Genomic DNA, 72,089 nt, shown 5'->3' on the forward strand with positions numbered 1-72,089 from the left:
TTATTTGTGAATTGATACTAACGTCAATTTCCATAGACATAATTCGAGATCCTAATTTTCTGTCATGGCACTGAACTGTAACTTCACGCGCAACTTGGAAACTTCTCACGAACTGCTGAAGCAGCCTTTAGCATACATACCAATAAACTCAAATGTTTAATACACGATCCTGTACTAATAAAAACTTCGAACGGACGTGAAATCTAACAAACACTGGGACTTTACTACCTCATGACTGAAATATTGGAATGCGGCGCGAATTCGAGGCACCAGAAAGCTGCGTACACGCAATATTTCGGAACGGTGATCACCACTGGCGGAGCTCGGAGCAGCAGCTGGAGAGAAACAAAAGAAGACCCGGCGCACTTTCGCCTTCCCCTTTTGACTGTGGACATTAGGAGGTGGCGCTGGCAGTTGTCTCGCCGGAAGCGGACAGACGACTATCGACAGCGGCGCCGCAAAATGAACTGCTCGAACAAAAGACTGGCGCCGGCGTCGATAATGAGAGCGTGGCGGGAACAATGGGGCACAGACGCCCACCCGCTAATTGTTTGTTTGCTCATAAGCAGCCGCAGCGCACCACGATTTCGTCTTTCCGGTGCTCGCTCGGCAGACGGAAAGCAACGAGCAAAATAATAAAAAAAGAGAGAGGAGGGAAGTGTTGGAGAGTGTGCGTTTGTACTTCGCTTCCGAGTTTCAGCTGCGGAGCCCTTTGTTCCGGCGGGCCTCCGCAGTTCGCGCTCGGAGAATGGGGTCACCCGTTAATCAAAGCGGGAAGCGGCATGGCGCGGCACAATGTTGGCAGCGCACGAGAAACAAATGCAGCGCTGTGTATGCAGCAGCGCCGCCGGCAATTGTTTTGGCTGATCCTGTTTTACGTCTGCCGAAATCGTGCGTCCGCTTCCGAATGAGTGACTTGATATCGTCGGCCTCCTGTCGCTCGATGTACGCAGCCGGAGGCAACTGCAGCAGGAGATTGGGTGGACGAAAATGAAACGAGAGTAAAGCACGAAGGGGCTGCTTAATGAGATCTTGAAATTAAAAAGGGCTAGTCTGTTAACTGCCGGGAGGCTAAAGAGGAAGAAGAACATCGATTACCACGAAGGGTATGCGCTTTACTATGCTTTTGTTCCAACGGTGAAAAAAAAAAGGTGATGTCATCTTAGGACCTAAACGCAACGACAAGGTAATACTTGCGATGATGTAAGCTAAACAGTAGCTACGCTCCTGAACAAAATTGGAATGTAAAAGATTTGTACCTATCTTAGCCGTCACAGAACATGCCACAGTCAGCTTTGCATTTTGATTGTCAGTTTTTCAAAGCATTATTACTTGCAAACTGACTGAAATACGTGAAACTACACCTATAATGTAATTTATCGAATACATTATGCAGATTGCAACCTATTTTAGATAACAAGGCAACGTTTTTAATAAATATGGTAATAAATAGATTAAAAAATAAAAAGACCATGTCGAAATAGGTCACGCCCTTCATGAAGGCGACTGTACGGTGTGATATTCTTTATTAATGGAAAATGGGCCATTTGTTTACAAAGGCGTAATACCGATTCGCTCCTCCATACGCAAATAGTCAGCCCTGCTGTTGTCTTCGGCTCAATATGAAGAAGTAAAAAAGGCACACCACGATGGAATTACCTGAATGGGACGGAAATGTACATGTACAGACAAACAGTAATTACAATTTCAGAAAAAACTGGACGATTTATTCAAAAGTAAGGGCTGTACAAAGTGACGCGTCAATAATGCGTTGCTCTACCTCTGTCTGGTCCTTATGAAAGCATTTATTCGGCTTGATATTGCTTTATAGAATAGCCGGATGTTCGTCTGAGGTGTATTGTACGCTACCGCTGTCTGGGGCTCCTCCAGACATGCCTTCACGTTTGCAGTCTCAATGACTGGAATAGAATTGTCTTCAGTGGTGAGTCCGCCTTCGAATTTGGCGCCGATGATCAGACAAGACGTGTCGAGTATACTTCAACAACGGCTCCCGAAACTTTATGACTTTAGTTTTCTACAGATTCCGCGCAGGTTAAGGCGTACATGAAAAAAAGTGTTCTCCCTCTTGTTACAGCTTAATTTACTAGATCTTTATGACCTGGATGTTTAAAAATTTACAACGTGTACTTTTAGCGGTAGTAAAATTTTATTTTTTGCGCATCTTTGATGAAACCATGTTTTTTTTTTTTTTTTGCTTGCGTATTGCTGAAATAACGATCAAATTACCAAAACATTATCGCTGCTGAAATGAAATGATCGTATGGCATTGGTGGCCTAGTAATATTTCACAAACTGTTTGTGCGGATGCAGTTCGTGTATCTGAAATAGTAGTTTCTGTATTACTTTAGTGTTGAAATGATAAGTTGGCAGGCTTAGTAAATGCATCTGACAGTGAGGAGAATACTCCTGAAGAATAAAGTCGCACCAGAGACGACAGCACTGATACCTGACATGACCAATGTGCAGACGGTCAAGCGGTTCGGTCAGTTATTATCTAGAGCTTAGCACATGTGCAGCCTGTACATTATATAACTGATTAATTAAGAAAACGTGACTGTTCTACGTCTGCTGGTTAACTGTCTCTGGATCTCTGCGACAATTTTCTCTCGGTCCTCAGCAATCAAACTTTTTGGGTATTCAGAGCTTGTACTGTGTTTAAACTCAGCTTGTGACATATTTCTGATACGATAATAGCCAACTACTATAAAACTGACAAATGTAAGGGAAAGTTAAGTGATTAACCCCACGTGGGGTTGCTAGTTCCACATGGGGCACCTCACCAGATGGTGGACTGGTAAAAGCCTCATAGGGCACCGGGGAAATAAAATACCCGAGGTGGGCCACAACTAGCAGCATAGGCGGCGTTTGCACGTTAGAGGGTAGGCCAGCCGAAGGGTCTCTCTCCACGTTAGGGGCAGCCAGGAAAATTAGATCGCCAATCCGTTCTGAAGGAAGTGTGGCTATTACGCTTCTCATCTTTGAGTCATTATGTGTGACTGTATGGTAAAAAATCCCAGAGTTAAATTAGTTCCACATTCAGATCTCCCGGTTTGAGCTGCCTTAGTGTCACAAAATCATAAGTTTACAAAATGTTGGAAGCAACGCTCTCAAATATGCACAAACAACACTCGTTCACCTGTGATACGACAGAATAACAGAAATAGAAGAGGAATTAGGAAACATTAACTCTAGCATTAAGTGAAGTGTATTAAATGTGGAAACTGTCTTCAAGTGAATTCAGGAACTGTCCTCTATTATTCCGGTGAAAAAAATGGAATATTAAGCGGAGCCGGATTTTTAGTAAACGAATCCACAGTAGACAAGATAGCACTTGTAAGTAGGCTGTTTAGGTTTTTATGTTGGTAACGCCACGCAGCGCTCTGTAAGAAAATCACTGACTGTGCTGTGTGCAGTCTGTGGCTGGTTTGCATTGTTGGAGTATTTGCTATTGTAGTGTTGGGCAGTTGGATGTGAACAGTGCGTAGCGTTGCGCAGTTGGAGGTGAGCCGCCAGCAGTGGTGGATGTGGGGAGAGAGATGGAAGAATTTTGAGAGCGGACGATCTGGACGTGTGTCCATCAGAAAGAGTAAATTTGTATTACTGTATATCATGAACTGATATATATGATGACCTTTGAATATTATTAGGGTAAATACATTCTTTGTTCTCTATCAAAATCTTTCATTTGCTAACTATGCCTATCATTAGTTAGTGCCTTCAGTAGTTAGAATCCTTTATTTATCTGGCAGTATTGGCACACGCTGTATTGCAGTAGTTCGAGTAACGAAGATTTTTGTGAGGTAAGTGATTGGTGAAAGGTATAGGTTATTGTTTGTCAAGGCCATTCTTTTGTATGGATTATTGAAAGTCAGACTGCGTTGTGCTAAAAATGTTGTGTGTCAGTTTATTGATGATCAGAATAAGTAAAGAGAGAAATGTCTGAGTACGTTCGGTTCCGCTCAGCTGTTTGAAAATCAAGTAACGTAAGAGGTTTATCAGCACAGTAATTCATAAATTTTTCTAAGGGGACGTTTCACAGTATTAGAAGGAGCTTCAAGCAGAATTACACGTTTAGTTCTAAAAATATCCGGTACGTGTAAAGTCCAACTAGTTGTAGAGTATGCACCTACGTCCAGTCACTCAAATGCAGAAACACAATCCTTCAATGAGTGCCTGAGGGTAGCATGCGGAAAATGCAGAGATTGTTTTTATAACTTCGTAATTGGTGACTTTAATGCCAAAGCTGGAACATGTGAGGAAGGTGATTTAGTTATTGGCAAATACGGCATAGTTGAAAGAAGTAACAGGGATGAGAGATTGGTTCAGTTTACAGAATGCAAACCTGTACAGTAAAGTCAATGATGAAAATTTAATCCTAGACGAACTGGATGCTTCTGTCTCCCAAATCTCAGAAGTACTCTCTGCAGAAACCAGACATGCTATAGACAAGAAGGAAAAAAAGCAACTGCGCAAAGTAGTGACAACCTCTCACTCGATATTTTAAAGCTGACGGATGATGAATCTATAAAGCATTTAGCTAAAATATTTTGAAGTTGTTTGCACACTGGAACATTACCAAGAGATTGAATAAATCCAAAATAATCCTAATGCATAAGACAGCTAGTTCCAACGATACAAAGGACTACTATTCCACCAGCCTTCTGTCCATACTGTACAAATTTTCATTACAATTCTGGCTACCAGACGGAGCCACTACATTCGACCTGGCTCAACCCTCGGAGCAAGCAGAGTTTGGTAAAGGTGACCATATAATAAATCCACGACAAGTAACTATTAGCAGAAATGAGTATCATCTGCTCCTTTGTCTTGCCTTTATAGATGTTGAGAAGACATTCGATTCGATCGGTCATGCAGTGTGTTCGAGGCTCTAACAGAACAAGGCATAGAATAGGGGTATTTTAGAAACTTTTATAACTCTGTACAGAAATCCTTCACAGCATTAGTGAGGGTTGGCGAAGAAACCAATGAGTTTCCTTTGAAAAGAATGTAAAATAAGGTGACTCTATATCTCGAAAAATGTTTCACTAGTCCTAGAAAAAGCAGTATCTAAATTTAAACGGAAAGCAAAGGGAATCCAAATTCTGGGAAAGAGATTAAATAACAAGAGGTTTGTTAATGATAAACTTCTATTTCCAAATATTGTGGATGAACTTCAACTACTGGTTTGCGAACTTGGGTTAGTTTGCTGTGAAGCTGGTCTAAAAATCAACTATGATAAAACCGCGATCATGGTGAATGGGAGGTTACGGGAAGGGAAATACATCTGTTGGAAATACACAGTTGCAATGGGTCACAGGATATGTCTATATGAGTCAACTAGCAAATATGAAAGGAGACCTATAATCATAAATATTCTGAAGTATTAAATTAGTTTGGGAAGCTTATTGAGGATATTCTTCAGTTTTGAAGTCTAAGATATCGGCTGAGCTGAAGAAAACAGTTTTTCACCGATGTATGCTAACTGTCATAACTTGTGACTATGAGACATGGATATTAACTCAGAACATTGCTCGAAAACTAATAGTAATTCAAAGCAGAACGATAGATCATTGATGAACTACATAAAGAAAGACAGAAAAAAGCAGTTGTTATCAGAAGTACAACAAAGATCAGTGACATAGTGGTAACTCTGTATACCTTGAAATGGCAGAATTCGAATCAATAAGAACTGCCAACGAGAGTGACTTAGAAGTAGATATCCCGGGAAGGAGCGTAAATCACTTAATAAAAGCAAGTCCTCCAGTCCAGGATGTACATGAGTCACGTTCCTTTCAGAGTGTGCTGATACAACAGCTCCCTACTTAGCAATTATGTACAATCGCTTACTTGTCAAAAGATTCATACCTAAAGACTGGAAAGTTGAATAATTCACATCAATACTCAAGAAAGGAAATAAGAGTACTACGCTGAATTAAATACCCATTTCGCTATCGTCGATTTGCAGTAGGATTTTGGAACATGTACTGTGTTCGAATATTGAGTTACCGTGAAGAACCAGTTTATTGACAAACAGCGGTTTATTGACAAACAGCCAACACGGATTCGGAAAATGTCGTTCTTGTAAAACACAACTAGCCGTTTAATCTCACCAAGCGACGAGTGTTATCGACAGGGGATGCCAAACTGAAACCATATTTTTAAATTTCGAGAAGGCTTTTGACATCATTCCTCACAACTGACTTCTAATCAAACTGCGTGCATATGGTGTATTGTCTCAGTTGTGCGACTGCAGTAGTGATTTCCCGTCAGAAAGACCACAGTTAGTAGTAACTGACGGAATGTCATCGAGCAAAACAGAAGTAATATCTGGCGTTCCACAAGGATCTGTTACAGGCCCTGTGTTGTTCCTGATCCACCTAAACGATTTAGGAGACAATCTGAGCAGCCCTCTATATTATGCTCTCATTTACCGTCTTATAAAGTCATCAGATGATTAAAACAAATTGCAAAACGATTTATGGTGCGAAAAGTGGCAGTTGATCGTAAATAAGGGAAAGTGTGGAGCCATCCACATGAGTACTAAAAGGAATTCTCTAAATTTCCGTTACACGATAAAATACACAAGTCTGTACATTCAGCTAAATACTTAGGGATTACAATTATGAATGCCTTAAATTGGAACGATCATATGGATAATCTTGTGGGGAAACCAAACAAAAGACTGTGGTTAATTAGCAGTACACTTAGAAGATGTTACAGGTCTACTAAAGAGACTGTGTGCACTACGCTTGTCGCCCTCTTCTGGAGTACTGCTGTGCGCTGTGCGATCCGCGCCAGATAGCGCTGACGGGAACATTAAAAAAGTGCAAAGACGGCTTGCTCGTTTTATATTATAGTGAAATAGGGGAGAGAGTGCCACGGATATGATACGCGGATTGGGCCGGCAATCATAAAAATAAGATATTTTTCATTGTGGCATGATGTTCTCACGAAATTTGAATCACCAACTTTTTCCTCAGTGTGTGAAAATATTTTGTTAGTGTCCACCTGTATAGAAACGAAAGATCATCATACTAAAATAAAAAGCTTGCACGGAAAGATTTAAGTGTTTGTTTTCCCGCGCGCTGTTCGAAGGTAGAAAAGTGGAGAAATAGCGTGAATGTGGTGCGATGAATCCTCTGCCAGGCACTCAACTGTGAATTGCAGAGTAGCCATGTGGATGTATTCGTAGATGTAGATGGGGATGGGCTGGTCATGTCGTTCGAAAAGCAGATTGCAGATGATTAAAACAAGTTTGGAGTCCAACTTACCAAAAAACACCAATCGGAAGACTACCGAATGGATGGGACAGAGACTTAAAAAAGACACCTCGAGTGAACAGGGAACGGGAAGCTCAAGATCGGCAGAAGTGGAAGATCGTGCTGGGATCCTACGTTGCTCGTCGACACAAAGAGGCCTCATCACAAAGTGACCTAATTGGCTGTTGCTGAAGATAATGAAGAAGTCTTAATAGAAGTTGCAGTATTCCAGCCCTTCTTTTGGTCATTGTTTTCTCTTGTTCTACCACTTGCCGTTTCTGCGGAGGATCTCATGTGAGTCCACCTAATTTTTCAAAATCCTTCTATTGCATCACATGCAAACTGGTAACATATTCCAGAGATCATTGTGCACGATAGATCGTAATGATGTAGAACGAGTCATTTACATTCACATCGCACATTGATTTCCACATGCGGTTACATTACGAACATTTTTAATTTTTTTATATACAAAAGGAAAAAAGATATACTGACATGAGTTAGTAATTCCTACGCACCACCTTTACACATTACAGTAATAGAAATTCCTCTACAGAATATAAGCAGCTGTCAAGGAGAAACTTTCTCAGCCGGCCGCTGTGGTTGAGCGGTTCTAGGCGATTCAGTCCGGAACCCCTCTGCTGCTATGGTCGCAAGTTAGAATCCTGCCTCGGGCATGGATGTGTGTGATGTCCTTAAGTTAGTTAGGTTTAAGTAGTTCTAAGTCTAGGGGACTGATGACCTCAGATGTTAAGTCCCATAGTGCTTAGAGCCATTTGAACCATTCTGAAACTTTCTCAGTTAGTTATCAAATTTGTCAGACGTTTTATATCACTGGGCAAGTGATCAAAAATTTTTGTTGCAACATTGTTCAGCCCTTTTTGTGCCTGAGAAAACCGTAATGTGGAGTAATCGATGTCATTTTTTTTCTTTTGGTATTGTAATTACGTACCTCATTATTCTTCTTGAACTATAGTGGATTGTTTGCAACAAACTTCAAGAGGGAAAAAAAATACTGTGAATCAGTAGTCAGAATGCCCAACTCCTGAAACAGATGTCTACATGATGATCGTGGGTGAGAAACAGATATTATTCTCACAGCACGTTTTTACGCAATGAAGACCATCTTTCTGAAAAATGAGTTACTCCAGAACATCATTCCACATGACATTTTTGAATGGAAATATGCAAAATACATCAACTTACTGATTTGCCTCTCCCCAAGATTTCCAACGATTCTAAGAGCAAATGTGACAGAACTAAGTTATACTAGGAGTTCCAAAATGTATTTTTCCCTGTTCAAATTATCTTCGATATGGACCAGCTAAGAATTTTGAAGTTTCCACCCTATTTATTGTTTCCTCACCTTGTGTTAAATTTATTGTTGGTGTAGTAGCCCTTCCAATGCTGTGCTCCGTGTCTCACATTCTCAGAAATTTCTTCCTCAAATTAAGCCGACATTTGATGCTAGATGGCCAAGAAAACCCCCTTTGCCTGTGCTAGTCTGCTTTTTTACGTGCCTTGCTTCGCATTTAGTTTATTCTTTTTTTCGAGTACGCTGTGCATCCAGTTAAAAACAAGGCATACTCTTGTTAATGTGTCCCACGATCTCTGACAGGAGCGATGCTTTAGTTTCTTCTTTTGTTGACATTGGTTGTCTTGTAATTTCCCTTCCAGTCCATCACTTAGCCATTACTTTGCGCCCTTTTTATAACTTGTAGTTCTGTTGGTCGATTAGCAGGATGACTGGAAGGGCCTCCACCTTTTCTTTTTATCAAGAATGTCAAAATATTCCGACCAGTTCGTTAATACAGCTTACAAACTAACTCTTGGCCAGAGGCAGTAGGTTGCTAGTTTCAGCGCCGGAAGCGTCGAACCCATATTTGGAATCGATAACGGACGCTGACTCTCCCGCTCCTGTGACACGCAACAGCGGTCTACGTGACCAGCTCCTCGTAGCTTAACAGGGTAGCAACGAGGAGATATTCCAGAAGAGCCAAATGATGTTGGCATCACGCACTAACCGCGTGACCAGCCACCCACAGCGCCCCATCATTGAAACTTCCAGAAGGGCAATGAGCAGAAGAAGCCATATAAACATGGCCTTCCTGTTCTACTGGCTGGAGTGCAGAATCAGCAACGAGCATATGACGCCGTCTCCACCACACTCATCAGCTGGAATGGGATTTAGGATTTTTCACTAGCCTCGGTCAATGTGGAACACATAGCAAGCTTAGAGAATGAAGAGTCAGCCGGTTATGGATGGTAATTTGTATGTAGGCGAGAGTGCCACGGGTACTTCCATGAAATGTACTCGCAGTTGTACTTGGGCATTTGCATCCTGTTCCGTACTGTGCACATCTCAAAGCTTGCTTTTCAGTCACGGTCGGGGTATCAGCCCCACCACCAGTTAACCTCATCGAATTCATCGACCGAGGTAGGATCCCCTGTCATGTATCTCGCTGTCTTTCTTACTCCCTCCCGGGACACGTCATTTTGCGGTTCATGCACCAGGAACACACAGGCTCACACTTCGTTTACACTATGAGGCTTATGTTAGTCTCACCAGTTGCATCCTATTATTCAATACCCTGTCATAGCAGCCAAGACGGCTACTTTGTAAGAGAAATCCGAACCTCTTCTGTTCCGTTTCCTCAAAGTTGTTGGTTATGTACAGCACTTTGTTGTAGATGTTTTGGATGTGGAAGAAGAAATATTGTCTCTCTAACAGCAGTCCCAGATATTTGGTGGTATCTTATCCTTCTAGCTGTTCATTTACTGTTACTGAAGGAATCAGAGCTTCCATTTATAACGATCATGTCGGTATTGATCCAGATCCGCTACATTAGGTCGCAGCCTCTCCTCACTTTTCCAACAAACTTTCCACGCAGCTAATCCCATTTAATAATTCCTCCAGGGATACTATGGCGACTATTTCAAGTGAGAACATCGATTGTTAGGGGGCCACGAATTATAATTTATTCAAGCACTCAGTAAATACTAACACTTTTGATAACATTCAGGATTTCAGTCAACACGCCACAATTTGATAGCGATCGCTTTCATACTGAAACTTAAGCTGACGAATGCTCGGCTAACTTCGGCCTGGCGTAAGTTAGTTTAAGCTAGATTAAGTTGTGTGTAAGCCTAGGGACCGACGACCTCAGCAGTTTGGTCCCAGACCAACTTACCATCACCACCACTTCTGTAATCAATGTTCTCAGTATACCATCGAATGGACCAAGATTATTTTTGCTTGAAGCCTATGTTATAAGCATTTTTCAAGCAGTCCTCTTTGTTTTTAAGTGCTGCTCCTGTACAAGGTGTTCAGTCAGCCTACATAGTTCGCACCAGTTTCGCACGAAATTCTGTTTACTCTAGTGCCCTGAGATCGAGGCCATCTTTCATCGCTGCTTTCATATGTCTGATTTTCTTTTGAGGCCGAAAAACCAATTTCCGTCAATCTGGCCAGCATGGAAAACTTTGAGGCCACATAGTTGAGTTCTGTACTTGTAATTTACACTCCTGGAAATGGAAAAAAGAACACATTGACACCGGTGTGTCAGACCCACCATACTTGCTCCGGACACTGCGAGAGGGCTGTACAAGCAATGATCACACGCACGGCACAGCGGACACACCAGGAACCGCGGTGTTGGCTATCGAATAGCGCTAGCTGCGCAGCATTTGTGCACCGCTGCCGTCAGTGTCAGCCAGTTTGCCGTGGCATACGGAGCTCCATCGCAGTCTTTAACACTGGTAGCATGCCGCGACAGCGTGGACGTGAACCGTATGTGCAGTTGACGGACTTTGAGCGAGGGCGTATAGTGGGCATGCGGGAGGCCGGGTGGACGTACCGCCGAATTGCTCAACACGTGGGGCGTGAGGTCTCCACAGTACATCGATGTTGTCGCCAGTGGTCGGCGGAAGGTGCACGTGCCCGTCGACCTGGGACCGGACCGCAGCGACGCACGGATGCACGCCAAGACCGTAGGATCCTACGCAGTGCCGTAGGGGACCGCACCGCCACTTCCCAGCAAATTAGGGACACTGTTGCTCCTGGGGTATCGGCGAGGACCATTCGCAACCGTCTCCATGAAGCTGGGCTACGGTCCCGCACACCGTTAGGCCGTCTTCCGCTCACGCCCCAACATCGTGCAGCCCGCCTCCAGTGGTGTCGCGACAGGCGTGAATGGAGGGACGAATGGAGACGTGTCGTCTTCAGCGATGAGAGTCGCTTCTGCCTTGGTGCCAATGATGGTCGTATGCGTGTTTGGCGCCGTGCAGGTGAGCGCCACAATCAGGACTGCATACGACCGAGGCACACAGGGCCAACACCCGGCATCATGGTGTGGGGAGCGATCTCCTACACTGGCCGTACACCACTGGTGATCGTCGAGGGGACACTGAATAGTGCACGGTACATCCAAACCGTCATCGAACCCATCGTTCTACCATCCCTAGACCGGCAAGGGAACTTGCTGTTCCAACAGGACAATGCACGTCCGCATGTATCCCGTGCCACCCAACGTGCTCTAGAAGGTGTAAGTCATCTACCCTGGCCAGCAAGATCTCCGGATCTGTCCCCCATTGAGCATGTTTGGGACTGGACGAAGCGTCGTCTCACGCGGTCTGCACGTCCAGCACGAACGCTGGTCCAACTGAGGCGCCAGGTGGAAATGGCATGGCAAGCCGTTCCACAGGACTACATCCAGCATCTCTACGATCGTCTCCATGGGAGAATAGCAGCCTGCATTGCTGCGAAAGGTGGATATACACTGTATTAGTGCCGACATTGTGCATGCTCTGTTGCCTGTGTCTATGTGCCTGTGGTTCTGTCAGTGTGATCATGTGATGTATCTGACCCCAGGAATGTGTCAATAAAGTTTCCCCTTCCTGGGACAATGAATTCACGGTGTTCTTATTTCAATTTCCAGGAGTGTATTTTAGAACGGAAAGTCAAGTTTAGTTTATCCCCACATAAGTTCTGATGGAGTTACGGCACACTTCTTGGAAAATGCTCTTAACACAATTGACTAGTTGTATGCACGCAAACGGCAACGAATTACTCCGGTAACGAAATAAAACACGATCAGCAAGATGTCAATTATCTTCGCATTTTTGCATTTCTGCTTTATATTTTAACATTATCATTTCAAAAATTTTCAAAGACATTCTGAGAAGAACTAGATTTTTGAGAAGTCTTTTGACGAACCATAGCAATAATTGAAAACAGCTATGTCGATAGATCCCTTGGGTTACCCTGCCAAACTAAGTGGTATTTTTACAGCTCGACGAGGAAGTTAGGAAATGGTAAGCTGGTGTTCAGTATTTCATACATGGTCGTAACGAGACATGTTTTCCTGGCTAAATTAGGCACAGGAATTTAATGCATACTGGTAGGTAATTAGGGAAGCTCTGTCCGAAATTCATTTAACTCCAGTCTCAGGGGGAATATTTGTGGCGCTACTGAGCGGAGGTTAGTTTGGTCAGTATAAATCTTTTTCGCGGGACGCTTTTAATCCCCGCCCCTAAACAGGCCCTTTTTTTTCGCCGGAGACGTATTCATCACGGACGAGATTACAGCACGCGACCGTATATAACCTCCGCATGACATACAATTTAAATGGGAAATATGTGACGTCATTATCGTCTACCGAAGAATACTGCAAGGAGGAGGACCCTTGAGGAATGGCATCCACACACGAACGCCGCGGGGATGTGGATTAACGGATTCGCATTCCTCGCTCAGACGGAGAGTTATATACTCACAGGTACTTCACTTTCGGTTGGCGGACGAGACCGCTTCGAGAAGCGGAAGCAAGTATTCAGTGGAGATGTCACGTGACATCATGAAACTGCTGTTTGCCGGTGATTAAGTAAAGCGTACTTTACGAAGAGATATTGCCACGTTCCCAAGCCCAAGCCTCAAAATGAAACTTTCTTGCTGCTCTGCTCGTCTGTTCTGACGTAATCCGATTCCATTTGGAGCTTTAGAATAAACTGAAGGCGGAAGAGTGAGCGCTGCCTTCTTGTCTGCGTAAGAAGTCCATCCCTCTTCAAAAATGTTATTACTTTCTAAGGCAATGAAGTTGCTTAAGGCACAGATGTTTTATACGTCCGAATATTGAGCTCGGTATTCCATTACTTTCAAGTGGAGGACGTTTACTAGGTTGGGTGAGTTTCTTTAAAATTGTGCGTTATTAATAACTTAAGCTACACGTTCTACATGTGTGACGTTCCATAAGAAAAGATTTTCGGGTGTTTTAAGTGCAGATTAACAGTTTCCAGCCTAAATTATGAAATCTCCCTCTGAATACTTCATTTATGTCACACGATCAAAGTAAATTCTCTGAACTGACAAATTTGTTACGTTTTCTGAACGTACACGCTCTATCTACAGGTATTCTTCTGAACATGTCTCAGTATATTTGTTCTTCTTTAACAGCAACGTACCCTCTATTATGGATACTAAAATATTACCTATTTCAATTCACTGTTTAACAACGGATTTAACTTTTTTCCTGAAATCCCCTTTTAATATGATTTTCTTTCAGCTTACGGACATTCTCACATAGCCTTCCTTTGCCAATGTTTCTTTTACTGAGCTTTTCAATCGTTAGTTTTCATTCGACTGTTGCAAGACATCGCGATCGTCTTTCATTTCTGTTTCATTCCTTTGTTTCTACTACTTTCATTTGCTTCTTGGATTAATACGAGTTATTATAGTAATATGCTCTTAATTTTGTGACATAGTCCTAATATTGCTAATAAAATTATGTATGACTTTTGGTACACAGTTTAATTTAAAGAACACTATGTAATCAAATGGGGATTTAAACCGAAAAGCTTCAGACTCGATTTATTTTCTACACTGCACAGTAATGGTATGCTTAAGTGCTATAAGGTGCTATAAACTTTGTACTGTATATTTCCTTTCGTCCACTTCTTAATGCTTAAACAGTACTGTTGGGTACTTCATAAGCATTTCTTCGATCTGTCATTTCATTAAGTAATAAAATGCATTATATTCCGGACACTGTTTACACAATCGTTCATTTAGTTGAATGAAACTGTGAAGCGTGGATTAAGTGTAAACAGTTCTGATGATGTGTCACCCCAGTCGTGAAATGGATATTAGGAAGAGAGGGAGGAGGCAGGGGGGAGACTCGAATGTAGATTGTTGGTTTCATGAAAGTAATAGACAGAAAACACATGACAAATTTGATAGAAATTCTGCCATAGAGTTGGAAATCGGGTGGATAGGAGAGGAAGGGTGCCATGTAAAACATATCGGTGAAAATGGCAAAAATGGGTGTAACAATGAGAACCAAACATGTTAAACATGCAATCTATTACTTGGAATAACGTTGGATGTGCTATGTGCTTAGCACCCGTAGGCATAAGGTTAGAAATGGAGTAGGGAAGATGTTGTAATGGAAGAATAATCGAAAATTGTTGACGTAATTCTCACTTCTGTGGTTTTCTAAAATGATAAGCCGAATTTGGGATTGATTCTTTGGAAAGGGTATATGATAAACAGCGTACGAGAATAATTTGGCTCAGCCACGTTAGTGATATTAATTGCTTTAGTACCTAATCGCATTAAAACTGTCAGCAGAAAAGGTTGCCATTTTCAGAGACATACATCACAAAAATAATAATTTCTAACTTATTTTTTGTCGGCATATTCTGATTCTTATGATGACCTTTGTTTGAATATGGAATTATCAGGTTATACTGCAGTTAATATTATTAACATGGTTGAGCTAAATCATACTATTAAATTGTTAAATTACAACAGTGACTTTAATTCCATAGCCTAATGGATAAAATTATAGTGCTTGTAGTCACTTTGCATGGGTAATTAACTCGGGTCTGAATGCAGCAGCAGAGCTGAAAATTTTCAGGGGAGGGCACAATACACAACTTGTATAATGTAGAGGAAGTATCTGTATTGTCTACCCAGAACCGAAGCCGTTAACACACCGTAGGAAGTAAAACGAAGCTGAATGGAACCATTCGAAAGTATAACCACATTACTAAATTGTTTCTAAAGATATCTTATTTTCGTAAGAGTGAAGTTTCAACTGAAACAGAAGTCCAGGTGTATTTGATTTTAAAACATAGTTCACTGTTAAGTATTCTCGCGATCATTAAAATATCGGCCTATTTCATCTGAAATAAACCACTCCTGCGGCAGCCTTATTAATTACGCCATGGAAGTTACTGTATCAGCTGAATTATAAGCCATAATGCTATATGAATTCTTTGTGGTAGAGACGACGAATGAGGTTTAAGCCCCACCCAGTGACCTTCATTTATATTTGGCCAAAATTAATTAACGGGAATGCCAGGACATTTCCTTTGAAAAGGACACGGCCGATTTCTTTTCCCTTTCTGACCCAAGCTAAATCACTAATGACGTTTAAGCCCAATCTTGCTTCTTATCTTGGTACTCCAAATGATACATATGTATAACTGATACAGGCATGCGTATTCAAATACAGGGATATGTAAACAGGCAGAATACGGCTCTACGACGGGAACGCCTGTATAAGACAAGGCTCTAGCGCAGTTGTTAGTTCGGTTACTGCTGCTACAATGTCAGGTTACTACGATTTAAGTGAGTTTGAATGTAGTATTATAGTCGGCGCACGGGCGATGAGAGACAGCATCTCCGAGGTGGCGATGAAGTGGGGATTTCCCTGTACAACCATTTCACTAGTGTACTGTGAATAGCAGGAATCCGGTGAAACATAAAATCTCCTATATCGCAGCAGTCGGTAAAAGATTCTGCAAGAACGGGACCAACGACCACTGAAGAGAAGAGTCCAACGTTACAGACGTGCAACCCTCCCTCAAATTGCTGCAGATTTCAATTCGGGGCCATCAGTACATGTCATCGTGCGAACCATTCAACGAAGCATCCATGGATATGAGCTTTCGGAGCCAAAGGCAAATTCGTGTACCCTTTTATGACTGCAGGATGCCAAGCTTTACGCCTCACCTGGGCCCGTTAACACCGATATTGGACTGTTGATAACTGGAAACATGTTGCCTGGTCGGACGAATCTCGTTTCAAATTGTATCGAGCTCACGGATGTGTGCGGGTATGGAGACAACCTCATGAATCCATGGACTCTGCATGTCAGCAGAAGACTGTTCAAGCTGGTGGAGACTCTATAATGGTATGGGGCGTGTGCAGTTGGAGTGAATGCGACCTCCAATACGTCTAGATACGACTTTGACAAGTGACATATAGTTAAGTATCCTGTCTGATCATCTGCATCCATTCATGTCCATTGTGTATTCCGAGAGACTTGGGCAATACCAGCAGAACAATGCGACACCCCACACGTCCAGAATTGCTACAGATTGGCTCCAGGAACACTCTTTTGAGTTTAAACACTTCCGATAGTCACAAAACTCCACAGACATGAACATTATTGAGCATATCTGGGATGGCTTGCAACGTGGTGTTCAGAAGAGATCTCCAGCCTCCCTACTCAACCCCCTACGTATGACAATTTTGTAAGGCCTGCATATTATAGGCAACTATTAATATCACCATTGTTTGCCTTGATGTTGTAACATGTATGTGTCCTAAGGTATGTACCTAAATTTATATGTATACATGTTACAAAAGTATAATCCAAGCCCAGTTTTAGAATGTGTTTTCTGTCCTCCCTAGATCCGATGTGGCCGCTTTAGTTTCGCCGAAACTGCAGGATTCATAGTGTCAGTTTCCTCCAGCACTGCTTCAGACATTAGCCGAGTCCATGCCACGTCGGATGTGTAATCTTAATAAAATCACGTGCGAAGAGAAAGATTCTACCAATTCTTCCAACGAGATATCTATCACACAACACTCTTTGTAACGTAGAAATTGCGCTCGCGGAGGTCTCCTTGTAGCTTCCATTCACTGTTTGTGCTACGTTTCAATAGACGTTATGAGTCACAAATTTAATTTAATTATTATTTATTTTCAGTTGAAGCAGAAAACACAAGTCGCATGGTTTGTATTCTATGATTCAGATACATAAAATGTAATTATAGTCACTGTTTACTGGACGCCCAATTCAATCCTAACACCTTCATTTCACACTTGCATTGGACACTATTTTTACAGTACTATCTCCACACTGGTCATTGTTGTTACGGAATAACGACAACCACAAATAATAAAACTTCTATCGATTTTGGAAGTGGGCCACAGCGACTGTGATGAATAAAAGTTTTCAGAAATAATTGCAACCAGTCGCTTTTTGTGATGGTTCAATATTTGTTATACCATGACAGGATTTGAAGTCACATAGGTACTCATCACGAGATGGTATAACCTTTTAATGATTGTAGCATTGTGGAGGTCGTTGTGTACCTGTGGCAAGATAGACGGAACACGTAAGCATTGAATGTGTCGAGGAATCACGAAATATTTACCTCATAAGGTGGACTGAAGGCATTATTTACAGTCTATGTGCTTAATTCTAGCGCCCATCCCACAATAGAGAGCATAATTTATGTTTTCCAGTCATGTTAAATCCACAACTATACAGAAACTTTGCCGTAAGTACCATCTTCCATGTGCTTTGCAAGATGTACAAAATCATCTAAAGGGTGTGACTAATGTTCGAAGATTTTACGCTGGACGAGAGATTTCCGTTGGTCAACACATTTTCGAAAACTATACATTGATGACAGTAAATATATACAGTTTTAAAGTACATCAGTTTTTACGAAAGTAACAGGTATTCATTATTGCAAAATTTAATAGTGCTGTTAACAAATTCTATAAAATTAGAGCTCAGGATGGCGTTTTGTTTAATTTTTTCTGCCTTGCCGCAGCTACACAACGACCTCGACAATGTTACAATTATTAAAAGTCAGTACCATCTGATGATAGGTCGCTGGACGACAATAAATCTAACGTGGTACTGAGTGGTTATAATTGAAGAGCAGTCACTCATAGGGGTCCCGTGTGGGCTGTGCTTATCTTATTGCAGCGAAACTTGGTAGATATGCTAATGCCTTAATGCGGAACCGATTTACGCTAGAAACAAAATTAATTCCATTCTTAGCCACCAGGTGCAAATCAGGCGCTTTGAATGCAAGAAAGACGTGTAGAACTGTTTCTAGACGTAATGGATTAGGAATGGGACGTGGGCAGAAATAATCAAAGAAGTGATAGAGGCAAAATGTTGATTTTGTTATTAACCACCGCTAACAGAATTTGTTCAATGTGAGCTCCGGAGACGTAGACGAGATGCTGCATCCGTAAAACGTCGGGACCAATAGTTACTCGCAACAGTTCCTGCGGAATCTGAGATACTTATTCCTGTATACTGGCCTTCAGATCAGGTAGAGACCGAAAGTGTGCCTGGTAAACGCTTTTTTTATGTATTCACATAGCCAAAGTCATGTGGATTCAGATCAGGTGATCTTGCAAGGGCCGGCCGGGGTGGCCGAGCGGTTCTAGGCGCTACAGTCTGGAACCGCGCGATCGCTACGGTCGCAGGTTCGAATCCTGCCTCGGGCATAGATGTGTGTGAGGTCCTTAGGTTAGTTAGGTTTAAGTAGTTCTAAGTTCTAGGGCACTGATGATCTTAGAAGTTAAGTCCCATAGTGCTCAGAGCCATTTGAACCATTTGATCTTGCAGGCCCTACATCTGGAGAGAAAATATTCGTGTGAGTTTGCATTAAGCAGATACTTCGTTGGGCGAATGACATGAGGTTTTGCCACATCTTTCATGAAATCAATGGTTTCCACACAGCCGTGCTCTTGCAAAGCAGGAATCACATGGTGTGCAAGGAGGTCTTGATAACGTGCAGACGCCCAGTACACCTGACAGACCCTCTGGGTGTATTCCCTTCAAAGAAGAAGAGACCGAGAATAAAGAGTCTTCTGAATCCACACCACACAGTGACATATGGCGAGTGTAAAGGTTCTTCGTGCACCACAATCGGTTCAACAGTACCCCAAATTCGAAACTTCTGTGTATTCACTGCAACCTGTAGTGTAAAATGTGCCTCGTCACACCACAGAACATTGCCCGGCCACATGTCGTCAACGTCGATCGGTGCCACAAACCGAAGAGGAAATTCAAGTACGTTACTGCAGATCATGAGGTTTGTGTTGCTGCAACGGCCAGACCTTGTACGCGTACCAATATGCTGTGCTGTTGACCGTGGAATCGACAATCCTCGTAACACTGCTTGAGCACTGGCGCTACCCGGGGCACGTGTTACATCATCAGTAAGAGTAACAGCAACCTCGTCAATAACCTCTGCCTGAATAGGACGCCTTCCTCTTCCAGGTGCCACACCCAGCTCACCAGCGTTAGCGAATTTTATTATTGTTTTCTTTAAACCATTTAATGACATCGGGACTCTCTTCAGACCTTTCAGTTGTCGATACTTTTTCAATGCAGCACTGCAATCGCTACCGTTCACATAAAACAGTTTCACTAACAGCGCACTATCTCTCTTTTGGATAGCCATATTTTTCACTCACATTATGGCTTGTGAAATGAGAGCGTGGACGTTACACTACTGGCCATTAAAATTGCTACACCAAGAAGAAATGCAGAAGATAAACGGGCATTCATTGGACAAATATATTATACTAGAACTGACATGTGATTACATTTTCGCGCGATTTGGATGCATAGATCCTGAGAAATAAGTACCCAGAACAATCACCTCTGGCCGTAATAACGGCCTTGATACGTCTGGGCATTGAGTCAAACAGAGGCGTGTACAGGTACAACTGCCCATGCAGCTTCAACACGATACCACAGTTCATCAAGACTAGTGACTGGCGTATTGTTACGAGCCAATTGCTCGGCCACCATTGAGAAGACGTTTTCAGTTGGCGAGGAATCTGGAGAATGTGCTGGCCAGGGCAGCACTCAAACATTTTCTGTATCCAGAAAGGCCCGTTCGGGACCTGCAACATGCTGACATGTAGGGTTTCGCAGGGATCGAATGTAGAGCCACGGGCTGTAACACATCTGAAATGTAACGTCCACTGTTCAAAGTGCCGTCAATGCGAACAAGAGGTGACCGGCACCCCATACCATCACGCCAGGTGATATGCCAGTATTGCGATGACGAATACACGCTTCCAATGTGCGTTCACCGCGATGTCACCAAACGCGGATGCGATCACCATGATGCTGTAAACAGAACCTGGATTCATCCGAAAAAATGACGTTTTGTCATTCGTGCACCCAGGTCCGTCGTTGAGTACACCATCGCAGGCGCTCCTGTCTGTGAAGCACCGTCAAGGGTAGCCGCAGCCATGGTCTCCGAGCTGATAGTCCATGCTGCTGCAAACGTCGTCGAACTGTTCGTGCGGATGGTTGTTGTCTTGCAAACGTCCCCATCTGTTGAGTCAGGGATGGAGACGTGGCTTCACGATTCGTTACAGTCATGCAGATAAGATGCCTGTTATCTCGACTGCTAGTGATACGTGGCCGTTGGGAACCAGCACGGTGTTCCGTATTACCCCCATGACCCCAACGATTCCATATTCTGCTAACAGTCATTGGATCTCGACCAACGCAAGCACCAATGTCGCGATACGATAAACCGCAATCGCGATAGGCTACAATCCTACCTTTATCAAAGTGGGAAACGTGATGGTACGCATTTCTTCTCCTTACACGAGGCATCACAACAACGTTCCACCAGGCAACACCGGTCAACTGCTGTTTGTGTATGAGAAATCGGTTGGAAAATTTCCTGATGTCAACACGTTGTAGGTGTCGCCATCGGCGCCAACCATGTGTGAATGCTCTGAAAAGCTAATCATTTGCATATCACAGCATCTCCTCCCTGTTGGTTAAATTTCGCGTCTGTAGCACGTCATCTTCGTGGTGTAACAATTTTAATGGCCAGAGTGTATATCTTCTTTTTTTTCAACGTAAATCGGATCCGCATTAACGCATTAGCATATCTACCAAGTTTCGCTGCCGCACGACAATTCCTCCCCACACTGAATTTCCATGAGTAGCTGCATTTTATTTATAACCATTCGATATAATAAAAAAATGAGTCATCCCGAAAGGCAACTTGTTGCTATTGTTTTTGAGATACTTTTTTCACAAAGAATTGGACGAAACAATCGTATACTATAATTACTGCCCTTCTCGTTCACACGCGATTTTTAACTTCAAACACGAGCCAGTTTTAAACAGAAAACTGCTTCCTTAATAACACCTTATCACAATCTCAGCCGTATTACTCGTTAATATTCTTACTGTCATCGCGTTCTCCCAGTTTCACTTATCGCGTACATTAATCTCACACTTTATATTCATTGCTCTTCCAGGTAACACCGTTCGTCAAAATTCTTGTTGCCTCCGTCAGACTTCAGCGACTTACTCATGATTACAGTATAAAAGGTTGGGTCATTGCGTTCGGCAGCGATCGGGCTTTTCCGCGTGACGTCACTGTCGAAAAGCTGTAGCGGCGCTAGGTGTACTCTCATGTTTGGGTATAACACTGTTCTGCTTACACTAGCGTTAATGTAGGGAAAGTGGAGGGCAATGTAACGAACTACGGGTTCGATGGGAACATGCACACTTGGGAACTGATCTTACTTCCTTCTTCGACCTTGAAACTCTTATGTTGCTTTACTTGTAATGATAAGAGTGAAACTGTAGATTACAACTGCTCTTGACGTCTGTATTCTGTGCTAGTGCTAACGGTCGTAATAGTTTCCAGTGAAGTAGACACATTTTGTACGTCACAATCGGAATAGTGCTTTACATCTTTTTCATGCAGGTATGACACAATAAAAAAATGCCATAACTACAGTTACTTAATACACACATTACTACATAGAAGTTAGAGATTAGTGACGAACATTAATCAAAATGCCAGGATGACACCGAAAAGAATTAGATATCCATCTTTTCAAAGTAAAATGGTATAAGCAAAGTTTCCTACCTAAATACGACTATAAATATTCCTGGACAAAAGATGTAAAATACAAGCAAGGCTTTGCTTATATCTTCCCCGCTCAAATGGGCACTCTTCCTGCATTTGGCTAGACGTGCGTGCCTGATAGAATTTTTGTGATATTTAGTGTACTTTACTCATTAATAAAATATTACATCGAAAGTGAAGGTTTTGGCATTGCTTGCTGTCTGCGTAAAGTCAGTAACGGGTTTTTGTTGTCGGAGTATTGTTTCCTGCCATTAAACGGAAGCTCTTTTCTCTGAATAGTGTTAGTCTTCTAAAGGTTCTTAATTTCATCTTCGATACGGCCTTCTTCTGAAGCGCACGTGCGGGAGTTTCATGAATATTGTTCTATCATTTCTTTGTGATACCTGTTGGTTAGAGGACGCAAGCAGAAGTGGCTTCAATAACGTGCTGTGTCATGCTGCTGTCGGCTTTAAGATATTCTTTTGAAGAAGTTTCAATAATTGGGTGTGCGAAGATCGGGTAAACAATACTGACCGACGATGAAAATGCTGCGGACTCAAAAATAACTTATTCTTATGGATTTTCACTGGCTCAATGAAAAAAAATCACCATAAAATGGATGATTAGCTCTTCCTTTCTAGATACAACATTATATCATTTTTCCCGATCTAGAGTTTAGTTTGGGGTAATTTGGTTTTTGGAGTCGTCAGACCTGTTCAATGAAAAAAAAAAGCACGTTGTTCACCTGCTGTTTGCTGTGACAGTGAGTTTCGTATTATTTGTGCTGTAATTAGCACAGAATTTCTGGTTTTCAAGTGCTCTAGACGCGTAAAATGTGTTAAATTAAAATGTCCCGAAAATGTGTTAATTCAGTGAATATTTTTGTTACATTTGCGGTGAAATAACATTTTCGTCACAGAAATACAATCTGATGCCTCTTTTGCAGGCTGCGTATCAGAATTACTTTGATAAGGGGACCGGGATAAGTCACAAGCCCTGCATGTATGTTGAAACTCATGTTCATCTATTGTACAGGTACAGCTGAAAGTAAAGAAAAATCTATGGCTTTTGCTGCGCCTAAGATTTGGCAGAAGCCTACAAACTATACACACAACTGCTATTCTTCATTGACTCCGCCTATAAAGGCAGGGCTGTCAACGGGGGATAGAGGAACCGTTCAGTAGCCTTATCTTCCACATTCTACTCCGTATTCATAGAGCCTACCAGTTCCTACTCCATCCTAAAATTATGAGTTTGGAGTAGGAAATGAAGACAGTGAGGAAGAAGAAGAACCAAACGAGCTTTCCAGATCCCATTACTCTGGATTTGACGAAACAGATGGTAAAACGTTGTCAAAAGAAATTGATTGATCTCATTCCAGACCTTCATTTGTCGAATGAAAAAGCAGAACTTCTAGGGCCAAGACTACACCAATGGAAGCTTCTCCAACATGATGCAAGGGTCTCACTGTACAGACATAATCATAGGGGTATAATTCCTTTTCTTTTTATTTATTTATTTTTTGGAGAAGAAAAACAATATTGTTGACGAAATATTTGAGTCTGAGATATGATCCAACTGACCGGTGGCTATTCATAGGCTATGCGAGCCTTGGTTTCAAATCTGTACTACTTCACAGCGGCAACCGTCTTCCTTCTAATCCTGTTGGTCACACAGTACACATGACGGAGACTTATGTCAACATGATAATCCTCATCGACTCTTTCAAGTATGATGAGAAGAAGAGGAAAATCTGTGACAATCTAAAAGTCAACGCTGTGCTCTTAGGAAAGCAACAAACGTTTGTTTTTTATTTATGTGCTGCATGAGGGACAAGAAACCACATTATATTCAACCAGATTGGCCTGCAAGAAATCTTTAGTGAGAAAGATGCCGTTGCTGGGCCTCTTCTTCCACCTCTTAATATAAAGCTCGGTTTGATGAAAAAGTTGCAAAAATACTGAGAAGTACCTAATAAACAATTTCCCACATTAAGAAATGCTAAAGAAAACGATCTCATAAAGCCACCACAATATCCTCTTCCGACGTAGCCAACCGCCAAATAGTATTCCACAAATTTTTGAACTCTTAAGATGTAACTGTCATTATGAAATTGTCAAATGAACTTCCAATGTTGTTGCGACATTTAGTGTAAATGTATCGTTTTCTAGTGCTACGTTTAAATAAAACATTTCCATCTATTTTATATCACAGAAACTAAAGCTAATAAGATTTTTTCTTTGTCATGTTCGTTTTTCTCAAACAAAAATTGATCCGATTTGACTCATCAATTGGAAGCAACTTAAAAAAAAAATTCGTTGGGCAGTGTAATGATTCTCATTAAAACGTCTGCTACAGATAGTAATGTTTTTAATTTGATGCAGTCAGTCTTGTGGAGAGCTAAACCCACTGAGAATATATTCCTACAGCCTTGGGGAAATTATTATAGGTAAAACTACTAACATTAGTCTTTTAATTTCTGTTTTCACATATTGCCACAGCACAATTCGGCATTATTAATGTCAGAACGAACAAACTGCATAGAGCTGAAAAACAAAGAGCAACAACACAAAACTTAACACGCTCCACACACGTAACAGCGTGCGTCCTAAGCGGAGCTTCTCGACAATGGCACAAAAATCTCTGTTCAGCGCACTCACATTGTCGCTCCCCCCCCCCCCTCCCCCCACCACCCTACCCCGTTATTGACTACACGAAAACGCGCACAAATCCGGAAATATACTCGAGACGGCATAAAGGTACCTTCACACCGAAAACCAGCTCCAACCAACAAACAAAAACATACAACTGTTGTAAGTTTGGCAAACTTGCAACTGTTGTGAGTTTGGCAAACTTACAATTGTTGAAAGATGTTGACAACAGTTTCAAACTCTTGTAAACACACGTTCGGCGTTTTTATTAAAAGCAATGGAAATGGATTCTGACCGTGGAAATTTGTCATTTGTTATGGTGGGAGATGATGCTTTTGCTCTTTCAGAGTATATGAGAAACCGTACACAGGATGGCAAGAGAAAGGCAGCCAGGAAAGAATGTTTAATTAGCGAATATCTCGCGCTAAAAGAATTGTGGTGAATTTTTTTTTTAATATTGTAAGCAGTTTTTCGCAGTCTTAGAACAACTATGCACTTAATTCCTGAAAAAGCAACATTAATGGCTTTTGCAATTGTGTCTTTGCACAGATTTCTTAGAAGAAATAAAGAAAGTGCCACAGTTTACTCACCACCTGGCAGTTTTAATGTGGAAGATCGAGAAACAGGCAGGGTTTCAGATGGCAGTCGGGGGACGTCTCAGCAAAATACACGTCTTCAGGCGGCAATTCAGGAAGAACTGAAAAGAATATAAGGGATGAATTTGCAGTCTACTTGGTATCGGGTGTTGGTAACGTGAAATGGTAAGGGGAATATGAATAAATAAATATCGAGTGAAAAGACGTATGTAATTAAAAACTTCCGAACGAAAACGTTATAGCTTTAGTTATTAACAATGTAAGTTATTAATTTGCGAACTACTTTGTATCAGATTTTGACAAAATGATATGACAAGAGAAATAAATAAATTTCCAGTGAAGATACAGCTGTGATTACAAAAATTCCGACCAAAAGTCTCACGCTTTAGTTACGCTAGTGAATGACATTTTACTTACGACTGTAAATATTTTTCTCCCTGGCTTGATCACGCCTTCCAAATACTTCATATGCTCGAAAAATATCCATTTCGGAACGTGGGTCTCAGTCGTCCCCAGACCCACTTTAGGTATTGACCGTTTCACAATGCTCATGATTGTACTGTGTTTTCATATTTGTCCATTTCCTTTCACATTCCACAAGCGGTACTCCAATTTTATCCGAAACTTCTTTCAACAAATCTTCCCTTTTATATCGATCTTATACGCAGAATCAGAAGGATCGTACAGAGGTTTCCTCATTTCAGTTTCTAACAAAAACTGAATTATTGGCTCTGTTGACGGCTCGTGAGTTGCCATTGTCGAAAGAAACACAGCAGACGAAGAAAGAAACACAGCAGACGACACAGCAAATGAAAATGCGCAAGTCACAGAACTCTGTCGTGTTTTTGCTGACTCACCATAAACTAAAAACTCGAGACAAACCTAGTTGTTCAGACTCGCGACTCCAAACAACTGTTGACAACAGTTGAAAACTTAGTCAAACTTCGAGATGCAGAAACTTGTCAACCGAATTTGTTGGAGTTGGTTTTGAGTGTGAAGGTACCTTAAGAAAATCCCTAACAGCTCACAGCACTGTTGCCAGCTTTCACCTGTGGAGAGCTAACGGCGGCAGGTGTAACAGTAGCTGTCTACAGAGCTTTTACAACGCTGCGGTGTAGCTACAGAGACGTTTATCAAATCACGTAACTACGGGCATTGTCGACACAACAACGCCAACGAATTTCGGTCTGAGAAAACAATTGGCCCAGGTAGATACGCTAGCGTGACAAAAGTCATGGGATACCTCCTAATATCATGTCACACCCCCTTTTGCCCAGCGTAGTTCAGCAACTCGACAACTCGACATGGATGGACTCACCAAGTCTTTGAAAGTCCCCTGTAGAAATGTTTGAGTTATACTGCCTATACAGCCGTTCATAACTGCTAAAGCGTTGCAAGTGCTAGATGTTGTGCACGAACTGACATTTCCATTATGTCCCATAAATGTTCGACGGGATACATGTCATGCAATCTGGGTGGCCAAACCGTTGATGTGACTTGTCCAGAATGTTCTTCAAACCAGTTGTGAGCAATTCTGCTCCAGTGACATGATATCATTGTTTCGGAACATGAAGCCCATCACTGGATGCAAATGGTCTCCAAATAGACGAACATAACCAGGACCCAGCCCATTCCATGCATCCCACGCCATTATGGAGCAAAGACCAGCTTGCACAGTGCCTTGTTGTCAACTTGGGTCCACAGCTTCGTAGGCAATGTGCCACACTCATCCCTACCTTAAGCCTCTTACCTATTGAAATCGGGACTCATCTGACCGGCCACGGTTTCCAGTAATCTAGGGTCCAACCCATCTGGTCACGAGTCCAGGAGAGGCACTGCAGGTATGTCATTCTTTTAGCAATGCCACTCGCGTCGGTCGTCTGCTGCCACAGCATGTTAACGCTAGATATCTCTGCGCGTCCCATACTAATTTTTGTGGTTATTTTTCGTAGTGTTGCTTGTCTGTTAGCACTGGCTACTCTATGCAAACGCCGCTGCTCTCCGTCGTTAAGTCAAAGTCGTCAGCCACTGAGTTGCCCCTGATGAGAGGTAAAGCCTGAAATTTGATATTGTCGCCACCCTCTTGACACGGTGGATCTTGGAACGCTGAATCCTGTAACGATTTCAGAAATGGAATGCCCCATGCGTCTAGCTCTAACTACCACTCCGCATTCAAAATCTATTAATTCCCATCGTCCGGTCATAACCATGTCGGATACCTTCTCACCTGAATCATCTGAGTGCAAATGACAGTTCCGCCTAAGCACTGCTTCTTTATACACTACTGACCATTAAAATTGCTACACCACGAAGTTGACGTGCTACACCCGCGAAATTTAACCGACAGGAAGGAGATGCTGCGATATGCAGATGATTAGCTTTTCAGAGCATTCACACAACACATACAACGTGCTGACATGAGGAAAGTTTTCAACAGATTTCTCATACACAAACATCAGTTGACCGGCGTTGCCTGGTGAAACGTTGTTGTGATGCCTCGTGTAAGGAGGAGAAATGCGTACCATTACGTTTCCGACTTTGATAAATGTCGGATTGTAGCCTATCGCGATTGCGGTTTATCGTATCGCGACATTGCTGCTCGCGTCGGTCGAGATCCAATGACTGTTAGCAGAATATGGAATCGGTGGGTTCAGGAGGGTAATACGGAACGCCTCGTATCACTAGCAGTCGAGATGACAGGCATCTTATCCGCATGGCTGTAACGGATCGTGAAGCCACGTCTCGATCTCTGCGTCAACAGATAGGGACGTTTGCAAGACAACAACCACCTGCATGAACGTTTGCAGCAGCATGGACTATCAGCTCGGAGACCATGGCTGCGGTTACCCTTGACGCTGCATCACAGACAGGAGCGCCTGTGATGGTGTACTAAACGACGAACCTGGGTGCACGAATGGCAAAACGTCATTTTTCTGAATGAATCCAGGTTATGTTTACAGCATCATTATGGTCGCACCCGTATTTGGCGACATCGCGGTGAACGCACATTGGAAGCGTGTATTCGTCATCGCCATACTGGAGTATCACCCGGAGTGATGGTATGGGGTACCATTGGTTACACGTCTCGGCCACCTCTTGTTCGCATTGACGGCACTTTGAACAGTGGACGTTGCATTTCACATGTGTTACGACCCATGGCTCTACCCTTCATTCGATCCCTGCGAAACCCTACATTTCAGCAAGATAATGCACGACCTCATGTTGCAGATCCTGTACGGGCCTTTCTGGATACAGAAAATGTTCGACTGCTGCTCTGGCCAGCACATTCTCCAGATCTCTCACCAATTGAAAACGTCGGGCCAATGGTGACCGAGCAACTGGCTCGTCACAATACGCCAGTCACTACTCTTGATGAACTGTGGTATCGTGTGGAAACTGAATGGGCAGCTGTATCTGTACACGCCATCCAAGCTCTGTTTGACACAATGCCCAGGCGTATCATAGCCGTTATTACGGCCAGAGGTGGTTGTTCTGGGTAGTGATTTCTCAGGATCTATGCTCCCAAATTGCGTGTTAATGTAATCACATGTCTGTTCTAGTATAATATATTTGTCCAATGAATACCCGTTTATCATCTGCATTTCGTGTTGGTGTAGCAATTTTAATGGCCAGTAGTGTAACTTGTGTACGCATACCACATGCGTGCATATCGCTATCCCACGAGTTTTGTATCCTCAGTATAAGGTACGCTTACCGCACACATGAAGAAGTCTTCAGCAGCTGAGCGTCGCAGCTTACCTCATAAATGTCTTAAAATCCTCTGGCACATTCCACTGTTTCATAGGGAAATTAATTCTACAATCGAGGATTCCCGTGTCTGGCATCCTGGCAACAAGACTATCGAGGTGTAGTCCCCCCTCCCCTTCCTCCCCTTCCCATCCCACGCTTGTCACACGGGCTGGCAAGTAGCTGGTGTTATGTTTAGTGCAATGGAACGGCCGGTGCGCTTGTCGGCTACCTGACGATGTTAACGTGGGGCAGCTCCTGCCGTCGCAGCTGCCCTTCCGTGAAACGGGCATTACACATTCATCGGGGGGAAGGCAGCTTGCTCACTGTGTACGCAGGCGAGTGGTCGAGGGCTGCGGGTAGCACGCGGGGCGGAGGGGGGGGGGGGGGGGGGGAGGACGATATGCAGGATGGACGCAGGAGCGGCGGCGTCCGTGCCACGTTGCTTTCTCCGAAGGCTCCCTAATTTGGCATTAATGCCGTGGTCATTGTGGCCCGAGTAATTTAATGCTACAGCGCGGAGCCCGCCGGACGTCTAGTGTCCAATTAAAATTAATGCCATCTTCCGCGCACGACGGCGACCGTATTTTATTCATGTGAACTAGCCGGTGTGTGCGGCAGCGCGAACTGGCCAGACGTGCCCCCTTGCACACGGTGCTCCTAGGGTCGCGATTTTTCCACAACGAGGGGGATTTTTCTCAGATTTTCACGGAAATGCGATGGTTGCGTTGTTAATTAATTAATGCATCTGACATTTGCTTCTCTTTCCGTAGCCGAGACACACTTTTCTGTCCGGGGCGCTGTTGATAATTAAGCAACTTCCCACCGAAATTAGGGATTGTTACAGACGAGGGTAGGAACAATGGTAGGCTGGAGGGCCGTCATACATAACATTATTATTTTCTTTTACGACTCTTTTAAGTAGTAACATTGAGGACCTGAGGTAACCTCAGTGTATAAAGAGCTGTTTCATATAACTATACATACGCATGAAGAATCCAAATTGGAGTTGGAACACTTGTGTAGAGAGATATTACTGTGGAGCCTGGGTCCCTTGCTGGGGTAAGTGGCTTTTCACAGGTAGCATTTTTTTTTCTGTATAGCAGTGTAGCACAGAGTGCTGTAATCTACGACTATGATTTAGTTTTGATGTATGTTGAAAATCTGAAGAAAACTATATAATCTCCCTCCTCCTTCCTTCTTCCACATATTGTCCACATTAAACAATGCGCAGTCCAAGTAATTAACACGCAAAGTCTTATATGAAGATTTGAGAGGAGCGAAGATTACAATAAACTTTCAAGTTTACTTAGCTTGTTATGTTGAGATGGCTCCAGTTGTTCTTGTCTTGGGATCTGATACTTGAAGCTGAAAATCTAACATCGGGCCCTCACGGTTGGTTTGAACTAAGGAAATTGGAAGATAGTTGTTGCAGAATTTTTTACATAAATATATCTTCCACTGATTTTCTCACATTTCAGTGTATCATATAGTATTCTGATTTTTCAGATTAACAAAGCCGAAACTGCATTGTTCGTACCTTAATACATCTGATCACATCAAAGGCAATCTTAGGACTCTCACATTATGCGGAAATAGCAATATTCCAAATGGTTTACAATTTTTCTTAACAAACGAATTCCTACTAGTTTTCGTTACATTATTAGTTTCTATTATTATTTCATAAATGAATCGAGAAATAATTCGTAATTTTAAATGTTTCTTAAAAAAATAATTTTAACTGTACGTTATCGATTATAACATCGAAACTAAAATGTTTTATAAAGTAATTGCTTTTCATAAATTTTAGCTTGAAATATAACATACTGTGTATAAAATTATATGGAAGTTTTCGGGAAAGCAACTGAGACAATACTAACCTGTCCAAGAGTCGAAAAATAATACTGGTATCGACAACTACTGTTGAGGCAAAATAATGCTAGAGGAGGATGTGCCTTTACAACTGCGACCAGTCTCTTCGTTATGATAATTATCTTTCCCTTACCAGTTTCAGGCTGGCTTGCCCAATTTCAGCCGGAGAATAGGCTAGGCTGGAGTTCCAAAGTTTGGTTGTGAGTTGGCAAAACCAACGAATGTGCAAGCAAAAATCTACAAGAAGTGTCTTCGTCTCAGTATAAATTTCAATGCATCTATCTCCGTACAAGTGTCACTCCGCACAACTCACAAAAACTCTTCCAAATGCTACAGTAAGTTATTAGGCGATTCGCACCTACTTAGCAGTGTCAGTTGCCAATTCCCACCCCCCCCCCTCCTCCTCATTGAACCCCTTACCCTACCCCCACGAAGACTTGTATTAAATTTCAGAATGGCAGGAGGGAAGAACGAGTGTCGCCACGCCTTTGTATAACAATGAATTTCTATAGTTTTAGCGTCATCATAAGAAGGTGAAATTAACACTGGAGAAAGAAGTGCGTTTTTTGACTAGCTCCGAAACTTAGGCTATCGAGAATCTTTAAGGCTTTCCACGTTGAACAACTCTTTACTCTTAACGTCTACCACTGCCGGTTCTTGAGAGTCTGTGTGACTCTCATGCTGATTAAACAATCCCGTGGTGAATTCTGTAGCTCTCCTTTTAATCCTTTCTGTATCTTCCTCTAATCCAATATGGCAGCCGTCTTGCACCGACGAACGGTTAAGAATTTAGAAGCGATCCCCTTCGCATGGGAATTAATTTATTCTTACGGTTCTTCCAAGGATCTTTAAACAGGTATTTACTGTTTCTTAACGCTACATAGTGTAATGGTATTGATCGGTGATTCACTTTCGTTATGTTCCGTACGTGACGATACATACAAACAATCTGAGTACTCGATGCATAAATACTCGAAATACCGACACACGTAGACAGCCCGGTCACTACATACACAGACATTTTTCCGAAATCACAAAAATATTTGCTTCTTATGCTTAACTTAACAGATCGTGAAGTCTGATTCATATTCTGTTAAAAATGTGAAGACAGAAAATATGACTAATTTATAGCAACTGTATTTTGATAAATTTTGGAGAGATATTTGATATTATTTTACTGTCGTTATTACTACTGTAATTTTTTGAATGCCAACCTGGAAAACGTTTTGCAACATTAACTATTAATCATTTATATATTTCTGTGAGTGTAAAAGATTTTAAAGTAATTGTCTGTGTTATACTAGAAACTAGATTTGTGTCTTGAGTGTGCATTTGATCTCCGGGCGGGGACTACTGAAGAGGACGTCGTTATCAGGAGAAAGAAAACTGTCGTTCTACGGATCGGATCATGGAATGTCAGATCCCTAAATCGGGCAGGTAGGTTAGAAAATTTCGAAAGGGAGATGGATAGGCTATAATTAGATATAGTGGGAATTAGTGAAGTTCGGTGGCAGGAGGAACAAGACTTTTGGTCAGGTGAATGCAGGGTTATAAATACAAAATCAAATAGGGGTAATGCAGGAGTAGGTTTAATAATGTATAAAAAAATTGGAGTGCGGGTAAGCTACTACAAACAGCATAGTGAACGCATTATTGTGGCCAAGATAGACACGAAGCCCATGCCTACTACAGTAGTACAAGTTTATATGCCAACTAGCTCTGCAGATGATGAAGAAATTGATGAAATGTATGATGATATAAAAGAAATTATTCAGGTAGTGAAGGGAGACGAAAATTTAATAGTCATGGGTGACTGCAATTCGAGAATAGGAAAAGGGAGACAAGGAAACATAGTAGGTGAATATGGATTGGGGGTAAGAAATGAAAGAGGAAGCCGTCTGGTAGAATTTTGCACAGAGCATAACTTAATCATAGCTAACACTTGGTTCAAGAATCATGGAAGAAGGTTATATACATGGAAGAAGCCTGGAGATACTAGAAGGTATCAGATAGGTTATATAATGGTAAGACAGAGATTTAGGAACCAGGTTTTAAATTGTAAGACATTTCCAGGGGCAGATGTGGACTCTGACCACAATCTATTGGTTATTAACAGTAGATTAAAACTGAAAAAAACTGCAAAAAGGTGGGAAAATGAGGTGATGGGACCTGGTAAACTCACTAAACCAGAGGTTGTACAGAGTTTCCGGGAGAGGATAAGGGAACAATTAACAGAAATGGGGGAAAGAAATACAGTAGAAGAAGAATGGGTACCTCTGAGGGATGAAGTAGTGAAGGCAGCAGAGGATAAAGTAGGTAAAAAGACGAGGGCTAGTAGAAATCCTTGGGTAACAGAAGAAGTATTGAATTTAATTGATGAAAGGAGAAAATATAAAAATGCAGTAAACGAAGCAGTCAAAAGGAAATACAAACGTCTCAGAAATGAGATCGACAGGAAGTGCAAAATGGCTGAGCAGGGATGGCTAGAGGACAAATGTAAGGATGTAGAGGCTTATCTCACTAGGGGTGAGATAGATGCTGCGTACAGGAAAATTAAAGAGACCTTTGGAGAAAAGAGAGCCACTTGTATGAATATCAAGAGCTCAGATGGAAACACAATTCTAAGCAAAGGGAAAGCAGAAAGGTGGAAGGAGTATATAGAGGGTCTATACAAGGGCGATGTACTTGAGACAATATTATGGAAATGGAAGAGGATGTAGATGAAGATGAAATGGGAGATACCATACCGCATATAGAGTTTGACGGAGCACTGCTAGACCTGAGTCGAAACAAGGCCCCGGGAGTAGACAACATTCCATTAGATCTACTGACGGCCTTGGGAGAGGCAGTCCTGACAAAACTCTACCATCTGGTGAGCAAGATGTATGAGACAGGCGAAATACCCTCAGACTTCAAGAAGATTATAATAATTCCAATCCCAAGGAAAGCAGGTGTTGACAGATGCGAAAATTACCGAACTATCAGTTTAATAAGTCACAGCTGCAAAACACTAACGCGAATTCTTTACAGAAGAATGGAAAAACTGGTAGAACCCGACCTCGGGAAAGATCTGTTTGGATTCCGTAGAAATGTTGGAACACGTGAGGCAATCTAACATCAGCCCCTCACGGTTGATTTGAACTAAGTAAACTGGAAGATAGTTGTTGCAGAATTTTTTGCATAAATATATTTTACACAGATTTTCTCACATTTCAGTGTATCATACAGTATTTTGATTTTTCAGATTAACAAAGCCGAAACTGCATTGTTCGCACCTATTATAGAGGAAAGGCAAACCTACGTTTCTAGCATTTGTAGACTTAGAGAAAGCTTTTGACAATGTTGACTGGAATACTCTCTTTCAAATTCTAAAGGTGACAGGGGTAAAATACAGGGCGCGAAAGGCTATTCACAATTTGTACAGAAACCAGATGGCAGTTATAAGAATCGAGGGGCATGAAAGGGAAGCAGTGGTTGGCAAGGGAGTGAGACAGAGTTGTAGCCTATCCCCGATGTTATTCAATCTGTATATTGAGCAAGCAGTAAAGGAAACAAAAGAAAAATACGGAGTAGGTATTAAAATACTTGGAGGAGAAATAAAAACTTTGAGGTTCGCCGATGACATTGTAATTGTGTCAGAGACAGCAAAGGACCTGGAAGAGCATTTTAACGGAATGGAGAATGTCTTGAAAGAAAGATATAAGATGAATATCAACAAAAGCAAAACGAGGATAATGGAATGTAGTCGTATTAAGTCGGGTGATGCTGAGGGAATTAGATTAGGTAATGAGACACTTAAAGTAGTAAAGGAGTTTTGCTATTTGGGGAGCAAAATAACTGATGATGGTCGAAGTAGAGAGGATATAAAATGTAGACTTGTAATGGCAAGGAAAGCGTTTCTGAAGAAGAGAAATTTGTTAACATCGAGTATAGATTTAAGTGTGAGGAAGTCGTTTCTGAAAGTATTTGTATGGTGTGTCGCCATGTATGGAAGTGAAACATGGACGACAACTAGTTTGGACAAGAAGAGAATAGAAGCTTTCGAAATGTGGTGCTACAGAAGAATGCTGATGATTAGATGGGTAAATCATATAACAAATGAGGAGGTATTGAACAGAATTGGGGAGGAGTTTGTGGCACAACTTGACCAGAAGAAGGGATTGGTTGGTAGGACATGTTCTGAGCCAGCAGGGGATCACAAATTTAGCATTGGACGGCAGCGTCGAGGGTAAAACTCGTAGAGGGAGACCAAGAGATGAATACACTAAGCAGATTCAGATGGATGTGAGTTGCAGTAAGTACTGGGAGATGAAGAAGCTTGCACAGGATGGAGTAGCATGGAGAGCTGCATCAAACCAGTCTCAGGACTGAAGACCACAACAACATTGTATTTGACTTGTAAGTAGTAGTATGTACTTGGTGCGAAGTGATACCTGTTGCGGACATTTGTTTTAAGTACTTGTGCTGTTGTGTCTGAAAATTTTAGACTGAATTGAAGTGTAGTACTGATGTATGCAACAAAAATGTTTAGATGTGTGTGAATTCCTAATGGACCTAACTGCTGAGGGCAACGGTCTCTAGAGTTACTCACTACTTAAATTAAGTTATCCTAAGATCAACACACACACCCATGCCCGAGGGAGTACTCGAACCTCTGGCGTGAGGGGCTGCGCAATCCCGTGACATCGCCTCTAAGCGCGCGGCCACTCCGTGCGGCTATATGAAACACCCGCAACTTTTATTAATAATAACAATATTCAACACAAAAATTAGACCTAGATATCCTGCTGCAACCAGTGCCAATGAGTTGAACACAGCCTACGTAATGGAGTAACTACAAGGGCTTGGACAAGACAGTTAAGTCAAATTCTCTCTAATAATTATTATCTATTTCATATATAAACACAGATGTTTCCTCTTTATTCGTCAGTGGTTTAATACAGGATGTCCCAAAAGTATGACCTGATTTTAAATAGAATTATTTATTAGGAAGAAGGGCTTAACACCAACAAATTGCGTACTAAATTACTCAGAAAAGACAGAAGTTTATAAAAACACATCATAAATGTTCAATATGTCTTCCATTGATTGCACGTACGACATCTAGCCGATAGGCGAATTAATCCCAAACTGAGCGTAAGGTGTGTTCTGTCACTGAAGCTACAGCAGCTCATATTCTGGTTTTTAGTTCATCAGTGTCACGATGTAAGGGAGGATCGTAAACACGTTGTTTAACATATCCCCACAGGAAGAAATGACATGGTGTTAAGTGAGGGGACCTATAAGGCCAAGAGTGTAAATCCTGGTCTCGTGGTCCTGTACGCCCTATCCAACGTTGAGGCACGTTGGCATTGAGGAAACAGCGCACGTTTTTGTGGCAGTGCGGTGGTGCTCCATCTTGCTGATAGATGAAACTGTCAGAGTCAGGCTTTGGGAATGACCAGTTCCGTAGCATTGCAAGATATGATTGCCCTGTTACTGTTTCTTCCTCAAAAAAGTAAGGTCCACAAACCTTGCTTTGCGAAACAGCACAAAAAACATTCACTTTTGCTGAATCACGTTCGTGTTCAGTTGTTTCATGGAAAAACACAGCCCAAACCACATCGTTGTACAAACGAAGTTCGAGGAGATATTTTTAAAATTTTATGAAATTCAGCAGCTTTGAAGGTGGAAAGCATTGGAGTACACACTGACAGAAATGGGAACCGACAGAAAAATGTTAACGTGAAAGGGAAATTGCTAACACCATGAAGCACCAGCCCACTGTTGATTAAATCCAGTAGAGATGTTCATCACACAATGGGTATTTCATGAGGAAATGTTCATTCCTTTCGCAACTGACGTGCATCATCATTATCACCAGCGCGAAGTGTGATCCCAAAGGACAAGAATACGTTGTGCCATGGAAGCAAAACGCCTCCAAACGTTATCTTGAAAGATTTCTTGCCACATGTGAAACATATACAGCATCGGTTCATGAACATTTCTAGCTAGAGGTTGATATAAAAGTTTACATCAGACCATCGCATCCCAGACGTGCTCTATGTGTGCCAAATCAGGCGACTGGGCAGGCCGGGCTGGACTCAGTGCGTTCCCCAAGGCGTTTCGGGTGTGAACTGCAGTGAGATGTGTTGCATTAACATGCTGGTATATACCACTTGGCACCGTGGTCACGGAGGGTATGACAACAGGATACACCGTTCCTGTCGGGCATTCAGCCTCTTTTCAACAATTGCCAAACCATTCCTGTTGTCATATCCAAAAACTCCCCACCCCATGATTCCAGGAGTTGGGAAAGTTTCACCAGGTCGTCTATGGACAAGATAGTGTCGAACTCACCGCCACAACCACAAGCGAAACTCATTGCTGGAGGCTACAGAATGTCACACAACGTCCCACTTAATTCTGATTCCACAACACACAAGTCTCAGTTGTTGTGATACGGTATCACCGATAATCGGCGCATGGCAGCTGAAAATCTCAGCCCATTATCAAGTATTCTGTTCGTGACGGTTCCTGGTGACACTGACCGGACGTCAGCTGTTATCATGCATCTTTCACAGCATGTCGAGTAGTCCTACGCGCTGTATGGACCCGTGCCTAGTCTTGTTGCCACACTGTTGTCCCAAGTCGATCTCGCTATTGCTCGCTCCACAGCTATTATACTGCGATCTTATTCTGATTCCACAACACACAAGTCTCGACTTTTATGGAGTGCGGAGGCTCGCGTTAAGCTACATACGAGCGTCCTCTGCTCGTGCTGTATTGCAGTCACCATCAAAAAGTTCCAGTAACGTTAGAGACCCCAATAACCGTTATGTACTCACACCATCCTTCATCCGTGGCAGTCGTGTTATGCTGTACTAGAAAGAAGCTTGCGTAAGAATGGAGTTTTAACCAATATGTGTTGTGACAGATTCCAGTGAATGGTCTCGATCCCCTGTCGTCAAACGATACCGCATATCTTCGTGTATCTGGTGTGTTTTTTAAGTAAGGTCCGTTTGAACAAAAGTACACAACGAAAGGTTATTTCAAAAAAGTAAATTTATTTTCAGGAAGTACATACTTCACTCTATTTTTGACGTAGTTGCCAAGTTTGTTCAAACACTTATATACCTTTCAACCAATTTTAAAATACCCTCTTCATAAAAACTTGCCACCCGCTCCGATAACCAACAGTTCACTGCCGTTTTCACGCCGTCGCCATCATTGTAACGGTTTCCACTGAGGTGTTGTTTGAGGTGGAGCAACAGATGGTAACCGCTAGGTGCAAGATTAGGACAGTAGGGTGGGTGGTCTAAGACTTCCCAGCCAAAACTGTCCGATAAATCGCGGGCCTGATCTGCAGTGTGAGGTCTTGCATTGTCATGGAGAAGGACAATTCCCTTTGTCAGCATGCCGCATCTTTTGTTTTGAATCGCTCTGTGTAGCTTTCTCAGGGTTTGGTAGTATGCTTCTGCATTGATAGTGGTTCCTCGTTGCATGAAGTCGACCAAAAAACACCATGCCTATCCCACAAAACCGACGCCATGATTTTGCGCTGGGGCAGAGTCTGTGGCAGAGTCTGTTTGGCCTTCACCTTTACAGGCGAGTGTGTGTGTGTGTCTCCATTCCACGCTCTGTTGCTTCGATTCGGGCATGATATGCGAAACCCATGTTTCGTCTCCAGCTATGATCTGACTCAAGAAGCCATCACCTTCTTCGTGATAACGAGCCAAGAACTTCATCCCACACTCAAATCTTTGGTTTTTGTGCTCCTCTGTTAGGAGTTTCGAGACCTAACGGGAGTACAGTTTCCTAAACTTTAGGTGTTCAGAAACAATGTTGTAAAGCACTGATCTAGAAATTCGTTTGAGAGACATGTTATTGTGAAGCGCCTGTTCTCACGAATCCTCACTTCAACTGAAGCCACCAAATCGTCTGTAATCAAAGAAGGGCGACCGGTGCGGACCTCATCATGGACGTTGTCACGGCCATCTTCGAATTCTCGTACCCACTTACGCAATTTGCTTTCACTCTTAACAGTATCACCGTACACTTCGCAAATCTGTCGATCAGTTTCTGCAGCAGACAGGTTTCTTGCTGACAAAAACCGTATCACTGAGCGAACCTCACGCGCAGCGGTCGAGTTTATAGTCTTAAACATTTTGAAAGCACAGAACAGAACCGTACAGGTTAGCTACAGAGCTGAAACAGCACAGTTGTTCCCGAGGCATACTGGTATACGACGCACGTGTTCATTGCGTTATGCACTTCTAGTGTCTATAACAAACCGGACCTTACTTAAAAAACGTGCCTCGTATTTACGCACATTACTATCCATTTATCTAAGTTTGCAATCAGCTGCTAATCTTTGCAACGAGAGCTGATCATACGTTTCTCCATGTTCGGAGGGTGCTGATCATCTGCCTTTCTCTCTGCCTTTTGTGACAAGGTTCCTATTCGAGATTCCCCCTCCCACTGAAGAACGATGTATTAAGTGTACTAGACAACAGTGCGGAACTTTCTGGAAATCAAAGATCACGGCAACAAACTGTTATGGGACTCATGAATGAAGACAGACACTTGGATTTCACACGATCAGTGATTAGAGAAATTACGGTGTTTCTTAAAATAGGCGATGTTTGATCTCCAGAATGTCATCGTGCATGAACACCAACGTCCCGCCGAACACAATTTGGGAAAACCCTGGTGTGAAAGATAGGCAACGTTCTTAATTTCGGAATCCATTACCAATTTTATAGTTACTGTGAAACAACTACGAGTTTGCTGTCACAATATATGTTACACATTTCCTCAGCAATATGAGCCTGTATTTCTGTGTATCGATCTTGCGACACATCTTAAAGACTGGAACTACTTGCGCCTTTTACTTGACATGTGATACGGTCCTTTATTCCAATGACTCATGATTAAATTGCTGGAAGAGAGACTTAATCCTCAGTACATTCAATATAGATACTAACAGGCACACCTTACATTAATTATCAAAGTAAAATTATTTAATTACAAAATTATAGACATCAAAGTGTCAATAGAACTGCACGCTTTTGTAACATTTTCACGTGGGTGCTTGGCAGAAGACTATTCAACTATAGTGGGACATAAGTCATAGACACACATTTAATGAAATACACGACCAACAGATGCTGTGCCAATGTGAAAAGAAAATAAATAAAAAAATAGAAAATAAAAATTTCATGCACACTCTCTAAATCAATTTTAAGAAGTAGTGGCTCAGTGGCAAAATCAAGATCCAGCATCAGTACTTTTCAATACATTATCCGAGGCACTGTCAGCCTTGGACACAATAAGCAGCATTCAAGACAACAAAATAAGTGAAATCATCTGTTTTTGAAGGGTGCAGTTGCTTGAAAGGACAGGAAAAGATAGAAGCGTATATGGGAATTCTTCAGCAGAAGGAGCCACCAGAAACAAATGGTTCAAATGGCTCTGAGCACTATGGGACTCAACTGCTGTGGTTATCAGTCCCCTAGAACTTAGAACTACTTAAACCTAACTAACCTAAGGACATCACACACATCCGTGCCCGAGGCAGGATTCGAACCTGCGACCGTAGCAGTCGCACGGTTCCGGACTGCGCGCCTAGAACCGCGAGACCACCGCGGCCGGCGACCAGAAACATTTTCGCTAGAATGATTTCCATTGCAATGCGAAAGTTGATGACAATGATGTACTACATGTTATCCAGTAGTTCTGTCAAGTGGTATCAAGTTGTTGTTCTGTGAGATTGTGATATTTACGTCTCCATTTTTCCAATGAACCAGACATAAAACGAAAAGAGAGAGAACAATATTTATAATTTAAAATCTTTTCGTCTTCAGTTTCACATGAGGAGGACCAGTATCTAATCTAGATAAGAAAACCAAGCAAATGTTAAGCAATCCTCTAGTTCGCTCATTGAAGAAGAAAATGTCTTGTATAAGAATGTTTTTATTTCGATACTTTTCTTGAAACAAAAAATATTTTCCGCGTTAAAAATAGATAAAGAAAAGGAGATTAGGGTTATTGGAGGCAGAGCGCAATCTCGATTTTATGAAGCAGTGGGAAGGGAAATGGGGGTGCTGTTTTCATAGGAGCCGTCCCAGTATTCGTCTCAGTCGATTTGAAGAAACGACGAAAACCATGATTCTGTATGGGCAAACGATGGTTTAAATGCCGCTTCTCCTGAATACAATTGCATTGTTTTAACCACTGGCATCTCACTCGGGCAGAAGTGACACAATGGTTGCATTCTATGAAACATAGTAACATTCTGGGCGTCTGATGTTGAAGACAGGCTTTGTTCTTCATTTCGGGTTTCGGTTCGACAGTAATCCGCTATCAACGTTTTGGTTACTATGAAACAGCTGCGAGGTTGCTATCACAATGAATTTACAAGTTTGTTTGCGTGGATAAGTACACCAATATTTTTTTTGTAAATAAAAATTGCCTTATTCTCGCTTTAGCGTGTTTTATTTGTTCTAAACGAGTTTCACCGTTCAATTTAGGGCATCTACAGTGGAATCTAAACTGAGGCAGTTTGATATGCGATGTTTGTAGATTATGAAACAGTTCATGTCTTGCTTTTCACATAAATAAGTGATTACTTACAATTATTCGAGTTTCTGGCTGACATCCTTCATCAAATTATAGCGGGACCTCCAGCATGTGACCCGATGAGAAGAAACGTTAATACCAGAAAAAAACTCGAATACCTATGAGTAATCACGAACTTACGTAAAAAAAACAAGGGTGAACTATTTTATAATCTATAAATATCGCATATCAAAACAAAACTGTATCATTCTAGATTCCACTGGAGATGCCTTAAAGTAAAACGCAAATAAAATACATTTCAGCCAAAAAAGGCGGTTTTTATTTGTAAAACGAACAATGAATTTAGTTCACTTAGTGTTTATAAACGAGTCCGTGTATACATCTAGCACACACTACATAAGCAATTAATATTTTTACATGTCAACAGAATGAGAAAATGGTGGCCTTATTTTGATTCTTTTCATTACAGTCATTAGGTGTCATCACCAATATCATTTTCATCACCTAACTGACATCCACTGCCGGGTATAGGACAACTCTAGAATTTTCTCTCCAATATGCTTTTCAACGACACACATCAGCTATATTCATGAATTTATTATAATGTTGTCCATCTGCCCTTCTTTAGGCCAATGCTTCCATCCTTTCTTACCTCTCGGTAACCAGAAAAGAACTTCCCTGCTCCATGTGCTCCATTCGTGTGGCTACATGTCCCGTGAAACTCCACTCTCTTCCATGGAAGTGAAATTCGCCTCTTCTATTGTAATTTGTTTTCCTGTCTTTCCATGGGTTACTGGGCAACCCTTACTTTATGAACGGATTTCACAATAAATGTCAATGTCCCATTGCCGTTTCTGATACATTCAAATCTTCACTTTGAAAATAAGTTTTTCCGAAAGTCCTCCACGACATTTTTACTTTCCTGTTTATTGTTTTCTCTGTCCATATAAAGTTGACTTAAAATGCCATAAAATACAATAAATGCATAACACCGCCAACTAATGCTATGGTTTCATCGTTAATTTATCTATTTTCTTTCGATTTGTTCATTATGTATTGTTTTGGTTTTATCATTATTATTCAGTTTTGGGCCTTATTAGACCACCTTACTAGACCACGCGATGTACAGTCAGGTACATTTCCTGTGTTTTGTTTCAGCTTTTCTTTGCCCCCACATTACTACCGTTCTCTCAGAATGAGCTCTTTTGAAACCTGAAAATTAAATTATTCAGGTCTTTCTGGGTTTCTCTGCCAGCCAAACTGCCGTGACGTGAATTTTCTGCCTAAATATTTTCCTGCCTAGAATATCGTGTTATTCCTAGTATCTTCGGATCTTCTTTTACCGAACCGATCCATTCTGATTTTTCAATTTTTGCTTTACTGCGAGTTTGGTAGAATTCTACAACATCTGCAGTTTATCTGGTTATTTCCGTTATCTTAATACGACCATATACTTTTAACATGTGCTTTTTTACATCTGAATACATGTTAATACTTTTTGAAATTTCTTTATTTGTTTTTAGTCTCTACATTCCTCCTGCGGTATAATATGGACGTGAAATACTCACTTTTGAATTTCTGGAATGTCTGTTTTTTTCTATGATTTCTTTTCAAGCCTACATTTAAGATGAAGTATTGTATTCTGCCATTGAAGTATACCGATACGATGCATTGACCCATATCTCTTCTTCGTTCTCCCCGTTACGGGATCTGAAAACATCCTCTAGGGCATTGAAACAGTTTTCGTCAAATTTGTGAAACGTCTAGCTGATTCCTCTTTCAGTATGAAGAGCTAGCCGATAGGTCTACAGCTTTTGATGCCTTGTCTCTTTCCTTTCGTGTGAAGCATAATAATTACAGCATTGTTCCAGTATTCCGGTTGTTTCTTGATTCCCACACATTCACTAAATAATTTTGCGTGTCCTTTTGAATTACTTTGCTCCAACGGTAAACAAGAAAATCTAAATACCATCACGACGCTTCATTTATTTAACTCTACCTGTAACTCTTTTAACTGTCAACAAAAACGTTCAGTAAATTACTAACCCATTCGTTTCTGTCGGTTAATTTTATAACCCGTTAAAGCGACCCTTCTATTTTTTTATGCATTGAGTAGAAATAATATCTCTCCTACATCTTATAAAATATACTTATTGTTAGTTATTTTCGAATAGCTGAATGTTGTATAGCGTTGCTCTAAAGCTACAAAATAATTCCAAGAATTCTCTAAATCATCTATATAATGTGCTCTTCTCTGATATGTTGCTCTTAATTTTGTAATAAATCAGATAGCAAGCAAGAAATACTGGGTGATTCAAAAAGAATACCACAACTTTAGGAATTTAAAACTCTGCAACGACAAAAGGCAGAGCTAAGCACTATCTGTCGGCGAATTAAGGGAGCTATAAAGTTTTATTTAGTTGTACATTTGTTCGCTTAAGGTGAACGTTTTCTGTGCCATTTCAGCCAATAAAGTTTTTGGTCCCTTTTTCTTCGAAGGTGCTACTGTAACTGGACTACAGTATCTGGAGATGTTAGAGAATTGGCTGTTCCCTCAGCTCGAACAAGAAGCACAACAATTCATATTTCAGCAGGATGGAGCGCCACCACATTGGCACTTATCTGTCCGTAACTACCTGAACGTCAACTACCCGAGGCGATGGATCGGCCGCCAGGCAGCCCGTGACAGAGCACTTCATCACTGGCCTCCAAGAAGCCCTGATCTTACCCCCTGCGATTTTTTCTTATGGGGTTATGTTAAGGATATGGTGTTTCGGCCACCTCTCCCAGCCACTATTGATGATTTGAAACGAGAAATAACAGCAGCTATCCAAACTGTTACGCCTGATATGCTACAGAGAGTGTGGAACGAGTTGGAGTATCGGGTTGATATTGCTCGTGTGTCTGGAGGGGGCCATATTGAACATCTCTGAACTTGTTTTTGAGTGAAAAAAAAACCTTTTTAAATACTCTTTGTAATGATGTATAACAGAAGGTTATATTATGTTTCTTTCATTAAATACACATTTTTAAAGTTGTGGTATTTTTTTTGAATCACCCTGTAAGTAGTCTTAGTTGTCCCATTTTCAACTTCCTCGGCGCGATTTCCATACTTAGCTAGCACAATCCCTGTCGTATCTGACTTCGCGCGACAACTCCATTCTTTACTGCCGTATATTTTCTCAGAGAAGACAGTTGTGTTGCCCGCTGTCAGCCTTCTAGGAAGTTGTCTCAATTACAGGTCTCGTAGAATCTGACGTAATAATATTCATATGCATATGAGTAGCAGCAGAGGGCACTGGTCCCATTAACCTGTCACATCAAATGAAAGTAAAATTCAGGTGTAAACATTAAGCTGGTTAAGAATGCCGAAGGAGTGGTGTCGTAATAAACTCGTCAGATGTTCGGATAATTACTGCGACGGTGACGGGGCGTATGAAGTTCTGTCATAGAGAGGGAGGTGAAATGCAGAGAAAAGACTTCTGTAATTATTACCCTGGGTAGAAATGATTCTAAGAACCGGCGAGGTTCCAGGAATTAAAGCGGTTCCGATGTCAACAGGAGCTAACACCATTCTTGCTATAGTCATTAATTTCAGATTTATCAAACCGTCATATTCATTCACAATGATCGTCTGGAATTCTAGGAAGCACACAAAGACAGGCTGCTACTGTATTTAGTGTAAGAGTCGGTCGCTTACGGGCGGGCCGTATATCATAGCTGAATTGCTGCACCGGATATTTTGGAAACTGAGCGCTGATTATTAGTAAGTGAAGAAAATATTTTCAGTTTGATGGTTTCGGAAGACGTCTATTCTTTGCGTGCAAGATACTCAGCCATAGCATGTACAGTGTGACAATTTCCGAACTATATGAAATAAAATCGTCATAACTTCAGAACGGTTCGCGTTAGGACGTTCAAACTGCGTGGTTGGCCGTGGAGTATAATGGGAATTAGTATGCGCATGTGCACGAGACTTTTTGCTGTCGACCATTTTCACCTGAAAATGTTACGGTACAGCGCATTTGAGGGGCTGATAATCAGCAGTTCAAGAATGAGAACTCTCATCACCCACAACAGGCGAATGTTTGGAGTGCAATGTCCAGTCACTGAATGATCGGTGCGATATTCCTCGATGAGACGGTGACTACCGAACGGTGCGTGAAGTTTTTCAAAGATGGTTCCATCCACGTCGTCTGCAGTGACACTGATCTCGACAAGATGTGGTACATGGAAAACGGAACGCGACCTCGCCGAAGCAGAAGAGTGTTTGATGTCCTGGAGGAGCACTTTGGGGACCGATTTCTGGTTCTGGGGTACCCAGAGGCCACTGGCATGGGCTTCGATTGGCCGCCATATTCTCCGGATCTGAACACATGCGATTCCTTTTGTGGGGCTATTTTAAAGACAAGGTATGCAGCAATAGTACGCAGCTCGTGATCTCGCGGTAGCGTTCTCGCTTCCCGAGCACGGGGTCGCGGGTTCGATTCCTAGCGGGGTCAGGGATTTTTCCTGCCTCGAGACGACTGGGTGTTGTTGTGTCGTTTTCATCATCATCATTCATCCCTATTACGGTCGGAGGAAGGCAATGGCAAACCACCTCCATTAGGACCTTGCCTAGTAAGGCGGCGCGGGTCTCCCTCGTCGCTCCCCTACGCTCTGTAAAGAAGTATGGGACTCATCATCATCATGCAGCAATAACCCCAGAATCGTTTCTAAGCTGAAAGCAGCCATTCATGAGGTCACTGACAACATCGATGTTTCGACACTACAGCGGGTCATGCAGGATTTCGCTATTCGTTTGCGCTACATCATCGCCAATGATGGCACCCATATCGAACAAGTCACAACCCAAATCCGAATATCAAAAAAATGGTTCAAATGGCTCTGAGCACTATGGGACTCAACATCTTAGGTCATAAGTCCCCTAGAACTTAGAACTACTTAAACCTAACTAACCTAAGGACATCACACACATCCATGCCCGAAGCAGGATTCGAACCTGCGACCGTAGCAGTCCCGCGGTTCCGGACTGAAGCGCTTAGAACCGCACGGCCACCGCGGCCGGCTCCGAATATCTGTTGTGACTTCTACGTGTTGAATAAAGTGTGTGCACGCCGTAGTTTGTAACTAATTTACGTTCTTTTCATATAGTTCAAAAATTGTCACCCTGAGAGAAGGAGCACAGGGCTACCATAAATGATCTGTTCGTTTTCAAAGCTTTATATTTTTCGAAGTATTACATTGTAACCTCCCCAGAGAATTTTGAAAGACAATATTAATTAAATGTTAACGAGAATAGAACCTAGTGTAACCTCCCAGCAAATAAAACAAAATTTAATGACAATGAATGAGAACTAGCAATCTGAGCCATGTGTAAGCTCCCCACAAAAATGAAGGTGAATTCAATAAATAATGAATTCTCAGTGACAATGAAAACGCAAATAGACCGAAATGTCGATCTTAGGCCCTGTTCTTACCTCAGTAAAATTTCATCTGCTCTTATTTTTCGCCATAGCTAGGAGGAAATGCATCGCAAAAATTCTTTGAACTTAAGTAAATTTTTTCTTTAAGGAAAATGCATGGGAAATTTTCTTTCAATAAAATGTTTCTTTTGTTAAAATGCTTGGTTTGAAAGCAAAATTATTATTGGGGCGATTCTTGAACAAATTAATTACACTTAAGATGCATTACATTATCAGATGAGCGCATTGCTGCTTCATTACCTTATTTAAAAAATATACCTCGTCCTGAATCTTGACCAGAGTCCCATGTCGACGCCCGCCGACTCCTCACACACAACTGCGACTGTCTCTCGCACGCTACTACATGCTCTCGCGACTCGCTACATGCAACTGAACTCTCTCGCAACTCGACCGCAACTGCACCTGCCGACTCCCTACATGCAACTGAACTCTCGCGCGGTCAAGCGCAGACTAGCAACGATAAATAACTCTCTGGTCAGAGATTCTGTCATGCCTCGCCATCGTTGTACTATATACATACGCGTTTCATAACCCTCCACTGGGGGGGGGCAAAAATTTGGCAGCGATGGTGAGTCATTTGGACTTGCCATGAGCAACAAATTTTTTCCCAATTAATTAACTTTTACAATTTACAGAATATTCAGATGTAGTACATGAATTAAATGTGGTGCACATGCACCGAGTACAAAACATTTCAGACAATGACAATGAGCACAGAACATATGACATAAGTGCACAGTTACTGACGTTCAGCACAAAACATATTAACACCATAAGTGTACATGCACTGAAAAACTCTTTAGCATTTTCATAACAAATAAACGCAATGGTAAAAAATAATGTTGACAAGTGACATAAGTGCACGTGCACTGCAGTTGAGAATATATCAGCAAATCACAAAATGTATTAATAAATGGCAAAAGTGCACACGCACTGTAGTACAGAACATATCAGAAAACCACAAAATATATACGTAATGAGTACAAATGGCATAAAGTGTACACGCACTGAAAAACTCTCTAATATTTTTACGACCAATAAACCTAATGAGTACAAATCATATTGACAAATGACAAAAGTGCACACGCACTGTAGTACTCTCTAGTATTTTTCTACAACAAACAAACAAATCAAGGAGTGTAATAAAGTGCACATGCACTATAGAAGTCTTTAGTAATTTCAGGATAACTGATCTTATTAACAAATGAAAGGAAGTGCACACGCACTGTATATGACTTTTTCATTTTACAAGAATTAGGGAAGGAATAGGAAGGATTGCGTCATGGTTGTAGCACTTAGGTTGCACGCAGCTGCACTGAAAGTCCATATCTTTCCACAGAAATACAACAGCAAGTGAGACAATTTGCAGTTCTTTTCCCAGAAGTATTTATCAGCGTATCCAAGACACTGAAATGTCGTAGTAATATTCCCTGTTCTCATTTTGGCAGTACATCAGGTACACCAAACAGTGGGACCATAATAACGTCTTCATCGCTGACGGTGGTGGACAGCATGTCGTGTCAGCACCACGCTCCTACAAGGCACACCAGCGTAGAATTAGTGGAAAAACCAAATATAGTGCTCCATGATCATGAGGATGGACAGGACAAATGGATATTGCAGTAATTCAGGGTAGTTAGCTCAGAAGGTGAAGGACATTAAGTCACATAGTAGTCTTCATTGAGAATTACAGTAGTAGTTTGCGGCATTCATAGCCCAGTTATTGAACATTTCTGTACCATGTATTTAGTATTACAGAATAATGTTCATAAAATTAACTGATTATAGCAATTATTGGCATCATGGGTAATCGTATTACTATAAACAGTGGCATTCCTTGGCCGGTTACAAAGCATATTTAGTATGACAGAATAATGTTCATAAAATTAACTGATTATAGTGAACCTTGGCACTTACTGGCCAATTATAAACCATCAGAAGTCATCATTGAAAAGGAGCTAATGAATGGCATAGTATTAACATAATTCATTTAGTTACACTAATTATTGGCACTCAGTGGCCAGTTACAAAACATCAAAAGTCATCATTGAAAACAGGAGCTAATGAATGGTATAGTATTAACATAATTCATTTAGTTACACTAATTATTGGCACTCAGTGGCCAGCAAGTATTGAATAGTACAAAACATTGTTCATCATTCAGTATTATTCAGAACTCTCTTAAATGGGTAGCATTATTTGGAACTGGTGATACACACGTTTTTTTTCTTTTTTTGTTAGCAGTGCAGCGCTTTGGGTAATCATAAGGGAAAGCAAGAGGAGAAAAAGAAAAAAATTTGCTTCTATGTTGTTCCTGTAAATGATAAATGTGTAACGTCATTCGTCATGAGTCAGCTGTAGCAAGGTTGTGACACAACTGGGTAAAAAAAATGCAAGTACTAGTATAGGTTTAATAAGTAACAAGTTTAGTAAATATCATGAAAGGCTTCTCCTGGAAAAAATACAAAATGGATTATTGAGCTGAAAAAAGAAACGCATACTATGCTGAAAAGTAGTGAACTTCGAATTAACAGGTAGTGAAATGTGTATAAAAAATGTGTTCCATAGCTGTCCTTTCCAAAACCTTCAGTTATCATACCATACGATATAAAACATACTGTCAAAACAAACTGCAACAAACACTTAAATAACTGCATAGCATAAATACATAAACTTCAACATCATCCTCATCTGTCAAGAAAAAACTTCATTATCCATATTATCATAACTTCATTATTATCATCACCTGTAAAGAAAAACTTCATTATTCATAGTAGCATATTCTTCATCATTATTCTTCATCAGCATTCATTATCATCTGCAAAAAATCACTTCATTACTCATTGCACAACTATTCCTTATCGCTAGCATATTTCATCACTAAAACTAAGATGTGTAGTTGTGTCTGACAGCCTGCATCAATCGCCTTGTATTCTGAAAGAAAAAATTAGTTAAGACTGCTATTCTACGATGTGTATAGTATATTCTTGTTAATGCTTGTTAATTCTGATCCATTTACTCTTCCTCATAAGGTTTTTGTATCTTCTTTCGTCTATTCCGTAGTTGAAATTCCCATTTCTGTTTAATTTATTTCCTTTACGCATCATTTCTTTCTGAAATTGATGAACAAAGATTAATGTCTTGCATTTAAATCATATACCCACTAAATAATGACTGGTTTATGGTGACATAATTAAGCATACAGCATAACATGACAGAAAACGTAATATGTCAAAAGCATAGACAGTGTTCAAAGGCAAAAATGTACAGAGAATGTCACAATGCAGTAGCAAAAAAAGTAAAATGTAAAACAGTCACGATGTTGAGATATCATAGGGCAAAAAATGTCAAAGTCAACTGGTGTGTGTTATACCTTAACTATTTCACAGTGCATACAAACAAAACATGAAAACAATCGTACATACATAAGAAAGACAAAATGTGATGTTCGTTGTGTTCAGCTTGTATGTAGTGTAGTTAATAGAGGCGAGAATTAAAGACTTTAATGGAGAGAGAATTTAATAAAATTAATATGTCACTAGATAAAATTGCATAATTATTCATAACATACGTAGTTTTATCTAGAAAATTGTGCACAGTCTGATATGTAACGACAAGAAGAGCGACCTGCTAACCTTACCTTGCCGGGCACTTGCCAAGAAAAAATACGATAGTCATCAGTAACTAGTCATGTGAATATAATTGCATAAATGATCATAAAATTAGCAAATGGCATTATAGCATGTTAAATCATAAAGTATCTTCATTCAATAAAAGGTTTGATGTTTGACCAGTGGTAGTTTCCTTTCGATTTTCTGGTTCTCAAAGTTTCGACGTGTACAACATTGGGGTGAGGAATGCTGCGAATACGATATGGTCCTGTATATAGAAGTTCAAATTTATTAGATAAATGGTGTGTACGTACTAATATCTTCTGTCCAATGTGAAAGTCGCGGCGTATACAAACCTGTTTTTGCTGTCTTCTCCGGCGCTCTGCGGCACGTTTGATGTTGTTCAGCGCAATGTTAATGATTTCATGGCGTCGTAGTCGACGAGATGTAGGAAAGTTTACTAATTCTTTAATTTTTTTGGTGGTTCAACGTTTTTCAATATAACAGACGGAGATATGATAGTGGATTCATTTGGAATGGAGTTGATTTCATCTTGGAATGAGAATATGTGTGTGTCCCAATCAATATGTCTTTTGTGGCAGTATATTCTACACAGTTTACCAATTTCTTTCATTAATCGTTCACAAGGGTTCGAAGAAGCATGGTACTTGGATATATAGATCGGAGAAATGTTTCTAGCTCGTAACATGCATGTCCATGTAGCAGAACGAAATTGCGATCCATTGTCAGAAATTACTTTCAACACATGCCCTACATGAAATAGAAAATGTTTTACAAATGCTCTCGAAACGGTTTTAGCAGTAGCTTTGCGTAACGGAGTGAAAGTAACAAATTTTGAAGTGAGTTCAACAGCGACAAAGATGTAGCAAAAACCTCTGTTAGTTCTCGGAATTGGACCAAAAATGTCTACTGCGGCCATATGTCTTAATTTAACAGGTACAATGGGATATAATGGAGGAATATGTGAAGTGGTGTCTGACTTAGCTTTCTGGCAAATTTTACATGACGCTAAAACTCGTCGTATACGTTCTTCCATGTTGGTAAAATAACAGTTCTGTCTCAGTATAAGAAAACATTTTCTGGCTCCGTAATGTGCATAACTTGAATGAGTGTACCAGATTAATTTGTTAACCAGTTCGTCAGGAATGCATAATAACCAAATGTTGCTGTCAGGATGAGAGCGCCGAAACAGAATGTCATTGCGTACAGTGTAATGGTTTCTAATCGTAACATTATTCTTATCTTGCCAAAGGTGTTTAATTTCTTTCCACACATTGTCTTTACTTTGCTCTTTTGCTGTGTCCTGTAACGGCGATGAAATAAAATTTTCAAATGCAACTTGCTGAATGTTCATGACACTGAAATTTGCTTTGCAGAAGTTGGTTGCGATGTCATTGCTGATTGTTGCTGAGAGAACGAGAAAGTGAGTCTGCTATAACATTTTGTGTGCCGGGAATGTGAACTATTGTAAAATTAAGTTCCTGTAAATAAAGTTTCCATCTACTTAACCTGTCGTGAGTGAATTTAGCCGAAAGTAAAAATTGTATCGCTCTGTGATCTGTGTAAACGGTGGTATGTCTGCCATAAACAAAGTGCCGAAATCTCGTAAAAGCCCATACAACACATAATGTTTCCAATTCTGTAACGGAATAATTTCGTTCAGCAGGTGACAGAATGCGGCTTGCAAATGCGATGTTTTTAATTACTGTAGAGCCATCTTCTTCAATTTCCTGAAAAATATGTACGCCTAAAGCGGTGTTAGAACTGTCGGTGGCAATGGAAAAATTTCTGGTAAGATCTGGGTGCGATAAAAGTGGAGCATTCAACAAGGCTTCTTTCAGGTTCATGAATTCTGAATGTGCTTGCTTATCCCAGGACCAAATAGTGTTTTTACCTGTTAATGGGCATAATCTAGGTGTGTCTAAAGCAGAGTGATGAATAAATTTACGAAAAAAGTTAATTAAGCCCAAAAAACTGCGTAATTGTTTCTTCGTTGTAGGAACAGTAATGTCACGTAGAGCTTGAAGTTTTTCCGGATCAGGCGCAATGCCTTCTGCTGAAATTACGTGTCCAAGAAATTTTATGGAAGTTTTGCCAAAGTGCGATTTACTGAGATTAACTGTGAGTCCTTGTGCATGAAAAGTTTGCAACAGTTGTTCAAGAATAATATTGTGTTCAGACCAGTTAGATTCTGCGATAAGAATGTCGTCCACGTACGTCGTGATAACGTCTTTCATGCAAACGTGTGTCGGATGGTGTAAAAATTAATAACATTTTCGTGAACAAGATTCTGCGCTTCAAAATTATGGCTTACGTTACTGGAATATACAATCTGTGCTTTATCCGTTTGAATTCTATCGTACGTGTTATTATTTTCAGCAGGATTCTGTGGCATTTCGACTATTTGAACTGTACTATTATTTCTTCCTGACGTATTACGCTATGGATGACACCTATTGTCTGGTTCATTCATGATAATATGTTGTTGCTGATGTTGTTGCTGCTCATAAGATCGACTGTTATTAAATGTACGCTGACAATTGTGCTCATCGTTTTTACCTCTGTCGTAATAGTTATTCCTATACGGTGCATTGCGATAGGAATTGAAATACTGTGTTTTCTGTACGTAGTTGTTCCTTTTCTGCCGTGCGTTACTATTTGTGGGGCCAGGGACTATACGTGTACGCGGCGAAACATTAAAGCTTGGTTGACCTTGTAGACTGCATTGTTGGTTAGGTATGCTAACCGGCTGGTTTTGTTGCTGTTGTTGTGAAAAACCTCTATTGTTACCAAAAATGTGTTTGCTATTGCTGATAATTTTGTACATACTGATGATTACGATTTTATCTGTTATTATAACTACGGCGATAGCTGTCATTACGGGCGTGTCTAAAGAAAACTGTTACTATCGGTATAACTTGTCACATCGGGTTTTCATTAGTCATTTTTCTTAATCCTAGATAGAGTAATAGTTAAAGAGCTGTTCTGATAGATATAAAGAATAGTAGAAGAGAAGGCAGCAGTGCAGAAAACTAAAGATGAAACAGCACTACTACAGCTTGGGGCCCTATGCACGCTACGGCACATATTCATTTAAGCGTAATGAATCCCCTGAGGTCTATTACGCACTGCAAATAATTTTCAGCTTTCGTGTTATAGGCAATGGCGGTAAAAATTCAGAAATAAATTGCTGTGTCCATGCTAATTGTTGTTTCTTCATTACAGGCAATGCTATTGAAAATACAAAAATAAATCGGTGTATCCAGTTCAAATCGTGTATCTGTGCTCTGTCATTATTAAATTCCTTATATTTTTTTACAAATGCAAATTGCTTATAATCAATGTTCTCATCACTGAATTTGAGAACACGTTCAGGTTTGTGTGAAAATCTGTTTGTCTGTGTCTGTTCGGAATCTAAGTCGCGTACTCTCTGTAGATTACCTAAATCATACGCACTGCGTGAGTCTGACAAATGTTCGCAAAGTGGCGTCTGCTGTGATGTATTAAACCCAGAAACATTTTTTATCTCTGTTATCTCTTGCTGTAAACGTGACAATTTTCTATGCAATGTGTTATTAGACGAATCGATCTCATTAATTGTCTGCTGTAGAATTTGAAATTCAGGTGTTTGATCAAATGAAACCGGTGCAGTATCGTCTGATTTATTGTCGTTAGTACTTTCGATAACATCAATACGACTGGCCAGTTCATCACATTTTTCAGTCAGTATTTTTACCTGATCATCGGTTTTAGAATCAGACGCATTAATCTGTTTTTGCAACTTACGTGTAGTTTCGTTCAGTTTTTTAACATCGGCTTTGACGACCATGGAATCCTGTGTTAGTTCTAATTGTTCGAGTCTGTCGGTCACTGTTTGAAAATCTGTTGTGTATGTGTCTGTTTTTAATTTAAGATCGGAAATTTCGTCACGTAATTCTGTGTTCGACTGTTTGATGGAATTAATTTCGTCGGACACTGTAGCAATATTATTGTCTACGTATGTCTTCGCTTTCGCGAACAATTTACGTTTGTCTTCCTGTCTCTGTGCAGTGATTGTTTCTATTACCTGACGTTTTACTTTATTTTGATCCTGAATAAATTTGCGGAAACGAGTATCACTGTTTTGTATGTGGTGATTAAAACGCTCGTCAATCTGAGTGTTTTGTTGGCCGAATTTCGCGTCAATCTTTTCATCCATTGTGCGCGAAAGTTCTGCTGTCATTGCTTTAAACTCGTCGTGTAATTGTGTAGCTTTTTCAGAGCATTTTTTAGCGACTGTACTAATTTCCTCTCTAAGTGTTTCTGTTGTGGCTGTTTGCATTTCCCTTAATTCTTGAGCAACAGATCTAATTCCTTCGCTATTTTTCTTTGAACAAGCCTCAATTTCCTCGTGTAACTGTTCCTTAGTGTCATGACACTGCGCGGCAACGGCTCTAATTTGTTCACTAAGCTGCCTAGAATTGTTGTCTAATTTTTCATTTAACTGTCTGGAATTGTTGTCTAATTTTTCATTTAGCTTGTCTTGTTTTTCGTTCTGTTGTTTGACCTGTTCACTAAGTTGTTTGAGATTTTCGTCATTGTTGTCTAATTTTTCACTCTGTTTGTCTTGTTTTTAATTAAGATTGTCTAATTTTTCATTAAACTGTTTAGTCATTTGTACCAACAATGCCATAACTGGATCCGACCCTAAATCAGCATTCCTATTCTCTGTGCTGTTTGATGGTGTATCTGCAATTGTCACGTTTTGTGTATCCATTTGGATATTCTGTGACTCACAAAAAGGTCTGCTTATCGAATCTCCACTGTGCGTCGCTATTTCGGAATTAAATGTATCCTTTGTACTTTCAGTACACTGTCCATTTTCGTTAGAAAAATTTGTCTGTACGTTATTTGAATTTTCCAAGCCGGGTATGTTAAGCTGGGCAGCGCTCATTACAATAGAGCTCCCCGCGTCATCAATTGTCGTCAAATTAACAGAGGAGACAATTGAGTTCATTTGTTCATCATTAAGATAAAACTCATCATTAGTGGTTGGAACGCATTGATTGTCAGTGAACGCAGGATTGTCGTCATTACACTGCGTGTCACAATTACTATCGGTCACGTTGTTTAAGTCGGTAATTTCGTTCATAATACCTCGTGATACACTATTCACAGTCTTTCGCGGCATTTTTACAATAGTCAAAATTATTCACAAAATAAATAAGCACAATGCAAAAACAACACACAAATACAACAGAGCAACGAATTGGCGATGATCTGAGGAAAGAAAGTCATAAAATTAGTAAAAGCGTTGCGCCAAATGCTAATTATATTAAGTAAATAAGAGCAGATATCTGACTACTTTTCAGAAGATTCTCAACGAAATGCGATCCTGGCAGCGTCGCCAAGTGTAACCTCCCCGGAGAATTTTGAAAGACAATATTAATTAAATGTTAACGAGAATAGAACCTAGTGTAACCTCCCAGCAAATAAAACAAAATTTAATGACAATGAATGAGAACTAGCAATCTGAGCCATGTGTAAGCTCCCCACAAAAATGAAAGTCAATTCAATAAAAAATGAATTCTCAGTGACAATGAAAACGCAAATAGACCGAAATGTCGATCTTAGGCCCTGTTCTTACCTCAGTAAAATTGCATCTGCTCTTATTTTTCGCCATAGCTTGGAGGAAATGCATCGCAAAAATTCTTTGAACTTAAGTAAATTTTTTCTTTAGGGAAAATGCATGGGAAATTTTCTTTCAATGAAATGTTTGTTTTGTTAAAATGCTTGGTTTGAAAACAAAATTATTATTGGGGCGATTCTTGAACAAATTAATTACACTTAAGATGCATTACATTATCAGATGAGCGCATTGCTGCTTCATTACCTTATTTAAAAAATATACCTCGTCCTGAATCTTGACCAGAGTCCCATGTCGACGCCCGCCGACTCCTCACACACAACTGCGACTGTCTCTCGCGCGCTACTACATGCTCTCGCGACTCGCTACGTACAACTGAACTCTCTCGCAACTCGACCGCAACTGCACCTGCCGACTCCCTACATGCAACTGAAATCTCGCGCGGTCAAGCGCAGACTAGCAACGATAAATAACTCTCTGGTCAGAGATTCTGTCATGCCTCGCCATCGCTGTACTAAATACATACGCGTTTCAACATGTACACGTATAACTGATGCACGAATAGAACTGTAAACTCACCATGTTTGCATTTTGGATTCTAAAAATGTTCTATGAGTGCATCTCTGGTCATATGAGACAACGTGGAAACGATGGTCAAGATTCGTACCTTATGTAGCAACATCTTGTCAATGGCCGTCACAGCAGCATTGAAGGGTTATCTGAGCTGGTCCAGTGTTCTTGGCAGTGGGAGTGCATAAACATGGTCCCTTAATGTGCCCTCGAAGGAAAGAGTCGCTAGGACCTGGGTGATGAGGGGAGGGGTATGGAGCGTGGTGGGCAGGGGGGATGGGGAAGGGAACAAAGTGACATCATCTTCACCACTATGTCCAATGCAGTGATGAGGAAGTTCGTCTTTTCGGTAGCGAAGAATATTGATGCTGCAATGGTATAAGTATTATTGAAAGATGAAATTCTCGGGATCAGCAGCCAGTTGTGAGAACAATCACAACTGCAATATATCAAGGTAAGAGGTAGCCTCCACAGTCTTCTCAAAGAAGAAACGGCCCATGAAGCTTCGTCTGTGACTTTACACAGGAAACATTAACCTTCGGCTTAACTCATTCATGAGCCACAATTTTTTTTTTATTTTCTGTTGATGATGATGTTTGGTTTGTGGGGCGCCCGTACAAAGCCCCAATTTTTTCCCACTCTAGTTTTTTAGGCAGTCCAATCTAGCCACTATCACAAACGATGATGATGATATGATGAAGACAACACAAACACCCAGTCCCCGGGCAAAGAAATTCCCCAACCCGGCCGGGAATCGAAACCGGGACCCCGTGATCCAGGGGCAGCAACGCTAGCCACTAGGCCACGAGCTGCGGACTAGGATTTTATGTGACCCACACTCTCACTCTGTGATTATTAACATTTCCAGATAAATGGAAGGCTGTTTCGTCACTGACTATCAGCATGGAGGTGAAAAACCCATCCGCAAGTGTTTCCTGCATTGTGATGCAAAACTGGAGGCGCTGACAATAAAATTACGGTTTTATGTGTTACACAGTACGGTACGGTCTGAAATGTAACCACAGTCGCAAAATCCTTTACGCAGTTTGCTGCGGTATTCCAAGTTTGTGGCATTTGCGGATTGTTGATTATTTTCGACTGCATGCGAAACTTTCCCTCACCCCCTCAACGCATGGCTCTGGTACCCCTGGTCGATCAGTACTTTTCTTCCCTAAACTGTATCAACGCGCTATGCTCTGTTTACATGGCGGTTCCTTTCATAATTCATTCTAAATGTACCCTGCACGGCTGTGATAGATAAACGTCTCGCATATTCCAACATACAAAAACTCTTTTCTTGAATTGTCACCACTGTGTCAAGGTCACTCGCAACATCAACTGGTGGGCATCATGCAAACTCGGTGAGTTTACGGTTCCTTTCATGCATCAGTCATATCTTTGCATCTAACACTATGAAAAATATAGAAGTCCGAAAACGAATGAATCATTTTTAGTAGCTCTGTGTAAATTACAACTGCTACCTCGTTAAATGCTTTTATGTTATTACAGATTACACAATCAGTATTGGGTGTTGTAGCTCTGCCGGCCGGAGTGGCCGAGCGGTTCTAGGTGCTACAGTCTGGAACCGCGCGACCGCTACGATTGCAGGTTCGCATCCTGCCTCGGGCATGGATGTGTGTGATGTCCTTAGGTTAGTTAGGTTTAAGTAGTTCTAAGTTCTAGGGGACTGATGACCTCAGCAGTTAAGTCCCATAGTGCTCAGAGCCATTTGAACCATTTTTGTTGTAGCTCTTGAGTTTCATCGTTGCAAAATGCTTTTGGGTTAACTGTGTCAAATGCTATAAATTTTAGTAACATGTCATCCTTAATAAACTTCAGAGCACTCAAGCATGCTGTCACACTTTACATTCCACGACCACCTAACACTACAAAATCAGCACAATGTAAATATCGCACGAAAATTTGTACCATTTCTATTTGAATGCGTCCATGGTATGCAAATAAAACGGACGAAAATATGTCTCGGAGCGCTCGCTCCGCAATAACTAGAAACCAGTGTTGAGTGCTGAAATAATAGTCAGATGCGCTGTGATCAACCTAGAGAGGGGACGCAGTCGTCTGTTTTCATCTGTGCATGCTCCGATGTGACGCCAACGCTCCCGGCACTGTGAGTGCGATGTCGCTCACAGCACCATGTCAATATTTTTCTTTGAAATTGCATGCAAAGTATTGTGCAAGCATATAGCATGATGAGGGTCTTATGAGGAATGCTCGAAGTAATAGGTCGGTGGGCGAACTGTTAGCAGCTATGAGTAGTAATTTCTTGGCCCAGATTCGATTGCTGCTGCTGATAATATTTTTTCTTCATTTTTCTTTCTTCCTAACAATGTTAAACAACCAGTTATAAAATTTAAATACACGTAAACAGTCCAATTTATACTTGAAAAATTACTATATCAATGTAGTTAGGATTACTTCACTTGTACGTTAACGGCAATAAGCCACCACACTGTAGCACATTGGTGATATTTTGCACGAAGCGCCACTGAAAAACAACCAAAAATCACAGAAAAAATTCGAAATATTAGGGGGCTACTGAAATAAAAATTACTCAACAGTAAAAGAGATGACGTAAGTAAAAGAAGTACCCCATCTGTATGCAGCTGGCCGCTGTGGCCGAGCGGTTCTAGGCGCTTCAGTCCGGAACCGCGTTGCTGCTGCGGTCGCAGGCTCGAATCCTGCCTAGGGCATGGATACGTGTGTGACGTCCTTAGGTTAGTTAGGTTTAACGAGTTCTAAGTCGAGGGGACTGATAACCTCAGATGTTAAATCCCATAGTGCGTTGAGCCATTTGAACCATTTTCTGTATGCAGTAATTGTATTCGAACTTAAATCATGCATAAAGAAACGAGATACGGAGTTCTGTTATCCCGAACTGTAACAAAAAAAAAAAAAAAAAAATGGTTCAAATGGCTCTGAGCACTATGGGACTTAACATCTGAGGTCATCAGTCCGCTAGAATGTAGAACTACTTAAACCTAACTAACCTAAGGACATCACACACATCCATGACCGAGGCAGGATTCGAACCTGCGATCGTAGCAGTCGCGCGGTTCCGGACTGAAGCGCCTGGAACCGCTCGGCTACCGCGGCCGGCGCAACTGTAACAAAGCTCATAATTATAGCGAAGTATGGTGGTATCAATCATGTATTTTTTTAGCTCCGTAGGAAGTGAATACCACTGTTTTTACGAAGCTATTGTGTAATCGAGCCACGGGTACGTGTAAGAGGACTGTGTACGGTAACATTGTCTTCCAAAGCGTCTCATACGTGATCTTTGGATGTAACATGAGGAAATCGAGAAGATTGCTCCCTGTGCTCAGTTAGCTTTTATTTATTAATTTTTTTGAACAGTCCTCTTACAGTGCCCGTTAAAACAATATTTCAATTCTTGCTGCATGTGTACTTCTTCATCTTCAACCATATTCATTTCATATGTCTGTGTCCTTGCTTCCGGAGCCGTTGGATATTACAAGATTGTATTCTGTTTTATTTCTTATTCGTCTCTGATAATCGCGTTCTAAATTTTGTTTCTAAATAAATCCCTGCTTTGAGTCTTCATAACGTTGATGATGTGAGGTCATAGAGTGTGTTTACAACATTGGTTGTGTTTTCCGCTCATAATTTACTAAATATTTACTTCGGCAGTCTGTCGTAGATCATTTTAATCAAAGGCCGAACAACAACATTCTTCTTTTCCGAATTATGTTCTCCGATTTAGGAACCAGGTATTAAATTGTAAGACATTTCCAATGGCACAATCTTTTGGATATGAACTGTAGATTAAAACTGAAGAAACTGCCAAAAGGTGGGAGTTTAAGGTGACGGGACCTGGATAAAGTGAAAAAACTAGGCCTTGTAGAGAGTCAGACAGAGCATTAGGGAACGACTGACAAGAACGGGGGAAAGAAATACAGTAGAAGAATGGGTAGCTTTGAGAGGCAGCAGAGAATCAACTAGATAAAAGACGAGGGCTAATAGAAATCCTTTGGTAATAGAAGATGTGTTGGATTTAATTGATGAAATGAGAAAATATAAAATCTCAGTAAATGAAGCAGGCAAAAAGGAATACAAACGTCCCAAAAATGAGATCGACAGGAAGTGCAAAGTGGCCAAGCAGGGGTGGCTAGAGGACAAATGTAAGGATGTAGAGGCATATATAACTAGGGGTAAGATAAATACTGCCTACAGGAAAATTAAAGAGACCTTTGGAGAAAAGAAAACCACTTGTATGAATATCAAGAGTTCAGATGGAAACCCAGTTCTAAACAAAGAAGGGAAAGCAGAAAGGTGGAAGGAGTATATAGAGGGTCTACACAAGGGCGATGTACTTGAGGACAATATTATGGAAATGGAAGAGGACGTAGATGAAATGGTAGATACGATTCTGCGTGAAGAGTTTGAAAGAGCACTGAAAGACCTAAGTCGAAATAAGGACCGGGAGTAGACAACATTCCATTAGAAATACTGATAGCGTTGGGAGAGCCAGCCCTGGCAAAATTCTACCATCTGGTGAGCAGGATGTATCAGACAAGAGAAATACTCTCAGACTTCAAGAAAAATATAATAATTCCAATCCCAAAGAAAGCAGGTGTTGACAGATGTGAAAATCACAGAAATACCAGTTTAATAAGTCATGGTTGCAAAATACTAACACGAATTCTTTACAGACGAATGGAAAAACTGGTAGAAGCCGACATCGGGGAAGATCAGTTTGGATTTCGTAGAAATGTTGGAACACGTGACGCATTTCTGACCCTACGACTTATCTTAGAAGGAAGATTAAGGAAAGGTAAACCTACGTTTCCAGCATTTGTAGACTTAGAGAAAGTTTTTGACAATGTTAACTGGAATACTCTCTTTCAAATTCTGAAGGTGGCAGGGATCAAATACAGCGGGCTAAAGGATATTTACAATTTGTACAGAAACCAGATGGCAGTTATAAGAGTCGAGGGGCATGAATGGGAAGCAGTGGTTGGGAAGGGAGTGAGACAGGTTTGTAGCCTATCCCCGATGTTATTCAATCTGTATATTGAGCAAGCAGTAAAGGAAACAAAAGAAAAATTCGGAGTTGGAATTAAAATCCATGGAGAAGAAATAAAAACTCTGAGGTTCGCCGATGACATTGTAATTGTGTCAGAGACAGCAAAGGACCTGGAAGAGCAGTTGAACGGAATGGACAATGTCTTGAAAGGAAGGTATAAGATGAACATCAACAAAATCAAGACGAGGATATTGGAATGTAGTCGAATTAAATCAGATGATGCCGAGGGAATTACATTGGGAAATGAGACACTTAAAGTAGTAGATGATTTTTGCCGTTTGGGGAGCAAAATAACTGATGATGGGTGAAGTAGAGAGGATATAAAATGTAGAATAGTGATGGCAAGGAAAGCGTTTCTGAAGAAGAGAAATTTGTTAACATCGAGTATAGATTTGTCAGGAAGTCATTTATGAAAATATTCGTATGGAGTGTAGGCATGTATGGAAATGAGACATGGGCGATAAATAGTTTTGACAAGAAGGGAATAGAAACTTTCGAAATGTTGTGCTACAGAAGAATGCTGAAGATTAGATGGGTAGGTCACATAACTAATGAGGAGGTACTGAATAGAACTGGGGAGAAGAGAAATTTGTGGCACAACTTGGCTAGAAGCAGGGATCGGTTGATAGGACATGTTCTGAGGCATTAAGGGATCACCAACTTAGTACTGGAGGGCAGCGTGGCGGGTAAAAATCGTAGAGGGAGACCAAGCACTAAGCAGATTCAGAAGGATGTAGGTTGCAGTAGGTACTGGGAGATGAAGAAGCTTGCACAGGATAGAGTAACATGGAGAGCTGCATCAAACCTGTCTCTGGACTGAAGGCCACAACAGCAACATTTTATGTACATGTTCACCGATTTCTTTGTTTGGTCGTGGACTATTTTACCCTGTTTCTATTTTCCTTGCGCCGACTATACTTTCAACCAGTCTTTCTTCTATTTTCATGATTTTTTTTGTTTCACCTTTCTGCATCGGTTTTAGTGTTTCGGTACCCGGCAGAACCTTAGGTCTGACTACATTTTAATGTTGTTTAATTGTCTCACGATATTGCTTTCTTCGTGTATGTGTTTCCGGTATTCTGGATTGCAATGTTCATCATAATTAAACTTATCTGCAGACTGTATTTCCCATCGTTGTTTAAGATTTGCCACTCATCTAAGATCTTCAGTAACCTGAATTTCTTGCTTTTCATTTGATATGTCAGTAAATTCTGTGGACAATTTTTTTTTACATATATTCTAAATTCAATCTTTGGGAAAGGAATTTATAAACAGATTTATTCTGCTTACACATTTAAGTTTCGTATTTGGATCCAGGCATTTTATGTTGTGTTTGTTAACAAGGAGTAGCATGTATGAATTCCAGGCAGTCCACACATATGTTGTATTTCGGTTTCTCATTGGGATGTCCTTTGTGTCAGTTTCTCTCCGCTCTCGAATCACCTTCTCCAGAGCACAAGTGAAAAACAAAGGTGACAATCTATTGCTTTGCCTAACTCCTGTTTTTATCTAAAACTCTATGGAGAATTCCTCACAGAACCTGACTTTTAGACTGTTCATAGTTTCTGGATGTAAATCGAATCTTTCATAATATTAAATGGAGGATTTTTCGTCTATGCTTTTTTTAAATCTAAAAATGTAACTGTTGTGTCTGTGTTTCTCACGTCAGTTGTTCCATTTGGAGAATAGTTATTTGGTTCTAGATCTGTTTGCTGCATGATAATCTCTTTTATCCGAAGTCAATAACTTTCGCTAGGAGAGTTGTATACGTACTACATTCAAACATACTATGATAATATGGCACAAAAAAGATTTTACCGTTACCTCTTCATATGTAGTCGCCCTGTCTGGCATTACTGTGGAAACAGCACATGGGACTCTTTCCATTATCTACTAAATTTGTATTTTTGTTACTAGTTTACGCTAATTTATGTGTCAGTTGTGTTTGATGTGAGATATATAGAAGTGGTCTCGTCAGTTGTTCCACATGCTGGACATAAGCTCCTAGAATTCTCTTCTTTTATTCCGTTTCTGAATGCGCTACACATTGTAGAGGCCACAAATACGCGTAGTACTTCCCTCGAAATCATTAGCTTTCCTTGAAATTTTATATCATCCATTTCAAATGGTTTCCATTGTTGCAGACCTGCTACTGTGATTGTATTGTCCATAGCGATAGGCAACGGACCAAGGTCGTTTTTCAAAAATGTGACTCTGCTGTTCGCACCGAAAGATGATGTAATTTAGCGACCCACTGTTAAATAGTAACTATGGCTCACCAGGGCGTCTGGAATGGGGAATTTATACAACTAGACGGAGAACGACTTCTGACTGAGACGCGTTAGCACAATAAACTATATCAGGGAAGGTTGTTATCAATGGGCTGGTTTCTTCGATATGCCGACTCGAATTCTGCGTGGATATTTAAAACAGGCGCATGCTACCGGTAAGTAACTGTACCCTGTGTTGCCGAATATTTGATATCGTATTCGTGAGTCGTTCCACGAAGGCACAAAACCACTTTCAAAAAAGGTACGATTTGTAATTTATTTTTGTAATTGATTAGTATTAATGAGTGAAACACCGTACTGAAATGGTAATAATGATTAAAATCCAGCAGTTCTGTTGGAAAGTACAATCAGTTCACACCATCTTGTCACAATCACAATATAAAGTTACTCACTGTAGACAGAGAACAGGTATAAAATAATTTTGAAGTCATACTGTCTATTGATTGACCATGGCTGTTTCAAGATATGAAAAGGTTTTAAAATACCGCTACCAGTCACAAACATTATTGACAACTAAATTACTTATTTAGTGGCGAGTTTCGAGTATTATACTCATCATCAGGCTGTACTGGCGTTACAAAAACGTATAACACGTGTTTGTACATATATTAAAACTTCTTTAAATGATTGCTGTGATCGTCCTTTGGAGAGAGAGAAGGATAATCTAGTAAGAGGCGATGTCACTTCATTTATTGGTCTTCTGTTCACATGGAAATTTTATAAAATGATCTTGTTCTCGTGGCGTGGGAGTTTTCTTGGGATGTGTTGTTACATCGTTATGTACATGATTCTTTTGAACTCCATCACAAAAACTTCACAATGGTGTTTTTAATTCACGACACATAAAACAAACCAGCAGTGTGAAACACAAGATGGAGGTCAAAACAAGGATAGTTTCGCTTTGATTATCGAATGTCGAGCTTGGTGTTGCCAGTACCAATGTCTACTGCATGTCTTGCTGTTGTACCACTGATGTTGGTTCACGTAATTCAATACATTATGACGGAAATATTCATTCATGGTCTTAAGTCGGAATACGAGATCCTAAATGAAATTTCAGAGTTCAGAAATTCACACTTATCTATGAATTTCTATTCAGTACTCTTGGAATAGTAAGTACATAACATCAATGTTATGCGTATTATAAACCCTATAAATATCTTTGTAATTCTGAAATAAACAGTACGTATACTGTCACTTGTATTATAAAATTGTCATGTTCGCTCATTCTGTAATGTCAACCAACATCAGTGTTACGACAGAAAAAAGTACAGAAGAAATTGCTACTGACAACACTAGGATCGACATATCGATAGCCAAATCGAAACTAGTCTCGTTTTGACCGCCATCTTGTGTTTCTGCCCTGCTGATTTGTTTTTTGTATCGTACTTTAAAAACACCGTTATGAAGTTTGTGTGTGGTGAAGAAGTCCAAAAGAGCCATGCAAATAACGATGTCTCAACGCATTACAAGAAAACTGCCACGCCCCATGAATACTAGTTTTTTCTTCCCTCTCTTCACAGGATGAACACAGTAGTCATTTGAGGAAGCTTTAATATCTGTACAAACATGTGTTAATTGTTTTTGTAACGCCAATATAGCCTGATGATGAGGTATAATCCTCGAAACATGTCGTTAAATAAGTAATTCAGATGTAAACAAATTTTGTGGCTGGTAGCGGCATTCGAAACCTTTCCAGAGACTAGTTATAGTTAAGCGATGCAGTGCGAGTTGCCTTGAATGAGCAGCCTCGAATTTAGTCTAGCCTTAGTTCTAAAGAGGTCACTATGAACAAGATTTTCCACTATAAACAAAATTTAAGTAATCGTTCAAATGTGTGCTTTGTTCTTACATTCAAAGGCGGAATTTCTACGTTGGTTTCGAATACACGTTATTTAGTTTCCAGATAAGAAAATAAGAAATATGAAATGAACTGACGCTTATTTATATGTGTACAGTATTTAACAGCTGTTAAACTATTGCCCCCTGCGGAAACTGTCTGGCCCCATGAAGCAGTTGCCTTGATTGGGCCGATGACACATGCTTTTATTTTTCCAATATTTCACTAACGGTGAATAATTGTGACTTGTGTGCCTACTATAGCGGAATGTAGAAGATAAGGTTCAAGCCATATTGAAAATAAAACATTTATTATTATATCCTAGGATTTTATTACACATTTCTTTAGGGTGCCCATTGATAGCAACCATACCTATTTTTATTGATTTCTTGGGCTTTGCAAACCGTCAATGCTTTGGTCTTGAGCGATGCAAAGTCTCAAAATTGTCGTATCTAATTTTTTTTGTCCTACTAATCCTAACGTGGAAAAGTTTTTTTCTTCGTTTTTCAGTAGGTCTGTGAAGAGATTTTTTGTTCCCTCATCTCTTTCGCTCGTAACTGGATTGGTCTGATATTTCGTCAAATTTAATATCAATATGATATTTGACTGAGGCATATTCGATCATTTTAAACTAATGAACGCTTCATTTTGTAGTGAGTGTTACTACTGGGCATATTTGCAGCAACAATATATTTGACGATATCTGTAGACGAGAATGTTTCGGTTAGAAAAACGCAAAAACGTGCAGGCTGTGAGCACTTTCCTTATTATGAAGTTTCTGAACAGAAGAAAATGCTTCCTGCGTGATCTACAGCATCTATTACTGATTCATCTTTGTAGATTTGAGTATACGCTGTCCATCTTTCTTCCAAGTATTACTCCAGTCGTATTCCGTGGATCCCAATGAGAGGAATGTCTGGAATGTGGAAGCAAGTGAAGATATGTAAGGACAGATCATATCCTGTTGTTTTTCTAGAACAATCTGCATATGCTACTGGAATATTTTTGTCGGATGATCGTTAAAAAGAAATATGGGAGGGTCCTTACTTCGAGATATTTTATATTGCAAAGTTTCTAGTGTTCCTAACTTCGTAAGAGTCCATTGTCTCTTCATGTTCCCGAAGTTCTAGTTCCTGAGATCATTTCGCACTTCTTCAACGTAAGAGTTTCATTTTTTGAAGAATATAACGGTACTTAAAGTCATTCTCAAAATATTTTGCGGATAGTCTGTAGCCTCTAGTTAAAGGGCATTTATGAAGATAGGAAATTTAACACAAAGTAGATGCGAAGACTTTCATACTGCGCTCCATTCAGTAAGGCTAAGTAAGTTTTAGTGCTGTTCTGACACACCAAACATTCCTAATCTGTCTATACGTAAATGCATTAGATTTCGATAGTGATATTCCCAATCAATGATATTATATTCGTCTGTTTTACAAATGCACTGACTCCACTAATTTAGAGACAATTGTCATCGCCTATCCGAAGGATGATTGTTATAGTTCTTTATTCTAGTCTATTATGTGAAAGATTGTTTATCTCTGCATAATTATCGCAACCTACGTCCTGTTCAGCATGCTTACTGTGGTCACGTCTTTATCTGTCTCAACAATTTTTGCCCATCATCCTTTCCTCCATCCCTTGATGCCTCAGCCGTCCAATTCCGTCTTTTAGTCAAACTGAGCCACTAACTTCTTTTCTCCCCGATTTGATTCAGTACTTACTCACTGGCTTTCCTTCCTAACCCTGTGCTCCGTACTTCTGTCGCAACATATTTCAGTAGCTTCGATTCTTTTTTGTCTATATCAAACACGTTTCACTTCTGTATGAGGTTGCTGTCCATACCTCCAAACGCTTAAATTTATATTATACTTTGAGGTATTTCTCTATTTTATTGATGAATTTCTTGATACTCTTATCCTTAGTTTTAAATCCTCCTCACTTCCGCTATGCTCAGTTGTTTTATTCCCCCAGTAGCAAAATTCGCCTACTACTTTTACTGTCGCTTTTTCTCCGTCAGCATCACAGTTTTAATTCGACTGTGCATCTTTAACTTCGTTTTACGTGTGTTCGTGTTCATCGTCTAATCTTTTTTCAAGACGCTTTCCATTCTGTTCAAATAGTCTTTCATTTCCATTGCTGCTTCTGACAGAATTACGTCATTGGCAAACTTTCCAATTCTCATTTCTTCTCTTTAAACTTTCATCGCTTTTCCAAAAGTACAGCTTAGAAACGAAAGTTCTGTTTGAACACGCAATATAGCCCGTTCCTGTTATACATGGTATCCAGGGAAACGTTTACAACGGTAACATTTTCAGTTTCATAAATCTGAGTTACCTTTTTGAACATTCTATCTCCGCAGTAACGAATCTTTTGTGCGGTGCTTCTAAGTACAGTTTGAGAAACATGCATTGTTCAAATCGTTATACTAATTATATCAACGTGTTTCATGTCTTTGAAAGGCAGCACATTTAGCTGCAAAAGAACCCCTTTCCCGACTTGAGAGCGGCATGCTTCGCTGCCCTGCACAGCAGTGTAAGAAGGTGCTTCCTTTGTGGTACTGTTAAGTAGCCCGCACCCTCCGTGGTTAAGGAGCATCTCCGATATTGGACACGTTCCCGACCGCCCCTCCTCCTGCGACCCCACCTCAAAGTCTGGCCAAGACAGGGACATGGCGCTTCAACTATTTCCAAAGTGTCCCTCCATCTCTCCACAGTATGGTTATTGCAGCCTGACGGGCTAATTAAATTAGCGGCAGGTCGGTGGTTTTCAGCGTCCTACTGACAGGCACATTTCTTTGGGACGAGCCCCACGGAAACAGCACAGGTCAACTTGTACCAGAGTTATGCAATCTATGTTGAAGGAATGCGTCGTTTCCAGGTCCTTTAATCAGACTACCGCACTTAAAATTTTACATTGCATTATTAATTTCTTTCTTATCGTCTCAACTTACTTTCATCGCTCAGACTTACCAATAAGTTTCCATTATTTGTCTAGTCATATTTGTAAGGTGTCTCTTACGTGAGGAAGACATTTTTACCAGTTTTAATAAATTATTGTCTCTTATTGATGTATTCACGATAGTCAGGAAGTGCAGTAGTCCATAGCCGGCCATGAGTCGGAGAGCATTTCCCACGCTGGCTGGCTAGGTGACGAAGCGACCATATGTCGCGCGTAGTGGGATGGGGCTCGGCGCTGGACCGTAGCAACAAGCGTCAGCCTGCGAAATATACATGATGGGAAGTACCGCCATCTTGGCGCCAATGTCACCGATTTTGTTTACTTATATTTGTGGTGTGCATACTGTAAGACCATCGGTACACACACCATCAGATTATTTGACTTGTCGCTCTAGCGAAGTAGGCGGATGTCAGCAAAATGTCTCGTGGTCTTATCGTGGCATGTTTATCTTCTGCCGTTAGGTCAGACGATAGAAATGCCAGTTGCACGCTTAGAGTAGCAGATTGACGGTGACCAACTTTAAACTGAACTTGATTAATTTTCACACAAATTTATTAAAATAATAAAAATCGTTGACATTACGTAACTTGATTCTGGATGCTGTTTACAACTGACAATCGTAAGTTCCCTTGGTCTTGGTACGTTAATCTTATTCTCACATATCTCTGATAATTGACAAAGTGTCTATACATTTTTGTTCATGGCTATGTACAGGAATATGATAATCTTATTAGGCGCAGACTGAAACTTGACTATAGACTGGTACAGACTAATGCAGACAAATGCAGACTAATGCAGACTTTCTAATCGGAGGTCTGTACACTCGTTATAATACCTCGCACGTTCAGGTATCACTGCGCGAGTGTGATCCGCGAGTAGAAAAGGTTCTACGTTAGCAGCAATCTCATTGGCTGCATTACATATTAATACGCGGACCGGCGGAAGCAGAATTTGGTCCGTCTTTATGGCAGTCCCATCTCGTAGAGTGGAGACGGACGAGCGTTGCGCCTGCACTGTTGTGCTTAGCGGGGCGCGCTTTAGTGGGAAAGTTGTGTACGCGCTGACTACGCGGAGCTATGTACACGACAATATTCAATAATTAAAGTCATTTATGACAACATGAATACTAGGAGGAGCCTCTGGATCTTTAAAACTATTTATCATAATTTTGCCTCGTTAAAATTCACATCCGTTCATGCTTATCTTAGTAAGTACGAACTTGATCGGAAATCCAAGAACGGTGACAAAACTAGTAAGAGATCCGGACTGCGCGCCAAAGTCGGCAGTCGGCTTTAAGAGCTCTTCCTGTCTTGTTCGATGGTAGCCATGCTCTCGGTTACGAGTAGTCTGTGACATGAGTGTTTCATTGTTGATCTAATAGGAATAAAAGTGATATTACGGCATTCTGAATGTTAATTTCGAGTGAATATATATAGCCCAAAGTTGATCGACAGCAATGTCAGGTAATTAGCTTCCACCGACAGGGATATCCAATGCGCCAGTGAAGAATCTGCACGGGACGACATTTACGAGAGCTGCACCGCGCACAGGTAGGAAGAAATCCGACGACACGACCCACCAAAGCGGATCAAGGAAGGTGCGACTTACACTCGCAAATTCCGAGTGGAAATTCTGACCATTTATATTGTACGTCACATATACCACCCTCTACGGACTCGTGGCTAAGCTGAGTAATAACAGTATCAGTTTAGAAGCGAGGGGATCTTGCATGTTATTGTAAAAGACGAAGACTATAAAACTTTAAGAACAAGCTTCCTATTGTCTTATATTCACTGTAGATATTCAGCTGTCGAGATTTCGTTTATTTCTAATGTCTTGAATGTTGTAAAACGATTTGATTAAGGAATTTGTTTAACCTGTTGCTATATGTGGTGCGTGCTGCCACAGTGTACGCATTGCTTATTCTGTGATCGAACATTACTTACAGAACCGACACACTTGTTACTAATTGGAAAGTTTCACAGTTTCACGTACGGGGAATGGTATGCATTAAAATCCTACGGGACAACACAAAGGAAATGCAGTCTGTGGTCTTCTCGTATCAACAGGAAGAGAAAAATGTTTGCACAGCATGCTTGAAACGTCCCCTTTTTGAAGAATTATACAAGACTGTGCTTTAACTGACACACAATATTTTAGGCGCAACGCAATCTGACTTTCAATAATCCCTACAACAGAATGGCCCTGTCTAACATTGACCTATACGTTTCACAAATCACTTACCTCACAAAAATCTTCGTTACTCGAACTACTGCAATACAGCGAGCGCCACTACTGCCAGCTAAATAAAAGATTCAAAATAAGGAAGGCACTAACTACTGATAGGCATAGTTAGCAAATGAAAGATTTTAATAGAGAACAAACACTGTATTTACCTTAATAGTCATATTATATATAGCAGTTCATGACAGTCTTACAAATTACAAAACTCCGCCATCTCTCTCCCCACATCCATCACTGCTGGTGGCTCACCTCCAACTGCGCAACGCTACGCGCTGTTAACATCCAGCTGCCGCTGCCCAACACTACAATGGCAGACAACAATGCAAACTAGCTACGGACTGCACATAGCACAGCCAGTCATTTTTCATACCGAGCGCTACGTGGCGTTACCAATAAGAAAACCTAAACAGCCTACTTACATAGCCCCCATGCTCCCCACAAAAAATTTTACAAATTGTTTTGGGCAGTGGCCAATAATGATTTTAAAAATTTTTCATAATTACAATAACAAAGATATCAAATGCACACACTTATTGATACAATGTTGGTCAAAAACTAAACTTTCTCACAGTCCATAAAGACAGTCCTGATCATTCATCATAGTAAAACTGCCGTTTCTTTCCTCAAAGTCTGAGCAGTAAAAGACAATGCACACGGAAGTAGTGGATGTCCATGCAGTCTTGAAGAAGTAGTGTTGTCCTTCCAACGGAAAGACAGTGCTGACTCTTGACATG

The sequence above is a fragment of the Schistocerca piceifrons genome, chromosome 4 (assembly GCF_021461385.2).
Source record: "Schistocerca piceifrons isolate TAMUIC-IGC-003096 chromosome 4, iqSchPice1.1, whole genome shotgun sequence".
NCBI classification, from domain to species: Eukaryota; Metazoa; Arthropoda; class Insecta; order Orthoptera; family Acrididae; genus Schistocerca; species Schistocerca piceifrons.